At 42.8% G+C, this 71942-nt stretch overlaps 1 protein-coding gene and 1 long non-coding RNA gene across 3 annotated transcripts; one reads left to right on the top strand and one right to left on the bottom strand.

Annotated features, from left to right (window-relative positions):
* Positions 1-42653: 42653 nt before the first annotated feature.
* Positions 42654-60794, top strand: INO80C (INO80 complex subunit C). The gene is made up of 5 exons (XM_033087611.1): positions 42654-42892; positions 52978-53088; positions 54028-54139; positions 55033-55100; positions 60387-60794. Exons 1-5 carry the CDS (start codon positions 42737-42739, stop codon positions 60516-60518), a joined length of 579 nt encoding a protein of 192 aa, XP_032943502.1. The 5' UTR covers positions 42654-42736; the 3' UTR covers positions 60519-60794.
* Positions 55111-69328, bottom strand: LOC117011873 (uncharacterized). Of its 2 annotated transcripts, XR_004421071.1 has the most exons (4): positions 69141-69328; positions 67558-67741; positions 55670-55934; positions 55111-55367 (listed from the first exon to the last, which is right to left on the bottom strand). It is a non-coding gene; the product is annotated as an uncharacterized LOC117011873 (long non-coding RNA). The 2 variants fall into 2 exon arrangements; XR_004421070.1 differs by having other exon boundaries at positions 55111-55934.
* Positions 69329-71942: the final 2614 nt, after the last annotated feature.

Raw genomic sequence — 71942 nt, 5'->3', positions numbered from 1 at the left:
CCATACTCAATCTGCCACACCTTGATCTTGGACTTCCAGGCTGCAGAACTGTGAGAAATTAGTGTTTGTTTGAGCCACCCAATGTATGATATTTTTGTTATAGTATCCCAGACTAAGATTGGACCTTCGTCAAAAATCAATAAATGTAAAGGATAATTTCTGGACTCTCAGTTCTATTCCATTGATCTACTCATATATGTCTATACTTATCCCACATTGGTAACTGTACCTTTGTAGAAAGATTTAAAATTGGAAAATGTGCTCCAAGTTTGTCCTTCTTTTTCAAGATTTGTTTTGCCTATTCTGGGTCCCTTGCATTTCTGTATGAATTTTGGGTCATGTGTCAATTCCTCCCAGAAAAGTAGCTGATATTTTGATAGGGATTGTGTTGAATCTGTATGTCAATTTGGAGATTATTGCCACTTTAACAATATTAAGTATTCCAATCCATGAACAAGGCATGTCTTTCCATTTATTTAGTTCTTGTTTAATTTCTTTCAATAGTGTTTTGTAGTTTTTAGTGTGCAAGTTTTAAATTTCTTTTGTTAAATTTATTTCTAAGTGTTTTGTTTATTGATGCTATTGTAAATATATTTTTCATAATTTCATTTAAAATTATTGTTTATGTATAGAAATATAGTTGATTTTTATATATTGTTAATGTATCTACAACCTTGATGAATGTGTTCATTAGTTTGTGTGTGTGTGTGTGTGTATGTGTGTGTGAAAGAAAGAGAGAGAGAGAGAGAAAGAGAGAGAAAGAGAGAGAGAGAGAGAGACTGTCTTCTGATTTTCTGTATATAAGATTATGTCATCTGTGAATAGAGATAGTTTTACTTTCCAATCTGGATGCCTTTTATTTCTTTTTCTTGCCTCATTGCCCTGGCTAGACCCAATAGAAGTAGAGAGAGCAGATATCTTTGTCTTGCTCCTGATCTTAGAGGGAAAATATCCAGTCTTTCACCATGAAGTGTGTTGTTAGCTATGTGTTTTTCATAGATGGTCTATATGAGATTTAGGGATTTCTCTTCTATTTCTAGTTCGTTGAGTATTTTTTTCAAGCAATGGTGTTGGATTTTGTCAAATGCTTTTCTACATCTATTGAAATGATCATGTAATTTTTGTGCCTTATTCTATTAATATAGTATATTACATTGATTGGTTTTCATATGTTAAGTCAACCTTATATTCCTGTGATTAAATCCCATTTGGACATGGTGTATAATTATTGTTATATGCTGCTGAATTCAATTTGCTGGTATTTTGATGACAATATTTAAGTCTGTATTCATAAGGTATATTGGTTTATAGTTTTCTTGTGAGGTCCTTGTCTAATTTTGGTATAAGGGTAATACTGGCCTCATAGAATGAGTTGAAAAGTGTACCATCCATCCTAATTTTTGGAAAAGTTTGTGAAAGGATTGGTGTTAAATCTTCCTTAAAAGTTTGGTTGAATTCACTAGTGAAGCCATGTGAACCTGGGTTTTTCTTGTAGGAAATTTTTACTTCTTATAGCTCTATTCAGATTTTCTTTCTTTTTGAATCAATTTTGGTAGTTTGTGTCTTTCTAGTAATTTGTTCATTTCATTTAGTTTATCTAATTTGTTGGAATATAATTGTTCATACTACTCCCTTATAATCCTGTTTATCTCTGAAAGGATGCAAGTGATATTCCCCTTTTTCGTTCTTGGTTTTAGCAATTTGGATCTTCTTTCTTTTTCTCTGTTAGCCTATCTAAAGTTTTGTCAGTCTTTTCAAATCATAAAATTTTTGGTTTTGTTGATTTTCTCTATTCTTTTTCTTCTCTCTATTTTATTTATTTCCTCTCTAGTCTTTACGGTTTTATTCCTTCTGCTTGTTTTGGGTTTAGTTTGTTCTCTCTTTTCTAGTTTCTTAAAGTAGAAGATAAGGCTCTTGATTTGGGATTCTTCTTCTAAGTATAGACATTTGCAGGTATAAATTTTCCGCTAAGTGCTGCTTTCACTGCATTCCACAAGTTTTGGTATGTTGTATTTCATTTTGATTTATCTCAAAGTAATTTCTCATTCCCTTTGTGATTTCTTCTTTGACCATTTGGTTATTTAGGAGTATATTGCTTAATTTCCATAAATTTGTGAATATCCTAAATTTCTTCTATTATTAATTTTTAATTTTATTCCATTGTGGTCAGATAATATATTTTGTATGATTTCAATATTGATTTATAAATTTATCAGGCTTGCTTTATGCCCTAGCATGTGTTCTACCCTGGAGAATGTTCCATGCGCACTTGGAAATAATATATATTCTGGTGTTATTGGCGGAATATTCTATATATGTCTATTAGGTCAAATTAGTTTATAATGTTGTTTCAATTTTTTAAATTGACCTTTTGTCTGGTTTTTGAAATATTATAATTTTCATTTCTAGAACTTTTTTGGTCCTGTAAAATTATGCTTGGTTATTTTTAATTAACTCACTCTAATCATATTTTGTCTTCCCTTTTTTATTTGTATATATAAATTAAGCAAACTTGTTTCATATTTAGTAGCTGATAATTCCAGTTAATGCAAGTTTTTGTAGATTGAATCTCCTATCTGCTGTCACTCATGTTGCCTTGTTTTCTTGTGCATTGTATGATACTTGACAATGAGCTCCTGGTTCTTTCAAACTTTTTCTGTGGAAATTCTTGAAGGCCTGACTTTGCAGTATATTCTTTCATAAAAGATTTGGCTTGCTTCTCTGGTGCCTGAGGTTACTTCAACTTTTTAGACTGAGGTGTTTTTTTTTGTTTGTTTGTTTTTTTCTGAGGTTTTTAAAAACCTTGTGGGTAGTTTGAATTCAGGCCAAGACTCATATGAGGTCTGTTGTGGTTTACACATTATCAGGGCAGGTTTTTCCCCCTTTCACCCAATGCCAAAGTCAGGATAGCAAATTTTCTTATTGTCTTTTTCATCAGGGTAAATTTATTTGTAGTTTATAATAACATTGATGTCATACCCCTTGTGGCACCCAACTTCATGTTGGATATCCTTTTAGATTCTGCACTTTGGGCAGGCCTTGAATTTTAGCTTCTGTTCTTTCTGTCCTGATGGGCTACCCAATGAAAACTCAAGGTCACCAGTGTTGGGCAGATGGCCTCAAGGAAAAAGCCAACCTTTGCAATCTTGATTTCAACTTTTATTTTATTTTTGGCTTATGAGGCGTTTTAACTGCAAACTCAGTGATACATTTATAAATACATGTATTTAAAATTTTTATTAAGCAGTTTTAGTTGTTTCTTTGGGAGAGTTATTAAGGTATGTAGTAAATCATACCACCCATATTACCCATTGGTCCTCAGAAGCATAGCAACTTCTACAATTCAGAGAAAAAAATACATTAAAAATTTGCTCCTTTTGACAGCCTTCTTGATGCCTCTCACAATCTGAACAGACATCTCTTCAAGAGGAAATACTTGGGGAATAATAATTCCTACTGCTCATCCTTCACTCCTCCACTCTTGAGTGTCCACCCAATCTCCTTGACATCAAGGTCTCAGGTCAGAAAGACAGTGTTCCCAAAGCAGAGAGCAGAAAGAACTAATACATGAGCATAAGGAACAGGAACAGAGTGCCATGCTTGAAGGTCAAGAGCTGGTGGATAGTCAGATAAAAAAAAGGAATGAAATGTGAGTATTAGAGTAAGGGACCAGAGCCATGGTTGTGTAGAGTTAGAGTGCCACAGGATAGTCCTCAAATATTTGAGGTCAGCTTTATGTCTCCTCCACTCCCCCAAGCTGTGCCTCTATGTCGTTTGCATTGTGGTATGAGAACTACCGTGTGGCATGGGAGGTAGTACAGCCATACCTCCCATGACAGACACTGTCGCTCCATTAAAGCAGTCAGCTAGAAGTGCTTCAGCTTTGTCCTGTTGACTCACTGTGAGCCGTCATCTAAAACATCCCAATTCTTTTCCATACCAAATACTAATTCATATATCCCTTCTTTTTTATCTTACTGGAGGGGTATTTTTTAAAAAATTTAAGTGTATGGGGGGCTGGCCCAGTGGCTCAGGTGGTTGGAGCTCCGTGCTCCTAACTCTGGAGGCTGCCCATTCACTTCCCACATGGGCCAGTGGGCTCTCAACCACAAGGTTACCGGTTCAAGTCCTGGAGTCCCGCAAGGGATGGTGGGCTCTGCCCCCTGCAACTAAGATTGAACACAGCACCTTGAGCTGAGCTGCCACCCAGATGGCTCAGTTGGTTGGAACGCGTCCTCTCAACCACAAGGTTGCCGATTGGACTCCCGCAGGGGATGGTGGGCTGTGCCCCTTGCAACTAGCAATGGCAACTGGACCTGGGGCTGGGCTGTGCCCTCCACAACTAAGACTGAAAGGACAACAACTTGAAGCTGAACAGCACCCTCCACAACTAAGATTGAAAGGACAACAACTTGACTTGGGGGAAAAAAAAGTCCTGGAGGTACACACTGTTCCCTAATAAAGTCCCGTTCCCCTTCCCCAATAAAATCTTTAAAAAAAAAAAATTAAGTGTATGAACACATATTTATCACTTCACTTTGTTAATTTCATCCTGCCATTCAGCTAGCAAGAGGTTTTAGTCCCAATTTTGTCTTCATTAGTATTTACTGTTTTTCTTGTCCTCTGTCAACTTGATGCCTACTTCACTATCTATTCAGCCAAATCACTGATAAAATATTAAGCTAGATCAAGGCTTACCTCTTGAAATTTCCTTCCAAGCTGATGTTGATACATTACTCAATACCTTTTGGGTATGATTGTTCAACCTGTTATTGATCCACCTGTTGTACTTATACCCAGAAACAGTCTGCATGGATGTCATGTATGTTCTTGTCAGTAGTCTTATTACAAGTACATGTTTTGTTGACTTACCAGTACAGCAACTGTCTCAAAAGAGTGAAACCAAGACAAGTTCAAAAAGACTTGTTCTTGGTGCAACCATTTTTCTGTTTTAATTTTGTATTGGGGAAGGGGAACAGTGTGTATTTGTAGGACTTTATTGGGGAACAGTGTGTTTTTCCGATGACCCATCAGCTCCAAGTCAAGTTGTTCTCCTTCAATGTTAGTTGCGGAGGGTGCAGCTCAGCTCCAAGTCCAGTCGCCATTTTCAATTTAATTGCGGGGGTTGTAGCCCATCACCGCATATGGGAGTCGAACCAGCAACCTTATTGTTAAGAGCACTCGCTCTAACCAACTGAGCCATCTGGCTGCCCCTTGGTGCAACCATTTTATAGCCTAGAAATCTCTGCTGCTTTTTTAAGAGACTCACCAACATCCTTCTATTAATCTACTCCAGAAAATGACTCAAGACTCACCAGTTTGGGGTTTATGGACCATGTCTTTCTCTTTTGAAGATAAAACATTTAAATCTATTGAAAGCATCTAGCATAGCTGGTTAAGTTCTTACATGCTATATTAAGTAGGCAGCTATAAAAGGAAGCCTAAAGTACAGGGCCGTAAGCAAAAGGAAATCCATTACTCTCGCAAACAAAAGCTGGGCAAGCACCTCTGGTTGTTATGGCAGCTTCATAATATCAGGGATTCGGCGTACTTCTCTCCTGTTGCTCTGGCATTCTTAACAGGCAGCTTCTATCTCACAGTTTAAGATGGCTATGACTGCTCGTTCTCTCACTTCTTCATTTGAGCCAGTGGGATGGCAGAAAGAAAGGAAGGGGAGAGCATGCTCTTTTTTAATATGTTAACAACCCAGAAAGTTCAGTGATCGCTTTTGCTTTTATCTCATTGGTCATAACTTAACCACATGGCCACATCTAGCTGAAAGGGAGGCTGGGAAATAATCATTTTCATTTTGGATAGCAGAGGACCTACCTATGGTGACTAACGCGTCCTGATTTACCCAGGTGTTTTCTAGTCCTAGCACTGAAAGTCCTGCATCCTGGAACCACGCCCCCTCCAGTTCTGGGCAAACAGAGAGGTTGGTTATCCTATATCTAGCTAAAACTTGGAGAAAAAACTTAAAAACAAAAAAACAGAGAAATGGTTATTGGTGGGCCACTAGGTCTCTTCCTCACTGTCCAATTTGTCTTACGGAACTACTATTTCTTCCTATATGTGGGACTGCCTTTCTTCCTTGAAATGGAGGACTCAAGCAAAACAGGTGTTAAAGAGTCTGTCTGTATTGTTCTTAGTATCTGTCAACACTGTATCTATTGTCTACTCTCCCTTCTCTCTCCTGTAATATTGCTATAAGTCCTTTTGCTGATCTTGGCATAAAAAAAAAATGTCACTTGCACAATTCAGAAAAGAATATATAAAAATGGCCATGAAGCACATGAAAATACAAATTAAACCCACAATGAGATCACAATATACACCCATTAGAATAAACTTTTAAAAGACTGATAATCACAAGTATTGGTGAGAATGTGGCACAACTGGCACTGTCATAGGCTGCCGTTGAGAACATAAAATGGTACACCAGTTTGGAAGATAGTTTGGCAGTATCTTAAACACACACTTACAGTATGACCCAGCCATTCCACTCCCAGGTACTTGACCAAGAAAAATGAAAGCTTATATTTCTACAAAGACTTGATCATGAATGTTCGTAACAACTTTATTTATCATCCCCATAAACCTGTAAACAACCCAAATTGTCTGTCAACTGGTGAATGGGTAAACAAATTGCACATCCATACAATAGGATGTTCTTCATAATACAAAGGGACAACCCATTGATTTACAAAACAACATGGATGTATCTCAAAATCATTACATTGAGTACAAGAAGCCAGACCAAAAAAAAAAAAGTATATCATTTATTGAATGATCCTATTTGTATAAAATTCTGGAAAATGCTAACTAACATTATAGTGACAGAAACATATCAGAGGAAAGGGTAGAAGGAGGGATGGATTACAAAGGGACATAGGACATTTTTAGGGGTGATGGAAATAAATGTTCAGTATCTTGACTTGATCGTGCTTAATTTTACACCTTATCTATGTGCTGGTTATACCTTAGCAAAGTCGTTTTAAGAAAGTGAACTGCTTTTGGCAAAACTAAAATGTAGTGTTAGAAGTCAAGAAAGTGATTAGCCTTGACCAAGGGTGGGGTTTGGGATGTGCAAGGATTAGAAATAGCCCTGAGGAGATTTTTGGAGATGCTGGCTGTGTTCTGTTTTGTTGTTGTTGTTGTTTGTTTTTTGTTCTTTTTTTGATCTGGGTGCTGGTTACACAGGTGTGTTCAGTTTGTGAAAATGAATTGAACAATACGATTGTGATTACTGTGCTTTGGAGTATGTATGCTGTAGTTAAATAATATTTAGTCAGAAAAAAAGGAAGCCCCATCAACCAAACCTGGTTGCATTTGAAAAGCAATTTGAGATTGTAGATTATAAGCTCCTTGAGAGTACTTGTTAGATTCCAACATCTAGAACAGCTCCTGGCTGATCATATATTTACATGTGCTTGATAAATATATTCACTTCATGAAGGTTGCAGGACATTTTCTTGATAAGCTACCTAATATGTTTCTTTTGAATAAAGTAAGTTCTTCCATCGTATTCTACTTTTGAATTTTATCATACCAGTTAATTAAAACTAAATTTACCTTATTGGCCTTTCTCTACACATTGGGGAAACTGAGGCTGAATGCATTTTGTTTCTCAACTACTTTCCTCCTGAGAACCATTGGGAACCTCCTGCCCTCTTATTCTTCTTTCCATACTACATTTGGTTTTTTCCCTCCCTCTTCATCCGTATTTTGTATAAAAATCTCTCAGGTACTATTTAAATTTTTCTCACAAGTGTCTAGGTTCCTTTATCTATTTATTGTTTAATATTAAGATTTATTCTCCATGGTAGACTTTTGAATTACCTCCCCAGACTCTTACATTTCCTGGTTTCTTTCCTTTCTGGAATGTATATTATTTCTTCCAATGGATCTAGGAATTTTACCTCTTTTCTCAAGTGGCATCAGAATAATATTAAATCACTCTTTTGGCAGGGAAAATATGAATTCAGAAACGTGAGTATCCCTTTTAAGAAGGGAATCGGCTTCTGATGAAGGGGAAATGAGGAAGCGCTCTCACGACTCTTTGTTTATTCAGGTGCGGTCCAGTCCGGCGCCTGTGCACCAGAACACGGGCAATGCTTTTGAGTTACACAGCTCATTTCCAAGCTCACCCAGGTAGACTGAGATCAAAGGTCTGTGCAGATGGCGTTCTGCTGCACTCTGGTTTTCCTTCCTGATGTCATTCACTTTTTGCTTATTGGCACTCAAGGTCCAAGGAGTTAAGAACTCTCAGAAGTGTTACCGAGCTAGCCTTTAATCTTTTAAAGTGAAACACTAACCCTTAGGCATGTATCTACCTCTAGGTGTGTGAACAATATCTTAGATAAATTCACAAAGCCACAACCTACTAGCGTAGGAGACAATGGAGTAGCTGTCTGGCCTGAATCCTGAAGTTCTAGTGGCCATGGCCTCAGGCACATGTACTAGTGAGAGATAACAAGAGCGACATACAGGCAGAAACCAAGATATAAACAGAAAGAATGCATTATTATAGTCTCTGGGTCTTCTCAGCCTGCCTTGTCATGAATGATTTACTTTAGCCAAGACTTTCTTGCTTAACCTTATATTATCTGGGTTTCTGTCATGAGTATTCAAAAACGCCTTGAGCAGTATGTGTGCCTGTCACACCAATGGGATCCCACTCACTGACAGCCCTTGTTAGTAACTAGACTTCTGTGTCAGATTTGGACCCTGCAGACCTGCAGGCCTAGGCTTGCAAGCCCAAACAGAAGGGAGGAGAGACAAGAAGGCAGCTCAATAAACAGTTCAGACGTAAAAGTAGTGGCTTGTTCCTCCCGACTCTGGGCCAAGGTCAACCTGGTAAACCACGTGATCAGCATCTATCAGAATCAAAACTGAAATAGTTGCCAAGCTTTAAGCAGACCCCTACCCATCTATTCAAAGCCCATTGACTGTTCCCGTTTTGAGGAGAAGCACTGCACAGAAGTGCTGTGTGCTTCAGCCATCAGAGACTCACCTCCCCTCTCATCGCAATGATGGGGGGGTTCTCAGGTAATAACTCATTTTTTGTACAACTATGAAGTGGGTACTATTATTAGACCCCTGTTGTATAGGCTGTTGTAAAAAACTAAGGCCTAAAGAGAAGCAGTAATATGCCCAGGTCATGCAGCTGCTAAATGGTAGAACTGGAGTAGAAACCCCTGCATTCTGGCTCCAGAGCGGGCCCAGCAGAGAGATTTAAACTCAACACCTCACCAAAAGTCTGTTGCGAGCTTGCTGTTGTCCTAGGCTCTCTCCAAACTCTTACCTCTGCATACTTCAAGGTCATAAATGGCAGACCAATTTCACACACTCAACTCCGCTCCCCCTAAAATTCCACTAAGCTACAATAAAGAAACACGGAATACATTTATCCATGAGAACTAAGAATGTTAAAGACAGCAGTGGAAAAGAAATGTGAACACATTTTTAAGAAAGATGAGCAGAAAGAAGAAGGAGAGAGAATTGACTCAGGAAAGCTCAGAAAGAGGCTGCAGAGTGACCCTCTGGTGAGAAGAGACAGGACTTACCCAGAACCCCACCAGGCCTCTGGTGGCCTCAAAACCAATGACCGAGGGAATGATGGAGCTGCCTCCATCATTCTGCCAGGACAGAAGGATCCCCAGGTTTATTCTTTCCTTAAATATTTAATATCTCCATCCTTCACCACCTCCCTCAAATATGGGGCACAGGAAGGTTATTCTTTTGAGAAATTGTACTGGAAGGGCCTGCTTCATGTTCCCACAAGTTATGGGGCTAATGCTGTGCTGTCACCATGTTGAAATTCCTTTTTTTTCTTCCTCTGCATGTTAAGTAAATCCCCTCATTCATTAGGATTTAATAAAATGTTCACTCACTCTGTTAAGTTCATACAAAGTCTTTCTCCATCGCCTAGACATTTTAAATAATGTTTAAAGCCTGTCCTTTTGGTAGCTGTGTTTCTTGTCAGTAGGAATTTGGATATATGTGATTAAAGATAAAGGACAAAAAGGTTTAAACTTTTCCCCCCAGGTTTCTTGAGCTATAATTGACATATGATATAAGTTTAGGTGTATAATATGATGATTTGATACACAAATATATTATGAAATGCTTACCACAATAACTTTAGTTACCACACCCTTTACCTCACATAATTAACTATTTCACTGTTGTTGTTATGGTGAGAACATTAAAGCTCTACTTTAATAGCAACTTTCAAGGACACAAGACAGTACTGTTAACTGTAGTCACCATGCTATACATTACATCCCCACAAAATATTTATCTTATAACAGAAAGTTTGCACCCTTTGACCAACACCTCCTCATTTTCCCCATGAAATTCTTAATGATTTTTGAACAAAGGGTTCTGCATTTTCATTTTGCACTAGGGCCCACAAGTTACGCAGTTGGTAGGAATGTGGGGTGCAGTGATGGCTGGAGGTGAAGTGCAGGCCTGGCAACAGAGAAAATTAAGTGACTGTCAAAGGCTCATCTGTACATCCTTCACCCTTTCCCCTGCCCTGTCTCTACAGCACAAGTAACCACACATTGCATACGTCCCATACTCCAATTTTTATACTAACTTTTCCCAACTTTTATTACCTTATTTGGGTTGAAGGAATTCCCAACCTTCCACTATTTACTTCACTATGTTCTTTGATTCCAATAATCCCTTTATGCCCATTTCTCCCCTTTCTCTTTTTTCTTTCTTTCTTCCTTCCTTCGTTCCTTCGTTCCTTCCTTCCTTTCTTTTTTTTTTTGAAATTCAATATTATTTTATCTGAGTTTCAGGTGTACAGCATAATGTTTAGACATTTATATAATTTATGCAGTGATTCCCCCCGATTAGTCTAGTACCCACTTGGCACTATACATAGTTGTTGCAACATTATTGACTATATTCTGTATGCTGTGCTTTACATCCCCATGACTATTTTGTAACTACCAATTTGTACTTCTTAATCCCTTCACCTTTCTCACCCAGTCCCCCAACCCCTCTTCCCTCTGGCAATCATCAGTTTGTTCTCTGTATCTGTGAGTCTGTTTCTATTTTGTTTTTCATTTATTTCGTTCTTTAGGTTCCACATAAGTGAGATCATATGGCGTTTGTCTTTCTCTGCCTGACTTATTTCACTTAGCATAATACCATCCATGTTGTCACAAATGGTAAGATCTCATTCTTTTTTATGGCTGAGTAATATTCCATTGTATATATGTACCCCTTCTTTATCCAATCGTCCATTGATGGGCACTTGGGTTGCTTCCCTATCTTGGCTATTGTGAATAGTGCTGCAGTGAACATAGGGGTGCATGTATCTTTTCAAATTAGTGTTTTGGATTTTTTCAGATAAATACCCAGAAGTGGAATTGCTGGGTCATAAGGTAGTTTTACTCTTAATTTTTTGATCCACCTCCAAACTATTTTCCATAGTGGCTACACCAACTTGCAGTCCCACCAACAGTGCATGAGGATTCCCTTTTCTCCACATCCTCGCCAACACTTGTTTGATTTATTGATGATAGCCATTCTGACAGGTATGAGGTAATATCTCATTGTGGTTTTTATTTGCAATTCTCTGATAACTAGTGACGTTGAGCATCTTTTCATGTCTACTGACAATCTGTATGTCCTCTTTGGAGAAATGTCTATTCAAGACTTCTGCCCATTTGTTTGTGGTTTTTTTTTTTTTTTTTTTTTTTTTTTTTTTTAATGAGGAACAGTGTGTTTTTCCAGGACCCATCAGCTCCACGTCAAGTCGTTGTTTTCAATCTAGTTGTGGAAGGTGCAGCTCAGCTCCAAGTCAAGTTACTGTGCTTTTTTTTCTTCATTGTAGTTGTGGAGGGCACAGCTCACGGTCGTGGGAATCGAACCGGTGACCTTCGTGTTATGAGCACTGCGTTCTAACCAACTAGCCAACCGACCTCCTCCTGCCCATTTTTAAACTGGAGTTTGTGTGTGTGTGTGTGTGTGTGTTTAGTGATACGAGTTCTTTATAAATTCTGGATATTAAGCCTTTATTAGATGTATCATTGACAAATATCTTCTCCCACTCAGTAGGATACCTTGTTTGTTTTGTTTTGTTGATGGTTTCCTTTGCTGTGCAAAAACTTTTTAGTTTGATGTAGTCCCATTTGTTTATTTTTGGTTTCCCTTGCCCGAGGAGATATATCAGAAAAAATATTACTAAGGGCAATGTTGGAGAGTTTACTGCCTTGTTTTCTTCTAGGAGTTTTATGGTTTGGGGTCTTACATTTAAGTCTTTAATACATTTTGAGTTTATTCTAGTATATGGTGTAAGAAGGTGGTCCAGTTTCATTTTTTTAAATTTAACTCTCCAGTTTTCCCAGAACCATTTATTGAATAGACTATCTTTACCCCACTGTATATTCTTGCCTCCTTTGTCATAGATTAAATGACCAAATAGGTGTGGATTTACTTCTGGGTTCTCTATTCTGTTCCATTGATCTATGTGTCTGTTTTTATGCTAATACCATGCTGTTTTGATTACTATGGTCTTGTAGTATACTTTGATATTGGGTAGCATGATACCTCCAACTTTGTTGTTTCTCAAGATTGCTTGGCTATTCAGGGTCATTTATGGTTTCATATAAATTTTAAGATTATTTGTTCTAGTTTTGTGAAAAATTCCATTGGTATTTTGATAGAGATTGCATCAAATCTATAGATTGCTTTGGGCTGTATGGACATTTTAACGATGTTAATTCTTTCTATCCATGAGCATAGTGTATGCTTCCATTTATTTGTATCTTCTTTAATTTCTTTCTTCAATGTCTTATCGTTTTCTGAATACAGGTCTTTTACCTCCATAGTTAAATGTATTCTTAGGTATTTTATTATTTTTTGGATGCAATTGTAAATGGGATTGTTTTCTTAATTTCTGTTTCTGACAGTTCATTATTGGTGTATAAAAATGCAACCAACTTCTGAATATTAATTTTGTGTTCTGCTACTTTACTGAATTTGTTTATCAGTTCTAATATTTTTTTGGTGGAATATTTCAGGTTCTCTATATATTGTATCATGTCATCTGCAAATAATGACAATTTTACTTCTTCCTTTCTAATTTGGATGTCTTTTATTTCTTTTTCTTGTCTCATTTCCTCCATTCTTTTCACATATGTTTTCGATTGGGTTTGTCACTACAACTCCTCCTTCATGTTTATTGATGGAGTCTCTTCTGGACAGACTAAATGGCCCAAAGAAATGACTTCTAGAAATTTCTAGAACTCTTTAAATGTAACCCACAGAAAAGCCCCCATCACTTAATAATAAAGCCCATTTTCCATGCACTCTGAAGTTTTAGTTAGCTTGTAAATATAAATAATCCCTTCCAGTCAAGATCATCAGACATTTAAAGAAGGCCTCAACAAGAAAGTCAGATTGCAAAACAAATAAGAGGGGGGAAAAAGGAACCTGGAGAAAACAAAGACAATTAAGGAAGCAGTAAGGAGCTTAAACAAGAATAACATCCTCAAAAATTTACAAGAGATCATTTCACTCTGAAATAATAACAGGAGTCTATGAAAAAGGGGGATAATCAGGGAACAATAAAGAGCATTTGGAAATTTAAAATATGGTATAAATGTAATATAAAATTTTAATAGACTGCATAGCAGATGAAGTTGAAAAAATCTCCAAGAAGGTAAATTAAGAAGGAAAAGATATGGAAATCAGAAAAGTAGGAAAAATACTATGAGGAAATTGGAGGCTTAATATAAGAATCTCACAGCTTCTAATAAAAACCCCAGAAAAACAGAACAGGGAAATGGAAAAAAAGAAATTATCAAAGAATACAGAATCTCTGGATTATATGTAATAACATGTAAACACCCAGACCAACAAATGAAAAAGACCCACACGAAGGAACATTATATCAGGACATCTCAGAACATGAGAGGTAGAGAGAAGATCCTACATGCTTCCAGACAGGGGAAAGTCACACAGAAAGACTAAAGAAATGAAACTGGATTTTACCACTGGAAGCTGAGGGGAAATGGTTTTGTAGATTGTGTTGTTCAGGTCTTTTTTATCTTTACCATCTTGTGTCTACTTGTTCTATCAATTACTGAGATAGGAGTGTTGAGGTCTCCACTACAACTGTGAATTTGGACTATTTCTCCTTTCAGCTCTGTCAGTTTTTGTCTCATGGAGTTTGGACTTCTGTTGTTAGCTACCCATTTAGGATTGTTACATCTTCTTGGAGAATTTACCTCCTTATCATTATGTAATACCTCTCTTTATTCCTAAACTCTATTTTGCTCTAAAACTCTATTTTGTTCTAAACTCTATTTTGTCTGATGTTAATATAGCTATTCCAATTTCCTTTTAATTTATGTTTGCATGCTGTATCTTTCTCTATTTAAGCACACTTAATGTGATTATTGATATGCTATGATTGGGTTAAATTCTATCACCTTGCTGGCTGATCTCTTTTTACCTGTTCTTTGATTCCTTTTTCTTTCCTCCCCCCTCTTCCTTCTCCTGGGTAATTTGAACACTTTTTATGATTCTATTTTATCTCCTCTGTGGAATTATTATGTATACCTCTTTAAAAATTTTAGTGGTTGCTCTAGTGTTTATATACCTCGAATATATATATGAACTGCTTCGTATTAACCACACGTCTTTGGGCAAACTCCTTTTTCTCTCTGATCCTGTTTGTGCATTTATAAATGCTAAGAGCATTGGCTTCCTTGCAGGATGGTTGTGGGTTTTAAATGAGATAAAGCGTGTATGTAAAGTGCCTGGCCCACAGTTAGCTTCCAATAACTGGGAGTTTTTAAAAAATATTGCAGTAATCATTTCTCTCTCTCTCTATCTCAATATATATATACATCACAATCTACCTTGAAATAATAATCTAGCACTTCATGTTTAGTATAATGACTTTACAACCATATATTCTCATTTTTTTCCTCCCATCTTTTGTGCTATTTTTGTTACATATTATACTTTTACATATACTTTAAACATGTAATACATTACTATTATTTTGCTTTAGGGAGTAAGTTATGTCTTAGGGTAATTAAAAATAAGGAAAAAATAATTTATTTTACTTTAATTTAGTCCATTTCTAGTTCTTCTTATTTGTGTAGATTCAGGATTCAGTCTGATGTGGGTGTTTTTTTTGTTTTGTTTTTTTGGCTTAAAGAACTTCCTTTAGTATTTCTGGTAAAGTAGATCGGTTGGCAATGAATTTCTGCAGTGTGTGTTGTCTAAGAAAGTATTCATTTCTCCTTTTTTCTTCTAAAAAAAGGTATTTCTGCTGACTATAGGATTCTGTGTTGAAAGCTTTTTCTTTCAGTACTTTAAAGATGTCATTCTATTGTCTTATTTTCTTATGAGAAATCTGCTTTAACTCTTATTTTTGTTCCTTTGTGTATAATGTTGCTTTTTCTCTCTGGATAACTTTAAGATTTCTTCTTTGTTTTGCTTTCAGTAATTTGCACATGATATGCGTAAGTGTGTGTGTGTGTGTGTGTGTGTGTGCGCGCGCGCGCGTGCGCACGCACATGTGTATTGTTTGTTTTGGTATTTATCCAGTTTGGTGTTCTCTGAGCTTCTTGGATCTATGATCTAGTGTTTGTCATTAACTTTGGAAAATTCTCAGCCATTATTTCTTCATATATTTCTTCTGGCCCATTCGTTCTCTCTTTTCATTCAGAAATTACAATTATGCATATGTTAGAGTATTTGACATTGTCCCACAGCTCCTCAAAAGTTCTGGCTCCCTGTCCCACATGCACACACACTCTTCTTTTCTCTTTGCATTTCAGTTTGGGGAATTTATATTAACCTATCTTCAAGTGTACTGATTATTTCCTCAGTGCTGTTGAGTCTACCAATGAGCCAGTTGGTACTGTGCTTTTCCTTTCTAGCACTTCCATCTGATTCTTATAGTTTATATCTCTTTGTTGAAATTACTCATCCAACCTTGCACGTTGTCAATCTTTTCTATTAATCATACATTAATCAGAGTTATTTTAAATGTCCTATCAGTTCCCACTTCTGTGTCATATCTGACTCTGGTTCTGTTTATTACTCTGTCTCTTTAGAGTGTGTTTTTTCACACATGTTTGTACGCCTTACAATTTTTATTGGAAGCTAGACATTTTTTGTAGAACAAAAAGACTGAGGTCATTATTTATACGCCTGGTAGTTGACCTGTCTTTCCCTTTTCTAGGCCTTTAGTACAGGTGTTTGAAATAATGTACATAGGCGTTAGACGGGGTTTGAGATGAACTGTGCCCATGGTTACCTTGGTGTAACCACAAGCTGCAAATTTCAGTAGGGACACCTTGTATGTGGGATGAAGGTTGGTTTACCAAAGCAGTATCTGTTCAGTCCTAAACTTTAGGGCTTCCCTTTGTGATCTCCCTCTAAGAGGGTCTGTTTGAAATTGTTTCTCTCCTGTTCTTCTCCCAGTATTCTGCTACTTATGACTTAAAACTTATTAACTTGGCAGTGGGGGGCATAGAGGGAGTATATTCTATGTCGGTCTGATTGAGCCTCAGATTTAGGTGTGCACCATGTCCCTGGTATTGGGGGTGAGGGGAGGGGCTTTCTCAGTTCTCCCACCCCTTTCCCAGATGCAACTGTGGGTCCTGCACAGTCCTGCCCCTTCCACAGGAGAGTTTTCTTTCTCCCCTATTCCTAGCTGCAATGAGTTTTCACCAATGCCCTAAGGAAGCAGTGCTTGTTATCCTCTTCCTGCCCCCACACAGAGATTTAGGCTTTTATTCTACGTGAGAGATTGAGAGCGGGAAAGATCTATGCCAAGTCTTGCCTCTCTTACAAAGGCTGCTATAAAGACCATTATTAGTTCAATGGACAGAGTTGTGATATGTACTAAAGATCAGATAAAAGCATTGTGTCAATATTAAATATCTTGAAGTTAATAGCTACAATAGAATTATGTAAGAAAATAACCCTATTCTTAGGAAATCTACACCAAAGTATTAATAGGTAAAAGGGCATGAGGCATGCAGCCTACTCCCAAATGATTCAGCATAGATATAGATAGCTAGATAGAGAATAACAAAACAAATGTGGCAACATGTTAAGAATGGGTGCATTAAAGTATAAAAGAGTTTTCTGCATCATATAATTGCAGTATTTCTAAAAATGTGAAGTTATGTCAGAATAAAAAGTATGTTAGAAGAATCACTTTTTTTCCACCCAGGATATAGAAAGCTGAAAGGAACATCCCTTCTATCCCTAAAACAAGAAGAGGCAGACTAACTTCAAATTCACAACTTTTTTGAAACCCATTGAAGAGGCAAAGTTGCACAATCACCAAATGACCCAGCATCATAGGAGAGACAAGCAGCTGCTGGCAGAGAGGAGACTTGGCCCCTCCCTTCCCTGGGATGGATGTGACACCTGTAAGAAGAGTTCAGCTGGAACAGTTGATACATTGGTGAAAGGCCCAGTGTGAGTTGGTGGGACAGTGCTGAAGCTTGCTGTCGTTCAGGCGATTGGTTCAATCCAAGTCACAGTTAAATTACAAAGAATGAGTTAGAACTCAGGGGCTGGAAACCTCAGGCACAGTCACTTCACTGAAGGGACAACAGGAGGGCTCTGTTGTCAGAACCTGGAGATGAAAGGAGGTGTTGCGGTTGGGAGGAGCGAGAGCTCCTGGCAGGAACTGAGACTTTCTGTCTGGAGATGCAGCCAGCTCAGACAATCCCAGAGCAAAGGAGGAAGAGAGAGGAATTTACTCACTCTCTTCTTCCTTCCCCCTAATCTCCTGCTGGTCCCTCCCCATTGGCTGAGCCCCTAGAGCCAGGGAGCTGGTTGACACAAGCCGTCTCCTGGGGCACACAGCATGGGGACAGGGTGGGGTAGGCTGGGAAGTGGAACCAGCAGAAGCAATCTATTGCGCCTACCACTTTGGCAGGTGAGGGCAGTCGAAAAGCACAGGAAATAGGTGATGTTTTGAGTCCTGAGTCTGCTGCTTCTTCTTCTTTTTTTTTTTTTTCTCAGTCTGCTTCTTATTAACCACATGTATTTGGGCAAACTCCTTTTTCTCTCTGATCCTGTGGGCATTTATAAATGTGAAGAGCACTGCCTTCCTTGCCGGGATGGTTGTGGGTTTTAAATGAGATAAAGCATGAATGTAAAGTGCCTGGCCCACAGTTAGCTTCCAATAACTGGGACCTTTTTTTTAAAAAATGACAGTAATCATTACTCTAAGTATAACTGTCAGTACATGAAAATATCCATCTCTCCCTGTGGAGATGCCAGAGAGATGGGTACTCTCCCATGTGCGTGAATGGTGAGATTAAAATGGGAGAGGCACTCGGAGCATTTACCAGGAGTATTAACATGGTCGTACCTATCAACCTAGTAAGTTCCACTTCTAGGAATTTATCCTGAGGAAATAATCATTTGAAAAGTAGATAATGAGGTGGTTTATAATCTTGGTTCTGCAGGCAGAGAGATCTAAACTGAAATTTCAGCTTGGTCACTAAATAGTCATATGACTTTGGGTAAGTTATACAACTTCTCTTAGCCTCCCTTTATCCTTCTGTGAAATGGGCATGAAAATAGTACCTGCTGGATAGTTCTTATGAGAATATATGTAAAAGTTTAACAGTGAGCCACATAAGTACATAATAATAAGTATTAGCATTTTTATTTACAGTAGTGGAAAATAGAAAAACATCTGAAAATAGAAAAACAGTGAATTTGTTAAATGAAATAGTATGCAGTCATTAAGAATGATGTTTTAGAAGAATATCTTCATGACTTTGTTGTAGACAAAGATTTTTTTAAAACAGGACACAAAAAGCTAAAACCAGAAAGGAAAAGATGGGTATATTGACCTTCATTAAATTAAGAACTCTCATTCATCAAAAGACACCACTAAGAGAGTGAAAAGGCAAACTACAGAGTGGGAGACTTGTATCCAGGATGTAACATTAAGAACTTTTACAAACAAATAAGAAAAAGGCAGATAGCACAATAAAAAATAAAAAAGAAACAGTCAAAACACATGAACAGGCACTTCACAAAAAGGATATCTAGGTTGAAAAGGTGTTCAACATCTTTAGTGACCAGGAAAATACAAATTAAAACCACAATGAAAATCCTCTACACACCCAGGAGAATGATTCCAATGAAAAGAACTGACTATACCAAGTATTGGTGAGAATGGGAATAAGTGGAATTCTCATGTGATGCTGGTGGGAGAGTAAATTTGTATTCCGCTTTACAAAATGGTGTGGCTATATCTACCAAGGCTAAGCATACATTTATCATATAATACAGCAATTCTACTCCTGGATGTATATCCAAGAGAAATGAGTGCTTATGTCTGAAAACAGACAGGTATAAAAATGTTCATAGTAGCTTTACTCATAATAGCTCCAAGTTAGAACACACACATATGACTGTCCATAATAAAATATAAAAATAAATGTTGATATGCTCATACAGTGGGATGCTGTAACACTCAGAAACATGGATAAGTTTCATAGAGCTAATATTTAGTGAAAGAAGTCACCTATGAAGAAGTACTTGAGATATGTCTCCACTTATATCAAGCTCAAGAATAGACAAAATTGGGGCGGCCGGATGGCTCAGTTGGTTAGAGCGCAAGCTCTTTAACAAGGTCACCAGTTCAACTGCTGCATGGGATGGTGGGCTGTACCGCCTGCAACTAAAGATTGAAAACGGCGACTGGACTTGGAGCTGAGCTGCGCCCTCCACAACTAGATTGAAGGACAACAACTTGACTTGGAGCTGATGGTCCTTGGAAAAACATACTGTTCCCCAACATTCCCCACTTGAAAAAATAAATAAATAAGCAAAATTGGAGGGGGCTAAAAGGAGTCTTCTGAAGTGCTGGAAATATTTTATACTGTATACGTCTGTATGATGGTTACGTGGATGTATACATATGCCAAAGTTCATCAATATGTGCACTCAAGATGTGTGTACTTATTGAACACAAGAAATACCACAATAAAGAAGTAAATAAAAAGAAACAAATGATGTTTCCAAGGAATTCTAATGCCACGGGAAAAAGATTTGGTATGATGCCAAACTGAAATTAAAAGAGTGTACAGAGAATAATCACAACATTACCTTAAATATTTAAATGAAAGACTGGAAGCAAATACACTGAAAGGTTAACAATGGGTCTCTCTGAGGGTGAGATTAAATGTTTTCTTTATGCTTTTGTGTGTCTTCAAAATTTTCTTCAATGACATGTGTCATGCTTATAATTAGAAAAAAAAATCTTAAAAAATTGAAATGCCTTTTTAAAATTTGCAAGTCAGAAATTAAAAAGAAAGTGAAGAAATAGCCTGGCAAAACAGCGTTTATCCTAAATGCTTAATATTGCTGTAATTGCCTCATTTTGAGCCTTTAAACATAATTTTTAAAAAGGTCATATATTCAATAAGTTTAAACGGGTTCATTTTCTCTTATTCTTTTATGTCATAGGCAAAAATCACAGGAATAAATGGATCTATAGTTCAGTAGTTAAATGTATTAGAGACTGAAAGGATTTTATTTTGCATTTTTTATTATAGATATGTTCTTGTTTCATTTTGGTTATTAATTTGTAAAGAAAGAGGCCTTCCTTCTTGGCTTTTAAACACTTCAGTGGAACTCCCATCTATTAATGATAACTGATGTCTCCCCTCGCCTTTGAGAGTCTGAGTTCTGAGCACTCATTAACTTGAGGTTAAGTGGGCAATTGTGGTTGTAAAAAACACCGGAGTCTAGGGAATACAGGAGCCTGTCAGGCCCCATTGGACCCTGCCTTGGACAATGCACTCAGTCTTGTCTGATTGTCTTACTTTTTACTAAAACCCTGTTCCCAGTAAATCAGGGCATATGACTGAGCCTGTCAGACCTGTGGTAGCTATAAAACCCAACCCTACTCTATCTAGTCTGCCCTGCATTGTTCTCCTGCTAACTATCCCTCCATGGCCACAGGTTAGAGGGAAAAGACCCCCATCATTTAAACTACAGCAAGAAGACATTAAGGAGAGTGGTGGATTCAGGCAGTACAGTCTTACTTCTATCTTCTAGCAGTCTTTGTTACATTCAACAATTATTGAGCCTCTCTATTTTCCAGGCACTGTACCAGGTGCTGGGGATAAACATTCATCCTTCTTTACTTCTTAAATTTATATCCAATAAAATTGACTGTGTGTGTGTGTGTGTGTGCACGCGCGCGTGCGTGCGTACAGTTCTATGAGTTTTAACACGCGTACGGATTCGTGTAACCACAAAAACAATCAGGATATAAACAGATCCATCAGCCCTGAAAACTTGTTCTGCTGCTCCTTTGTAGTCAGATCTTTCCCTGACCCCTAACTTCTTGCAGCCACTTCTTTCTTCTCCTCCTGTGGTTAAGTATAATTCTAACACGGTCCCCATGACTTTCGTCCCCTCGTGTTACACCTTATATAATCTCCTCCATCGTGGGTGTGAACATGACGTGTGACTTACTTCTAGCCAACAAAACAAGGCCAAGGTTAGAGGCTGTGGTTTTCTTGGCTAGATTGCGTTATATGGCCAAGGTCACTCCCATGATTACACTATATGACGTACAACTCTATCTTAGCAGACTGGAGCAAGAGCCACTTTCCTGCTGGCCTTGAAGAAGCAAATAATCATGGGTAACTGCCTAAGAAGAGGCAATGTGGCAGAAAACTGGGCAACCTGGAGAACCCGAGGCTGGCCTCCAGCCAATAGCCAGTGAGAAGCCAGGGTACTCAGTCACGGAGTTGCAAATGATTCGGCCAACAACCTGAATGAGCTGAGAAGTGGATTCTTCCCTAGTTAAAGCTTCAGATGAGAACACAGCCTGGCTAATACCTTGATTGTAGTCTTGTGAGACCCTGAGTAAAGAACCCAGGCGAGCTGAGCTCTGACTCCTGACCCATAAAAATTAGGAGATAATAAATGTGTGTTGTTTGGAGCCACTAAGTTTGTGGGAATTTGTTACGAGGCAATAGAAAACTAATATATCTTCTTATAGTGTTGCCTTCTCCAGGTTCCGTATGAATGGAATCATACAGTATGTTAACTTTTGAGATTGGCTTTTTTTACTTAGCATAATACCTTTGTAAGAAAATTACTATATATCAAAAGCCATTAATTACTCTGGTTTCAGTTAAAATGGCTCACTCTACCCTGGAGGGTAGGTTACTCCCCTTGAATGAAATTAAAAATGACAGACAAAACATATGGAGGCACTATTAAGGACTTTGGAGAAAAAAATGATAACAGCAAGATTAGGAAGGAAAACCAAAACTCCAAATAAGATTGATTTAGGGGTGAGTTTCCTGTAGTTTTGCCCTCCAATGTCCCCTGCTCTAGAATCAAAAGGAGCCTGAAACCCAGAAGTTTGCACCAGGGATGGAGAGAAAGAACTCCAAGAGAATCTCCCTCTTTCTGGCCTGAGAATGAGAAGGGAAACCATAAACATCAGAGAGAATGGGGGAAATCCCACTTATTTTCAGTTATTTCCATTACCTCCACCTCACCTTCTAGGCAACCCTGTGGTGGTGGTAGTTCCAACAATGGCCGCAGAAGCTGAACAGGCACCTAAAACTCTGAGGGAAGGGAACCCTTTTCTCTGATCAAAGAGATTATGGTCCCAAGAGCCTAGGAAGAACTTGCATTGCTTTTTTTTTTATCTCTGTCTATCCTCCCACTGCTTGGCTTTGGAGATAGACATAGCAGTATGCCAAAGTAGGGAAATTACAACTTCAGCTTTTTAGTCAGAAGACCAGAAGAGGTCCCTGGGGCCCAGAAAATGTTACAGTGATCACGGTGGAAAAGAAATTCAAAAGGCAATACCATAAAGCTGTGTATGTACACCTTGATTCATTCCTGAGCTACAAATTCATAGATCTGTCCCTAGACAACATACCAAAAGCTTTGAGAACTGAACTATGGGCTAGATAATCACCCAGATCCCAAACTACCCACTGGGAGGTAGATACACAAAACATATGTAAATAGCACTGCAAAAACTGGAAACTGAACTACCATGGAAAGCACAGCCCACTGAAGACAGGTCAGAACATGTGGCCTAACCAAGTCCATTGCCTGTCGAAACAAACAAAAGAACCAACGTTCTCCACAGGTATCAAACAGGACCCAGAGTCTCAAAACAATATTCAAAGTGTTCCAAACGAAAATTTCAACAACTCACAAGGATAATCCACAGAAACCAACCCCAAGATGACACATAAGACTTGTGACTTTCTCAGCAAGGGCCTGGAGGGGATGCCGAGTGCTGGGGGTCTTTGTGGCTGGAGTTTTCACAAGCCTATGCCTGATGCATGTGGGCTGGACAGTTTTCCTGGGGTAGGTTTCTGGTTTGCTCCTGGTTTGCTCCCCGGAACCATTCCCCTGATTAGTGTGCACAATTCAGCTCTTGTCAGTGTCTCTGCATAAGGACAAATTCGACTTGTCCACCCCTCACTAAGTCAGGGACACTCCATGGAGAAAATTGTACTACTAACATATTTTGAATTAACTATATTGACAATCTTATATCCAAAATTATTCAAAAGACATCAAAATAGTTTAAAAGAGATATGGCTGCTTAAAAACATTTAAAGACATTAGAGAATCTGGAGCTGGCGTTTTGCTTAGATTGTCAGTGGCAAGTGGGGAAGGACAAGATGTAGAATACAGGTTCCCTATTAAAAATACAGGGTAGAAGTGACTTTGCTGAAAAGCCTTAGTAGCCGTGCGTTGCCATAGTAACACAGGAAAACTGATCTGAATTGGGAGAAAGTCACTACAGGTTGGACTTTACGGGAGGATGAAAGGAGATCTTGTGTGTGAAGGGAAAGGGGGAGAGAAGGAGGGAGGGAAGTGTAAGACTGCGAAGGAAAGGAGGAGGAAGTGGCTCCTCTTGAAAGGAAAAAGGAAAGGGGGAGGAGGGGTTGGGCATCAGATGTAGGTAGGGAGAGCTCTCTCCAGGTTTTTAGTGCTCCTTTCCATTCCTCTTCCCTTTCCCCTTCCTTCCCCTCCCCTGTTTCCTCCCCTCCCCCCTGCTCCTCCCCCTTCTTCTTCTAATTCCAATTCTAATAATTCTAAAACTAAAAGTAGAAAAGACTGGTGTTGGACTGGCAGGTGAGGTTGTTCCCTGTGTCTTGGCTTCAGGAATTCACTCACTCAACCAGCAGTGATGGCTGCGGTGGCCAGGGCTGCTGCCAGGTGCTGGGACAGTAGCACCTGGTGAGCCTCTCAGATTCTCCCCCAAGTTACTTGCAGCCTGAAACTGGGCTCGTGTCAGCTAATTGCTGGCCCATGGTTCTGGAAGGCTCCCATTCAGAAGCTGCCTGGAGGGAGCAGGTCAGGCTCACTCTTGTTTGTTTTGACCTTTAGAAAAGATAAACCAAACAAGAAGTCTAGAAGTATGTAAAAAGCATGTTCAATCCTCTAAATGCAAAAATAGCATAAGGCCAGGTACTACCCATGTAATTGCCAGGCTGCAGGGACATTGAAGCTTTGGAACAGAAGGATAGAAAAGGAGACAATGCAGTCTCTTAAGAGACTATTCACAGGCCAGGTCCAAAGTGCTGCAAGCTTTAGAAAAAAACAAAAACAAAATCACTTGAGTTCAAGCCTCAGATTTGCTACTTGCTAGCTATGTGTGACCTTGGGCAAGTTACTTAACTTCTTAGTTCTTCAGATTTATCATCTGTAAAAAGAAGACACCAGGCATCCCTGCATAGGTTGATGTGTCCATGGTGGAGTAGGTGGCACCCAGAACCAGACTGCATATGGTTTTGTTACCTCCGAAGGACTTAGATCATTATACTACTAAGGACTATTTATGTTTACTTGTTTTCTTAACAAAAGTTTAATCTAGTTAAGAAAATACAAACTTACAGCCTTGTAAAATTATAAATTCCCAGAAGTGAAAGAGGTCAAATAGTAACTCAGTGAATTTGTCCAGGAAAATGAGCCCTAGGACATGTGTCTCGGCACCTCAGCCCTCTAACTAAGCTCTCTTCTCGTTGAACATAAGCCAGGAGATGGTCAGACATGTTCTGATGTTTGTGCCCCGCCCCCTCCAGACCTAGAGCCCTTGGAGGACCCCGATCAGGCTTTGTTCATTTCGCAACTCCTAGTTCCCAGCACACCCCCAGACATGGGGTAGGTGTTCAACAAACACTCGATAAGTGGTTAAGGAATGATCAAGAGTGTGAGAGCTCACCTCTCTAGGCTTCTTCTCTCTTCCCAAGGAACCCCTTCCCGCCACTCCCTCAGCTGAAGCTAGCCTGTGTTGGCTAAATGAGTGCACAGTTAAGTTGTTCCATGAAAGAAGGGAATTTCATGGTAGAAAGTCCAGAGACACAGAACAAGAAGATATATACATATATCCTATTGACAGTTAAAAACAAACATTTATTTTACATACATTGATAGATAGATAGATAGATAGATAGATAGATAGATAGATAGATAGATAGACAGAGAGACATGTATGTATTATAAGGATATGGCTCCTGAGATTATGGAAGCTGAAAAGTTCCAAGATCTGCAGCTGGTGAGCTGGAGATCCAGAGAGCTGATGGCATAAGTTCCAGGCTGAAAGCCAGCAGGATGGAGACCCAAGAAGAGCCAATGTTTTAGTCTGAGTGCAAAGGCAGACGAAGACCAATATCCCAGGGTCTTTTTGTTTTTTTCCTTAGCCACAGGAGGGTCAGCTTTTTTGCTTCTTTCAGGCCTTCAACTGATTGGATGATCCCTTGGGGGGGTGCGGGGAGCAATCTGCTTTCCTCAGTCTCCTGATTCAATTGTTAATCTCATCCGGAAACACCCTCCCAGAAACATGCAGAATAATGTTTGATCAAATATCTGGGCATCACATGGCCCTGTCAAGTCGACACATAAAATTAATCACCACACTGGGGTTTAGTGTTGGCTAAAAACCTAAAGAAAGGCCCAGATGCAGCGAGCATGCTGAAGGTGTAGACTAGTGAAAAAGCAGATGTAGAAAAAGGAAGAACCCAGTGTGACCACTGAAGCCATATGTCTGTTGTCTTTGCCCTGGAGCACTGAGTTCCTATTTTTAAAAGTTCTTGATAGGGGAAGTTTTGTACAGGACCACAGTTAGAGTTAGAATGTAAGTGCTGATTTAAAGCACTCTCTGCTTGGCCAGATAGACATGGGGCCTCAGAAGCAAAGAATGTCACTGAGGCCAGCAACCAGAGGCACCTTTCTTAAGGGCTCTTTGCACAGTTCACTCAATGAAAGGAGGCGAAAGGAAGTCACTTGGGAAATCTGGACAGAAATTGGGACGTGACCCAGGAGGTCCAGTCAGGTTGGTGCCACATACAGGGCTGGATTCAGTGGACTGTGACGCAGGGTCCATGTACGGGCACCCAGTTCTTGATTTAATGCTCTGCTGTTATTGTCTTGAATGCTTAGTTGTTTTGAACAAAGGGTCCCGCATTCTCATTTTGTACTGGGCCCACAAATTGTGTAACCTGTCCTGGCCATGTGGTCTGTCGCCCTAGATGGGGAAACAGACAGATTTAGAATGGACGCGCAAGTCCCCTCAGTCCAGATATGGTGCCACCACAGAACACCCTAGCCACTTCAGATCAGGCTGACTTAGAACCTGGCGATTGAAGAACTGCAACTTTCTTTTTTGCAATTAAATTATCTTAATACATTTTAAAATAGAAATGTCAGTCTTTCCTTCCCCTGAACGTTAATATCTTGTGTGTGACTCTCATCTATGCTAGAGTTGGGGGAGGCAGACGGGGTGGCGTGGAGCCAGGAAGTGGTCAGTGGCCAGAGGTGATGGAGGAAAATGGTTCCGGGAAGTCCTAGAGGAGAAACGTGTGGGTTGTCCTGACTTGCCAAAAATTCCATCATGATTTTCCACATCCTTCCTTGTTATACTTGTTCTATGCCACGAGTAAGCTTTCAAGATGAAGGAAATAACAGCATTCAAGCATTAGTGGAGAATTTAATAGTACCTGGTAGTGAATGTACCTTTACTTGGTCAGTTTTTTTTTTTTTTAATAAATTTTATTGGGGAATATTGGGGAACAGTGTGTTTCTCCAGGGCCCATCAGCTGCAAGTCGTTGTCCTTCAATCTAGTTGTGGTGGGCTCAGCTCATCTCCAAGTCTGGTCACGGTTTTCAATCTTTAGTTTCAGGGGGAGTAGTCCACCATCCCATGTGGGAATTGAACTGGCAACTTTGTTGTTGAGAGCGCCTGCTCTAACCAATTGAGCCATCCTGCAGCCCCATTTGGTCACTTTTAATATACTATATCTTTTTTCCTGTTTGGCTTCATACTTTGTAACAGTATTTTTTTCTGCTAGTTTGCACATGTATCATGGATTCATTTTAGCATGGTATTTATATGAAACTGGATTCGAAGAGCCAACTAACCAACCTGCAAATCTACTTTTGGCACACAACTTGTTGCTAAGCTGTATATGTTTAAAATTAGTAGAACACTGTTTTGTAAAGTCCCAAAGAGAGTTACAAAACAAGAGTGGCCTAAATATATCCTTAGGGGAATTACAGAATTAACCAGTCTCCATAAGGGCCTCAGTAATTGGCAATGAGTACGACTAGGGAAGTTTTGGGTACAGAGTCCCTTCATGCAGAATTTTCAGAGTTTCTTTTTCATTTCAGGCCGTTCAATTGTATTTGATTCCATGCCACTTGTGTGAGGTTGCTGGAACCTGCTATTGGTGTCTATTTTGGCAGTCAGGAAAACCGAGGCCCCAGATAGAGATTTCCTGACTGGTCTAAAGGCCAAGGGCATGTGTGAGCGGAAGGAGCTGTCTGATCCCTGTTCACCTGAGGATCTGGAAGCTAAGGATACCTCCTTTCTCGAGCAGCCCTCCTCTTTACCACTCTGATCTCTGGGTTTTTTTTTCAGTTTTTGACCTGTGTGTCTGGGTTAATGTTTTGCAAGAGTAATCTACACATTTTTTTCCTTCCTGTATTTCCCCTTTTTTTCAGTTTCTTATCTTAGTTGCGTCGGCTCTGTCCTCATTTCCCCTCAGGAAGGATGAAGCAAGCAGGTGAGTCGAGTAACGTCTAAGTCAGGCTGACTCTATCTTCCAAAAAAAAGAGTCTATGCTCAGACCCAGATAGTCTGCAATAAACACGAAGTGAGAAGGATTTTCCCTGGGGTAGACAGAGCCTCCTGGGGCTGGAGACATTTGGTCTATTGAGTAGGCTGAGCTGCTGGGGTACAAATAGGAAATGGCTTTATTTTACCTTCTTTCTTTGTCTTTAAACATATTTAGTTGAATTGCCATTTCTGACCCCTTGACATCTCAGGCTTACTTTTACTTTGAGGGTTGTAAATGTCCAGTGCCATTTGATTTAAACTGTCAACCCCACCTACCACCCCCAATCTGATCCTAAGCCTCTCCCCTCCTCTCTGCTCAGGGTGGCATCGGCATTACAGCGTCCCAGGGAGGAAGACACGGTATAGGCTGCCTCTTCACCCTCCCTCCTCCTCCACTTCTCAGTCCACAAGGAAAAGGCCACCTCCCTTCCCAGACACTGGCAACTCTTGTCTTTCAATAAACTCTCCCGTTTAAATGTCTGTCCTCCTTTTCCATCTGGACATGAGGCTGAAGTCATAGGGGCAGGTTAGCCCTCTCTCAGTCTTGTGAGGGTGCCCTGGAGGACGACAGTGTACCGAAGGGGAGGCAGGAAAGATGGAGATACACACACACACACACACACACACACACACACACACACACACACACACAGCCCTGTGTGGTCCTGAAACCACAGAGACCTGTGCCGAGCTGTTTGGCATCCTCTGGAGATGAGGCTATGTCTGAACTATATCCTTAGGAGAGTTACAGATGTAACCAGTCTCCATAAGGGCTTGAGCCTGTCCCCAAGACGAAAGCCAGACAGAGGGCTTGTAGAGACACATGCCTTGTTTACCATGGTGCTGTAAACAATTTGAACATCACTCCAGTTTGTCATCGACCCAGTGCTCTTTAGATCCTGGCCCCAGAGGGCTCTTCTCATGTCCACTCAGAGCCTGGATCCTAGCAGCCTGGAGTCTGTGACCCCACTGGGGAACCCCGACCGCAGGTTTCTTTGGCCCAGATGGCCCCTCTGAGGCATCCTTGGAGTAGATGCTGTAAAAGTACGCAGGACCTGAAGAGGCCATTTGGGGGTGGAGGGTAAGAGCTGGTTCTCGCTCATCACATACCCCAAACCTGGTGCTATGCAACGCGGGGGTGGGGGGAGGAGGTCATTCTGACAAGGAGAACTCACATTCTTCACCAGCCAGGAGGATTTGGGGCCAGCGGGTAACCTATAGACTAAAAAAGAAAAAAAAAAGTGACTTTTCTTTGCATACTTGAGTTGGCAAGAAAAAAATTAAAAGTTAAAATTAACGATTTATCAAGTTATTTTATTCCTCATGTCATCTCTCATTCATTCTTTCGAATATCTATTTTTCTGGTCATCTTCACCATTATACACAGTCATCACTTTTTTTTTTTTTTTTTGAGATTTTATTGGGGAAAGGGAACAGGACTTTATTGGGGGACAGTGTGTACTTCCAGGACTTTTTTTTTTTCCAAGTCAAGTTTGTTGTCCTTTCAATCTTAGTTGTGGAGGGTGCTGTTCAGCTTCAAGTTGTTGTCCTTTCAGTCTTAGTTGTGGAGGGCGCAGCTCGGCTCCAGGTCCAGTTGCCATTGCTAGTTGCAGGGGGCACAGCCCACCATCCCTTGCGGGAGTCGAACAGGCAACTTTGTGGTTGAGAGGATGCACTCCAACCAACTGAGCCATCCGGGAGGCAGCTCAGCTCAAGGTGCCGTGTTCAATCCTAGTTGCAGGGGGCGGAGCCCACTATCCCTGGTGGGACTTGAGGAGTTGAACCGGCAACCTTGTGGTTGAGAGCCCACGCTCCAACCAACTGAGCCACCCATCCACCCCCCACAGTCATCAGTTTTAATTAATGGGTTTGTTTATCCATTCATTCTTTCCTCCATTCACTGAAACCAGACACCCACCATCTGTCTGTGACAGGGACTTAAAACAACAACAAACAAGCCATCAAAAAATAAAATGAAAAGCCAGAAAGCATCTCTGCCCTGGATGAGTCCGTAGTCAGAAGAAGGAAAAGACACAGCTTGGCCACACATCCTAAATCATGGCAATTCTGACTCTTGAACTAGAGGTTATTTATTTAATAGTACGTTAATGCAGTGGGGATGGACTGATCCCCTGTACCCCCAACTTCCCATCAAAGGGAGATGGGGGATGGAAAGGATTGAATCAGCTCTGGTGCCACCCTGCCTGGGCAACAGAGAGAGCCACTGCTCGTAGCTGGTTGTGTGTGTATGTGTGTTATGTATGTGTAGGTGTGTAAGAGTATATGTATGTTATGCATAATTGTGTGCATGTGTGTATGTATATGAATGTGTGTGTTATGTGTATATCTGTGTGTGTGTGTGTGTGTGTGTGTGTGTGTGTGTGAGATACGACACCAAGCCTTGGGATGACGGGGGTTGTGGAGAGCTAGATACTTCTCAATCCCACAGCACAAAAACACAGCGTGAAGTGGGGCTGGGTGGGGGGCGTCATGGCCAATGGTGAAGACAGGGACCGTTCCGATAGAAGCAGCGTTTTCTCTTTTTCTGTGAAATTAGGCCCAGTGGTCTCTGAGAACACGATTACCTCCCTGAGTGTAGTGACTGTCGCTGAGGGGCCAACGCCCAGCTCACAGCTCTCCTGGAGGGCCAAGGCCCAGCTGAGCCTGACCACTCTGCATTCCACACAGCACAGCTGGGAACCTGGGTGGGAAATCCTGGCTCAGAGGGTTTGCTTGTTCAAGAGGCTTGACAGAGGAGCTCCTGTGCATGGGGCTGTGAACCCAGGGCAGGAAGGGAGGGGTTAGAAAGCATTGCAGGGCTCGAAAGGCTGCCACCCAACTGGCACAGGAAAGCTGAGGCTGCTGGAGCCTCAACTTTGCTCCTCCTTCATTGAGATACTGTCTGAAATTGCCCGACTCATAGTAAACAACATTCTCACCGTAACACCAAGCCAACAGTGTGGAACCTGGCTCAGATTTATGCAGAATGCACTCCTAGGTTGGAAGGGGGGGTTAACATTTCCAACAACCGGGCCTGACAGGGGCTTGGGTGGGCAGAGTGGGCAGGGTGGGCAGGGTGGCCTGGGAGGGGCAGAGAGCTCAGTTCCTCACAGGGACTTCCATGGGATCACCTGTGAAAGTGGGAGCCCCAGGGCCACTCCAAAGCCTGTGTATGTGATAGACAATAAGATTCCACTTCCTGTTTGCTCCCTGAACTATTAAAATTCACCTACTGAGAAAGAGGAACGCCCATTTTCACAGAGACCATTTGCCTCCCATGAGAAACAACAGATGAGACATTCTGGTCTCTGAAAGGCATATCATAATATGGGTGGCAGTGTGCCACCATCATGGGGCAGTTCTGGTCATAACTTGGTGACTGGTCAGGTGAGGTGACTTGTGGGAAGATCCATGTGAGTTATCAGTGCTGTCCCCTCCAGATCTCCTTCCAAGTGAGGGGCTGTCTGCCTCCCCTCACAGCCTGCAGGGACATCATGGAAGTGGGAAGCCAAAACATAGGAGGTCTGGGGGCAGGTGAGGAGAGAGACCCAGTGGTTCCGTGGGGCTAGAAAGTCCCTCCATAGGACTGAGCTGAGGACAGATGGATATGTTGGGCACAGGGCCTGGCATGCAGGATGTACTCAGTACATAGAATGCCTGGGCACTTTTGCAGGCTTGTTTGAACATTGGCCTCACCTACACGTCACCAACTGGCTGAGCAGAGTGGAATGGAGTTGTTTGTACTGGTGGCAGAAGACCACATGACCTCCCCCTACCCTTCATGGAGAAGGAGGGGAAAAGTTTAAGAATGCCCGTGATACCAAATTGCAGGTGTGATTTAAAACACGTTTGAAAACCTCTTTGGCGGTATTTACTCCTTTCCTAGTAATATTACAATCTTAAGACTATCATCAATCCCGATAGGGGATTTGCAGGTATAGGACACTGACTTACGGTCATTACGGGACCGTTGCCTTAAAGAAGCGATGTAGTTGAGATGCAACTGCCTTGAGTGAAATCAAAGGATTTCTCACCTGTGCTCCCTTTCGAGTTGGTTGCTCTCCTTTGTTATGAGATTACACCAGGTGGCTCTACCCAAATATGGTGTGACATTGTCCACCTACCACTACTTCTGAATAAAGACTTCAAATATTTTTCAAAGTCTAGCAGGAAATCAATGGCACTCTCAAGTTAGGAAAATTCACAGAGGGTTTAATGAAGAACCAGTTTAGAGAGGTGGGGTTGGGCGTCAGGAAACCACAGGGAGAGTGCAGCTCTCGGGGCTGTTATAGGGAATCCGGAAAGACAAAGCCTGGTAGAGAAAGCTTCTGTGTGAGCAACTGGGTCCTTCAGTTGAGAGATATAGCTTACTCCAGGTGACTCACTGTGGATTTATGGTGGAGACTAAATAAGAATATGTGTGAATTGCCAAAGGTCATTCCAGCATCTGGTTTTGCTACATTCGTGTTGAGTGATGAGAGGGCAATGTGATACACTAAGAATGCAGCCAGGAGGCAACTTTGCAGGAGGAAGCTCAAAGAAGAGAGGTGAGCATGGGGAAAGGAAGGACAGTTGTGGCGGTTTCACAGTCTGCCCATAACTGGCCCCACGAGCAGGGCTCAGCGATACAGAAGCCCGTTGGTCTGGCGAGGGCGGGGGGGCTGCGGGCTAAGGAGGACGATGACACTGGGTGTGTTGCTGGCATGTGAGCATTGGTTAGTGTGCAGCTGTATGTCTGGGCAGGCGGGAAGAAGTAGATGTCCATTGTTCTCAGAATGAATACCCGATCAGGTCTTTGTTTGAAGGAGACAAACCTTTAATGGAGGAACCACAAAGCATTATACCCCAGGTCTGGGAACAAACAATTGCCCTGTTACTGCTTCTTTGGAGGCTGGTTTGGTCCACCACTCACTCGGTTTGGCCAGTCCTTCTGCATACCTGGCATGGTTTTGAGAAGGTGCGTCACTTCTGAACATGTGACAGTTGTGCCCTTTGGGGCTGGGGTGGATCTAAGGTGTAGATCCTAGGACCTTTGACTATAGAAAACAAGGAGAAATAAAAGAATATTTTGATGCTCTTTAGTTGTGGTTTTTAAAAAAATCCAAGAAGGATGAACAAATGATAATTGCTTTGCTCTTGTTATTATCAGTAACCACAGCCCTAGTGGTCCAATATCTGAACCCTTCCTGGGTGTTGGGATCCCCTTCCCTCTACAGAAGTGAAAACGCCAGATCCACATTCTCAAAGTCTCTTCTGCAGCTCAGGCCTGAGCACAGACCACAGGCCCAGCCCAGACTTTGATGCAGGGGAGCACTGCAGGCAAGGGGCTGGCAGAGGTGGTGGCAGCCACCTGCCTTGCCCAGGCATAAAGGAGGTAGGTGTGTGCTGCCAAGAAGTGAGGTGGCTGGCCCACCATGTCCCAAATACTACCTTGGCTCTGTTTGGACGCAGACCATTCTGCCAGCTCATCCTTGCTGCCTGGGACAAAATAGCACCACGCTGAGGCCAAGAACTCTTCCTGCAATTGTCTCTCCTTCATTCCCTGCCCCGCGCTCTAGTCGATCTCTGTACGTGGAGCAGAGTTTCTATGGCCCACACGTACACATCTGGTGTTTGGCATCCACCCAGAGCTGGTCCTGCGCCTGGCACAGGGAGATGCCAGAACGTACGTGACTAACGAAGCACTTCTCGTGAAAATCACAAAATGATCGCAGACTGTTATAGATAAAAGTCGTCTCAGAGACCAGCCCTGCTTCCCTAATGAGGACTTCATGGTCCAGAACAGGCTTCACTTGAGGTTTCTTCACTTTAGTGTGATCTCTGTCATATTCCACTGCCTTTCTTTTACTAGGGGCATTTATTTGGCAAACACAGTTATTCATTATAAAGTTCAATGAGAATTGCCGGATCATTTGGAATATTTGCAACTTTCATTTGCTGCTGGTGGGAAAGTAAATTGGTACCATCACTTCCCAAAACTTTGGCAATCTAATAAGCCATAGCCTACGACTCAGCAATTCCATTCTTGGTATCACCCAACAAATGTGGACATAGGTGCACCAAAAGATATGTAAAACATTCAATGCAGCTTAATTCAACAGAGCCAAAACACTCTGGAAACAACCTAACGTGTCTAGCAGAAGAATGGATATAGTATGGCATATTGTCACAATGGAAAACTATACAGCAATGAAAATGAAGCACTCCTACATGAAACAAAGATGACTCTCACCAAAGAAGAGAGACACAAAAGAAATACGGTGTGTCTGATTGCATTTATAAAAACTTCAGAACCAATTTCTCGTGTTAGAAAGCCAGGACTGTGGTGACCTTTGGGGGGTAGAAGGGATTGGCAACGGGCATGAAACAGGAGCTTTTAAGGCACTTTAACTATAGAAACCAATGAGGAATACAAGAGTGTTTAGATGCTCTTTAGCTGTGGTTTTTAAAAAAAATCCAGGCAGGATGAACAAATGGCAATTGACCTGGATTACCAATGCACTTACTTTGTAAAAATTCATCGTCAGTAAACTTATGATTTGTGTACTTTTTGTACGTGTGTTATGCTTTAAAAACAGTTGATTTAAAAAAAAATCTCTGAAAATTCATGTAAACAAGATGGTTAATTTATTTTAAAGATAAGGATATCAAGGCAAATTTACAAGACTTAAAATAAAAAAGTCCTTAATCCGCCAAACTAAACCTCCCGAAGTCCAAACACTGAAACACATACTTTGGTCCCTGGATGCCCACACTGCCTACACCAGGGCCTCACTCATGGCATCTGTGATGATTTTAGACACATTTCTAATACCTTTGGGGAATTGTCACTTTTGTCCAGAGCATATCAAAAACAGAAACTCTGCTAAGTACATGGAAGTGCTGGGAGAGATGTTCAAAGCCAACTCTTAAATGACAAAAAGGAAAATCAGAAGGCAAGGACTCAAACTACATATTGGCGCCGGGTCATAGATTGTAGGAAAAAAATGCCTCAGACGCCAGCTATAACTCATGAGAACCTCCTTGTACCAGAGCAGAGTACAAATGTTCAGATGTTCAGTTCACACTGATGATTCCCAGTGCTTACAAAAAGCTCAGCTCCTTAGCGTAGGAAGGTGAGGAACCAAATAGGTCGTTTCAGAAAAAGATCCACAACAGGGTCAGAGAGTTGCAAAGGTGAACATGGGCAAGATGCCAGAAGCCACTTCACACACAGGTCCGGACACTGGGCTTCCAGGAGCCCGGGTAGGAGCTGGGCCAGGCTGGGGTGGGACAAGGCCCTCCAGGAGCCCTGGTGGAAGTGGGATGGAGGGCAGGGCAGCTGGACTTAGACAGAACCCATTCAACATTCAAAGCCCTAGTGAAAATTGGAAAGGAAAGGGACAGAGATCAGTCACAGGGAATCATAAGGAGTTTGAGACTTTATAGAATGAATAGTTTTCTAAAAGAAATTGTGAGAACAATGACACGTTCCATTTCTTCCTCTTCCAAACAACAGCAGGAGGAAACCTTATCACCAAGCTCGGCTTCCTTGGACAAGGCAGGGAGGGGCTTCTGTGTCCCCAGGACTCTGGGCCTCTCCAGTGTCCTACTGAGGCAGAAGGTGGCTGACACTTTGCTCAGAATGGGTCTCCCTCCTTCTGCTGGCCATACCCTCTTCTGGTCCTGCCCCTGTCCCCAGGGTTGGGGCACACTCTGGGAGTTGGACAGGTTGGTTCATCCACCTCAGAGCAGGAGCAGCAATGGCTTGTGAAGACGTGGAGTGAAGGGCACCGTGGAGGAGGCCTCCGCTTCTCAGAGTCTTCTGAGGATTTCTTTGTGAGTTTAGGAAATGAAAATCTCTGAGCCTCCATATCATCTCTGTTTTATTCCACAACCAACTAAGCCCAAAGCTTTGGGACTGACTTTCTCCAGTACTATCTCAAAGTGCAAGTATAGCTTAGGGAAGGAAAACGTCACAGGTGAATAAAAACACACACAAATCAACAACATAGCAGCTGAGGTAGGAACCATGATGGGGTGGCGGGGGTGGGGGAAGCAAAGCAGGCTGACAATTTAAGAACGCAGGTGTCGTCACAGCCTCGGTGAGGATTAGCAAATTTGAAGTTTGGGGAGAGCAAAATACGGAGGGAATCTCAGAGAAGGGAGAATTATAGTAATTACAATTGTTTTCTTTCTCTACGGTATGCACAATGAGTAAGTGGTAAAATAATAATTCATGTTAAGTAGTGGGTGGGGGCTCTGGTAAGAGGGGAGTGAAGGACAGTCCTAGGAGCGGGGTTCAGGAGGTGGATGACAAGGATGAGGAAAATACCATCCTGGGAGCAAGATCCTGGGTCTCAGAAATAAAGGTAAGTACCCCATTATTTGGAGAGACCTTTGTCAGCATTTTGGGGGGCCATATTTGTAATGTCAAATTAGTGTTTACATAACAGGCATGGATTTAAGAAGTAATTCCAGTAAGCAAGAGGGTCCTTAAAATTAGTTTCTCTCGTTCAGACTTTGCAAAGCAATATTAACTGTTGAGGTCAAAATTCAGAGAGAAGACTGCATGAGCCTGGGTGCACCAGGTGAGGCTGTGCAAGAGACACAGTGCCAGACTCGACGGGGTGCTATCACATTGTACTCGATGTAAACGCCACATCCTGGAGCTGTGCCGAACCTGTCCAGGTGTATATGGGCAGCCATGGCCGGTCCTCAACACTGCCAGGAAGTTTCTCACAGGCTCCTTCTCAGCCCGCTCCTGGTACTGTTCAACGCTGGCTTTTCCAAACTTACCTATAACCCTTCCCAAGCCTCTGCCTACCTCCCTCCACCTAGCAGGTGATGCTACCTCCACCTTCACTGAAAACCCAGGCTCAGAGATAGAAATCACATGAACTTCACGCCACCTCATTCAAAAATGGGTCTCCACCCGGACCCTCCTTTCCCCATCCCATGGGAAGCAGAAGCTCCCTGCCTCTCACTCATGCTCCTCAACCGATGCCTTCTCAGGATTCGGGCCCCAGTTAACAGGTGGGTCCCTGGCCTGCACGAGAGGGAACTCTTCTGGTCACGCCCTTCTGTCCCGAGCAACGAATCTGTGCAGACAGGGACACGTGCCCTCCTGGGTCACAAGTCCCCCTTTCTAGAACATGCTCTGTACTGGAGACCCCAGAATCTCCTGCCCAAATGGCTCTGTTGGGCCTTGTCTCTGGGTTAATGTGCATACCCCTAGGCCCAGGGTAGGGTAAACAGGAGGCTGTTTGTGAGGGTTGGGGACGAGATGGATGAAGCTCCATGTGTGGGTTACGGTTTCCACATGTGTGCAAACTTGTCACCTCACGAGGCCCAGTGAAAGGGAGGTGGCCAGGGGCTGGAATGGCCCTCCCATGCTACCACATCAGTAGTAGAACTCCAAGGATTCTGAGAATTCTTAATCCAGCTCTGGCCTTCTGAATTATAAAGGTACGTTTGCCAAGATAGAAGGGTAGAACGTATTTTGTTTTACTGCTTATTAGCTTGATTTGTACAGTTAAATATCAAGACACATGGTATGTACGCCTCTGTTTGTATTCTTGTCCTGGATCCTGCAAATGTTAGTGTTAGGCCTATTTTTAACCACTCACTCTTTCCTGCCGAAAATATTACCTCTCCCGTGAAAAACAAACAATTACGTGAACAAAGGCCTCTGCAGCCCCCACTGGCCCAAGCTCCCTCCTAGACAAGGATTGTTTAAACAATGAGGCACTTAGCAGCTCATCATGGAAGGCCTGAAATGCTCTGAAAACAGTCACAAAGAAGAAATCGTCTCTGCCCAAATGAGCGCATAAGCCACAGGTACTTACTACACAATGTAGGAAGGTCTGTGATGAAGGAAGTAGAGGCTGCTGTGAGCACCTCCTTGTAGGGACACCTCACTCAGCTGACAGAGTGGGAACAGAGACGAGAGGAGGTTCTGAGATGATATCCAAAGAACAAGGGAGGTTAGCCCTTCCGTCGCCTCTGGGCAACTGCTGCTCTCACACTCCAGAGAGGACTGGGGCGATCTCTGAGGGACTCCGTCAGCTTCTTGTTGCAGTGGGTTTGTTTTAGGCCAGTGTTCCCCCTAGTTCAAACTATGCACACTCTGCTGCCTCTTGCAGTGGCTGTGAGTGAGGGATTTTGAGGGTTTTGACTGTGGCTTCTAGGTTTCTTCATATCGTCCATGAGTCCCATATCAACTGGAACAGCCATTGTTTATACAGTGAGCAATGACTATCATACTTTAGACAGGTTGTTAAGAGAAGATGGGCCGCGTGTCTCGCATCTAGTAGCAGCATGATCCCAGATATCCACTGTGTTCCCTGGGATTTGGGAGAGATAATAAAATAGGTATGTTACGTCTCAAATGATATGCTGTAGCTTAATAAGCACATTATTCATTCTTAATTATTAAATCTTAACTGGGATCAAGTCTAACTGAGGCTGCTTAGTTGGCAGGCCCCAGGGAGGGCATCAGCATTCCAGTGGGGGCCCCAGCAGCTTCCGCCAAAGGAAGTGTGGCCCTGGTGAGTGATACAGGAGCAGCAGGTACCAGCGAGGAGGCTGGAAAGGAAGTACGTGAGAGGGCGCAGAGGTTTGGGCCCCATCTCAGCACATAAGCTAGCAGAATATGGGTCATCAGTGTTCATTTATCTTCACCAATGGATATGGGAACAGGTGAGTCACACATGCAGCCCCTACATGTGCCAACACTGTGCAGTGACTGGTGCTGCCAAAGCAGACGTGGAATAGGTTTCTCCCAAGCCCAAAGTTTTTGCTCCCTTGAATGAATGTCCTGCATTTCTCCTCCTCTCATTGTTGCTTCACCCGTTGGTGCTCTGCCACTCAATCCTTGATGACTCTGGCAACTTCCCACCGGGAGTTTATGTTCAGCTGAGAAAACAGATCTAATGTCTCTTCCCCTGCTAGACTGGGGGCTCCGACAGCAGGGACTGTTCTGTTTTGTTTGTTCTTGTGTCTATCCTCAGGGTTTGGCATATAACAGGCAATCAATGGTACTGGATGACCGAGACTGATGCGAACATGGAATAAAAGGTTTTAACCACACCAGAGGGACAGGGAAGTCTAAAAAAAAAAAAAAATAGCATGTCAGCCAAGATAGGAAGGGTGAGTGGAAGTAAATGAGACCAGACGGTGGCGTGGGGAGAGAAGCAGCTTCCACAAAGGAGAAGCAGTGTGTGTCAAGCCCTGAGGGAGGAGAGAGCACAGCTAGTTGGTGGAACTATGGAAGTGAAAACTAAAAGTGCAGAGAGCTGGGCAAGAGGCAAGTTTGGAGAGATGGACACGTCTCTGAAGGCCTTTGAAACCATGTTATGGACACTGGACTTCATTCTAGGGTCCATGGGAAGCCACTGAAGGGTTTCAAGTAGAGGGCATGATGTAAACATGCATATTTGCATTGTTAAAGAGGTCACCTAGAATTGCATGTGGTGACTGGTTTGGAGGGACCAAAGGTGGAAGCAGGGAGACAGATAAGGTGATGTGGGAGTCCAGGGAAATGGCAGTGGCTGGAATAGGGTTACAGCAGGGAGGTGGATGAAGGGGAAGAGTCAAGGGTGACTCCTAGGATTTTGGTTTGACCAACTGGTAGCTAACGGTGACATTTACTGAGATAGGAAACAATGAAGGAGGATCATGTTTCAGAGGAGTAGGGAGGATGATGAATTCTGTTTTTCCCAGGCTGTGTGAGATGCCTATAAGCTTCCAAGCTTATATCTGGGCGAGAGAATTTTATGTCTGGGTATCCATCTTTGGAGAAAGACCCAGATAAGGAATGCAATTCTGAAAGTGGTCTGCATTTAGATGGTACCAGAAGTCCCAGAGTAGGGGACATGGTTGGCAAGAGTATGGACTGAGAAGGGTAGAGGGCCTTTGACCAAGCATCAAGGAGCTCTCAGTGTGTAAGTATTGAGCAGGAAGAGCCTGGTTCCAAACCTAGCTTATCATTAGAATCACCTGGGAAACTTAAAAAATGTGTATCTGCTGGGGGAATGTGACAACATAAACTATATTTTTAAAAAACTTGTAGTAGGATTAGAAACCATTTGGTCGAAGATGTCTGCCAAAGAGAGGACAAATGGTTAGGAAAGAGGAAAATAAAAGGATGGTGGTGTTCCAGATCCCAAGGGAAGGATTTCAGGAAGAAAGGGATCAGACATGATCAGGACTGAATTTAGCAATAGGAAGCCAGACAATGGTGCATCCACTTGTCTGATTCCTCAAAAGTAGGGAATTGGTGTTTGAACTCAATATTTACTAAGGGATTACAGGAAGGTACCCAGCACAGCACCCTGTATACTCAGTGCCCTCAGAGAGGCATGCACAGAGCAGGGGGATAAGGGAGAAAGGGGAAGGAGAGTGCATCAGATGGCAGAAAGCTTTCCATTGGAAGTAGCATCTAAACTGAGGCAAAGAACCAAGCGTTCCTAGGAGAGGAAATCGTGGAAAAGGTATGAGTTAAGAGAACAACGCACACTCTTGGAAACAGAGTTAGTTTCTGGCTGGAGCAGAGGAAATTAAGTGTTGGGAAGGAAGCAAGAGAAGGGGGAAGAGCCCAGTTATTAAGGGCCTTATATGCGAAGGTAAAAGGGCCCTGAAGCATATAAGAAAGTGATATGATAAGATTTGTGACAGCCTATTCTGGCCGCCAGTGAGAAGGATGGCCTGGGGTCAGGGAGGATTAGAAAAAGATGGAGGCCCAAACTTCCATCAGGGGGCTGTGGCAGGGATCCAGATGAGAGGAAATGGATTCCCCAGGGCAGATGTGGTGAAGGAGTAGAGTGAGCTGAGAGGGTGGCTGGTGGGAATGGGGAGAAGGGTGGGTTACTAGAGCGGGTGGGTCCAGGAAGCCAGTGTCAACACCTAGTTTCTGGCAGGTGGGAGGTACTCACTGAGATAATGAAAAAGGAAGCCTAGATTTAGGTGAGGATAGGGATAGCGGTTGGGGCATGGGAGGGAACATTTTATTTATGTATGTACTTATTTATTGGGGAAGGGGAACAGGACTTTATTGGCGAACAGTGTGTACACTTCCAGGACTTTTTCCAAGTCAAATTACTGTCCTTTCAATCTTAGCTGTGGAAGGCGCAGTTCAGCTACAGGTCTAGTTGCCATTGTTAGTTGCAAGAGATGCAGCCCACCATCCCTTGCGGGGGTCGAGGAGTCGAAATGGCAACCTTGTGATGAGAGCCCACACTCCAACCGAGCCATCTGGCACTGGCCCATGTGGGAATCGAACTGGCAGCCTTTGGTGACAGGAGCATGGAGCTCCAACTGCCTGAGCCATCAAGCTGGCCCACGGGAGGGAACATTTTAACACTTGTAGGTTAATCCTTTCACAAAGGAGAAAATACATCAGTAACATTATTACCAGTTTCCCTGTTTTTTCTCTCTCTCACCTCTAAGACATTCTGCAGCCTATTTCCTTCAAATATACGGATTCCTATATGGCACTTTCCTGTATTAGAACACACTAGCTTCAACTAATTACCGCAGAGGGTTAGTCATTAATGATTCATTAAAAAATACTTATAACGTACCAATGACTTGCAAGGTACTGTGACCTGGGAAAGATAAACAAAATGTAACTGGCTTCTCTTCATAGAACTTACATTCTAGCAGAAGCCAAAAGACATTAACCAATTATAGCCCACAGTTTAAGTCATAAAGGTTCTGAAGTATAATGCACTGTGGCAAACAAGGGACGGGGGCTGTTCCACCAAAGTTCACAAACAGGTTTTAGCAGATCTGTGACCTTCTTGAAATCTGTATGTAAAATTTTGTCTATGCCTGTATTCATTTGGTGGGGGTGGGAGAGGAAGGATAAGACCTAGCCAGACAGTCAGCTCTAATGCATCTTTGGCGCAAAAATTAATATTACGACCCAATCTTATATAAAACCCGGTATAATATTATATTATACATATTATATTATCATATTATACCTGGTCTCATATTATAGTAAAATAAGACCGGGTCTTATATTAATTTTTGATCCAAAAGACGCATTAGAACTGACTGTCCGTCTAGGTCTCATTGTCTGGGTAACAGGGTAGCATAGCTTACACGCTCAAAGAGGTCTGAGACCCATAAAAGGTTAAGAACCATCCAACCCTTCCAGTCCATTTGGGCACTACTGATACACAAACTTCTTCCCTGCCAAAAGACAGTGACCAAGGGGAAAACTAGCAGCATGGTGGTCTAATGCACTGAGGATGACCGTACTTTTATTCTTAGACATCAAAAGTTATCTGCCTTCTGACTTAAGGCGGGGAAAAAATTTTAAGCCTATTTTTTAAAAAAATCGCGAGATGGTCTATTCCCCAATCACTAGGGATTTCCAAGCACGTGGGAGAGCCAAAGTAGCAGGACGCGGGCCCTAGGGCACCTTCCCGCCCTGACGGAATTGGCTGCACCGAGCTCCGCCTTTTAGATTTGCCCGAGAGAAGCCAGCGAACACTTGAGGAGTCCAGGCCGGGTTTTCAAGCATTAAGACGGAAGTAACAGCGAGCCGGAAGCCAGGGCCATCACAGGGAGAGAAGTGGGGAGGGGGGAGGAGGAAGACTCAGGGTGGGAATGGCGGCTCAAATTCCAATTGTGGCCACCACTGCCACTCCGGGGATAGCCCGGAACAGCAAGAAGAGGCCAGCCAGTCCTTCCCATAACGGCAGCAGCGCCGGGGGATACAGCGCCAGTAAGAAGAAAAAATCGGCCGCTTCTAGCTTTGCGCAGGTACGCGGTAGCTCGACTAACCTGCGCGTGCCCGGTGGCCGTGCGGGGCGGGACGTGGGCTTAAGCGCGGGGCCGTGAGAGGCGGAGCGAAGGAGCGCGCTACGGGGTGGGCGCATGCGCGAGGCCAGGCTAGGTAGGGCGCATGCGCTGGGCTTTGTGGCCTCACCTCTTTGGTGGGTTGGTGCCTGCTGTAGATAAAACCTTTTTAGGCTCCAGGATAGAATTTTCAGCAAAAAATTTTCAGCAGAGTCTTGGTTCTTGTATTTTATTTAAAGTAATATGAGAGCAAAGATGGAGTGTGTTACTGTGTCTTTTCTAGCCACGTGGTGTGGCATTGTTCACCCAGAAAGATGTTTTAGGGATGTTAACGGCCTGTCGTTTCTCCCACTGGTCATTAATAGTGTTTCACCCCGCTTTAAAAAGACTTTATTGACGCATGACTTGCATACAGTAAAATGCACAAAAGGATACAGATCAATGACTTTTTATACATGTATACACTTACATGGCTACCACTCAGATGAAGAGAGCATTTATAAGAGCCTCATAAAATTCCCTGGTGACCCTTTCTAGGCATTACTGTCTTCCCTCCCTGTCAGAGGTAACCACTATTCTGACATTTCTTGCCAAATATTGTTTTTGCATTTTTGAACAAACTATAAATGGACTCACACAGAACATAATATTCTTTTGGGTCTGTTGGGGTTTCTCTGTAAAACTGTTTTTGAGAGTCGTTCATTCATTCATGATATTACCTGTATCAATATATCTGGTACATTGTGTAAATATACCACATCTGATGGACTTTAGAGTTGTTTATAGTTTTTGGCTTATATGTATAAGCTACTCTGAACATTCTTCTACAAGTCTGTGTAGATACAGGCTTTCATTTCTCTTGGGTGAATGGATAGTAGTAGAGTCACTGGATCATAAGATAGACACACATTTAACTCAGAAATTGTTAAACATTATTTCCCAACATAGTTGCACTGTTGTGCATTCTTACCAGCAAAGTATGAGAGTTCTAGTTGTTCTAAATCCTCAACAATACTTGCCATCGTCCTCCTTTAATTTTAGCCAATCTGATGGCTCTGTAGTTGTATCTCATTTGTGTTTTAATTTTTGTTTTTTCTGATTACTTATTACTAATGATATCAGTCACCTTTTCATAAGCTTGTTGACCATTCCTGTATCTTGTGAAGTGCCTGATTTTTTCTAATTGGGTCTTTTAAAAAAATTATTAATATTTAGGAGTTCTTTATATACTCTTGATTGGAGTCCTTTGCCATTGTGAGTACTTTCTTCCAGTATGTGCCTGATGCATTTTGATATCCAACTGTCAGTACATAGTGGGAGGAATGATTGTTTTGACTCTGAAGGTAGCATTGGTCCACTTCCTCCATAGCAAGCTTCAAACAGTAGCCAAATGCCTTCAGGATGCTGGAAATTTCCAGTAATCCAACTTGGTGGAAATCACAAGTCTGGAGGCCTTAGCGCTCTCGCTGAGAGGATGGGCTGCCTAAGTACTCCCTGTGGGTCTTCTCCATGTCAGCAGCCTCAGCAAACCCTCAGGCTGGAAAGAGTAGGGCATTCTCTGGGATAGTGAATTCTCTTGTCTTTGCTGTCCTCTTCCCAGTTGGCGTTTAACTAATGAGGTATAGTTACCCTACTTCCACTCTCAGTATCCCATGAGGAAGGAAAAAATTTGGCTTCTGTTTCCAGAAAGGAGTCTTAGATATTTTTTCTCCTGCTCTACCATAGCCTTCCATCCTGGTTCCCTGTTTCACAACATATGCAGGCATTCGCACCGTGCTGCCTGCCCAGAGGGCTGCCTGGAATCCCTCTGAGGTGACCTTTACCTACTCGTATGTCCCTTGCTCAACCTTTCTGTTCTGTTTCAGTTCAGTTCAATTAGCAAGAATTTATTGTATTTCTGTTATGTCCCCAGCATAATGCTTAAGACATTTCAAAGGATTATAGCTTGTCCCTGCCTTCCCAAAAATCTCCAAGGAGAAGAGAATGTTCATATATTGTATTAGTTTTCTATTGCTTTCGTAACAAATTACCACAAATTAACGGGCTTAAGTGACCTATTTATTAGTTCATGGTTCTGTAGGTCAGAAGTGTTGGTTCATCGTGACTGGTTTGGTTCTCTGCTCAGGCTATCACAAAGCTGAAATCTGTGTTGGCTGGGCTGGTTTCTTGTCTTGAGGCTCTGGGAGAAAATCTTTTTCTCAGGCTCATTCAGATTGTTGGCAGAATTCAGTTTTTTGCAGCCGTAGGACTGAGGTCCTTCTCTCCTTGCTGGCAGTTTGCCACTATCCTGGATTCCTTGCCACATGGTCTCCTCCATCTCCAAAGCCAGAAGAATTTCTCTTGCATAAAATCCGTCCCATGCTTCAAATGTTTCTGACTTCTCCTGTTTGCTGACCCCTGAACCCAGATTTAAAGGGTTTAAATCTGTGATTAGGGCATGCCCACCTTGGAAATCTCCTTTGTTTTAAGGTCAGCTGACTTGAGACCTTAATCATCTCTTCAAAACCCCTTCACAGTGGTACCCACATAAGTGTTTGCTTGAATTACTGGAAGAAGTGTGTGTACACCAGTGGTCAGGATTCTTCAGGGCCATCTTAGAATTCTACCTACCACGTATATGAAATAAGTAGGGAAATACAGTGATTTCTAACCATGTCCCAAAGTTGACTATAGTATTCTGTTGTGTTGGTGCCCTAATGTGGCGGGACATAGGAAGATAAGGACTCATGTAGGCAATGATAGAGGAGAGGTAGGGAGGAAGAGGGACTTGAGGTGGACTTTGAGGGGTGTTGGGTTTGGATGGGGAGAGCCTTCCAGGGTGGCAGCTGTACACAGGTAGCAGATGGCTCAAGGTTTCGTCAGTGGGAAATGAGTGTTTTTTATATAAATGATTGGATTTTTTGAGTTAAAAGGGACTTGACAGATCTTTCATTATCCAAATTTCCATACTTCAGTAGTTAGCTATTTTGTCATATAAAAAAATAGTGTCTATAAAACTCATGGGTTTTAAAAATTTACAAGGGATATTTACATAGATATCAGAGTGCTGTTTGAAATCGGTGAAATAATTTGATGGATTCTTAAGGTGGGTTTTAATTTCCAGAATGTACATTCCTGTTTCTAAAGTAAAATTGAGTGAATAGATGAAATTTAAAGGGCTTTATGCTCGGAAGTTCTCAGGAGTTGAAGGAAATATTTTGGATCCAAAAGTATTCTGATCAAAGCATTTATAGCGGTCTCCTTTACGTCAGTCCTAGGAAATAGTATTAAATAGTTTAATAGAACTAAAACAATTCTGTTCTGTTATTTCATCAGATGACTCTTTAGTTCAGTAGAAATTACTAAGTGTTTATGCTTGCTAAGTTGTACAAATTGTCACAGAATTACAATTCTGTGTTTGGATTTATATTTTCAGTGTAACTAATGTAGTTATTGAACAGTAATGTCATAATCTGGAAAGTGTCCATCTCGTATCCATTCTGGTTGTGATACTTTGAAAATGATTGGTGTTTACTTGGGCTGGAGAACAGATACAGTGTTCTAAGGTGAAGGAAATCATGATAAATAATAATAGTTAATATTTAACGGTCTTTTACTACATACTAGGCACTGTTCCAAGCACTTTCTAAGTACTATCTCATTTAATCCTCAAAACAACCCTCTGTGAATTGTTATTCTACAAATCAAAAGACAGGAGCATAGAGAGTTTAAGGAACTTGCCCAAGGTCACACAGCTGACAAGTGGCAGAGTCAGAATTGGAACCCAGGTCGGCTGTCTGGAGTCCACATTCTTTTCTCTTGACTGCCTTTTGATATCACTCTTGTCCGTCTACCTTAGAAGATGTAATTACATCTCTGCTGTAACCAAATCCATGGTGCAGAGAAATGTTTTTTTGGGGAATTTTATTAGATAAGTATAAGGCATTTTAGATTTTCAAAATGCCTGTTCACGTTGATAAAATCTACAGGCTAGGATCAGCTCTTTGAATCTAGAATACTGTTAGATGTAAGTGGACATTTGATTTTTCAGTGTTAAGACAAAAGACATTTATTTCTCTGCTTTGTAACCAGACAGAATGTCCAAGTTATCCTTAATTCTGAGTCAGTTGTGCAGGCTACTCTCTGGAGAGACAAAGCCATTTATTTGGGCTGCGCTCACTTGTCTCAGTCCGGGGAAGGCCTGGCTTCTTTGACAGCATGCCAGGTTCCTCTTCCCTGGGGCTGACATTAGCTGTTTTAGTGCTAGGTGTTAGGTTTTTCCTCTTCTTAGGGTGTGCATGTCTCGGTGTGGGACAGTTTTCTCGTAAAGTCTCTTAGTGTTACAGTGGTTTAGTGATATGGAAACTACATCATATTAAGTTTTATTTTATTGCATCCCTACCTCACAGACCCAGTCGTCCTTTTGACTGAAGGTCTCTCCTCATACCATCACTGATAGACACAGGAATCTCAGCTCTGCCAAAGCCCAGGAGAAGGGAAGAATGAGGGCGCAGTAACATGGAGGGCGGAGTTAAAGAGGAAAGACAAGCAGAAAACCCAGTTCTGGGCCCTGAGTGGGGTATTCTTTTGGAGCCTGGTCAGAGGGAAGAGGGCCCTCACTGTTTCAGAGACAGGTGCAGCTCTGGACTGCTGCAGCTCACTTCACCTTAGGACGGCTTCCTTTCTCTGCCGCGTCTTTAGCATGAGTCCTCAGTGGGGCTCTGGCCTGCTGACGAGGGAAGAGAAGAGGATGGAGTGGCCACACGAGCAGAGCAGGAGAGGTTGGTTTTGCAAATGAGTGCATGAGTACGTCATCTTCATTCCCTGACTCTTCTCCAGCATGCCACCTGGAACGGTGATGCCAACTGCTGGCCCTCTCTTCCTACCACCTTGCCCGTCCTCTTGGCAGATGCACCTGCCCCGTGGTCCATCCTCTCTCCTGGCTGAGCTCCCGGACCTTCCAACCCAGAAGGACTTGGTGAGGTGCCTGCTTTTCTTAGTGGCTTCTGGGGCAGCACTGCCTGCCCAGGTCTCAATGAGGCATTTCTACCTGTCAGTGTTCTCCTGGGTCTCCCAAGGCCTGAGAACAGCCTACGTCAGAAGAATGCCCTGTATTCCTTGCCAGGATTTCACTGTGACTTTGACCTTCTCCACTGGGAATCAGAGAAGAGACAGGAACAGAAAGGGGAAAATGTAGTGTGTCAGTAGTTCAGGCAAAGAGATAAAGCTAATGCCACTGCTTGAGGATGGCAGCACAGTGAGCTGGTGTGTTCTATGGGTGGTTCTGTAATAACCGTGGAGGCCTTGGGACCTGGTTCTTCGTTCCCTTTGGCATCTTCTCTTTGCTTCTGTAGCAGTTCTGTTTGTTTATTTTCTCCCAGATGGAAACAACATTATATAAGTAGTTTTTCTTTATGAAAAACTCAATACATTCGAAACTTAAAATGTGTCTGGCCCCAGGAAATCTCTCTCACATTCTGCTTGTTTTCCCTGAGTTGTCCGTAGCTGTCATGGTTCTTCTGTTCTGATGGGAGGCTCACTGCGTAGTTCTTAGGGTTGTCATTCTCTCTCTCACTTAATTTAGGTCACCCTGGAGGCCCAGCCTCATGAAGCCCACGCCCATCGGCCTTTCCTCCCTCAGGAATCTTGTGGCACACCCTTAATAAATCGTTAGATTCCTCAGGAGAGTGGCCCCTTCTAACACTGGCAGGTGACCTGCTCACCTCATGTGCCTCCCGGCCAGTGGGCCAAACTCCCTCCTTCTCCCCTGTGTGGCCACCTCTTGAAAGAGCAGGTGACTGTCACTCTACTCCACCTGCATGCCAGCTACGGCTTCCTCCTCAAGTTCCATGGAGCTCCGGGCTCATGTGTTCAGGTTAACCTGTACAAACCCGTAACTAAACTGTTTGCAAAGTGACTGCACCCTGTTACATTATCTCAAGCAACGTATGAGGTTCTCATTTCTCCACATCCTTGCCAATGCATGTTACTATGTTTTTGATTATAGCCGTTTTAGTGGGTGTGAAATACCTACCGTCTCTGTGGTTTTGATGTACATTTCCCTAATGACTAATGATGTTGAGCATCTTTTCATGTGCTTACTGGCCATTTGTGTATCTTCTTTGAAGAAATGTTCTTTGAAATCTTTGCCCTTTTAAAAATGGAATTATTTGTCCTTTTGTCGTTGAGTCATCAGACTTCTTTATATATTTGGATTAGTATTATTTATTTTGTTGCGCAAACTGTCCAGATTTGGCTGGTGGGAACTTTTCAGACTGGCTCCTGTTGCTTTAACACACCTCCATCATTTTTGGAGTGCTATTATGCACTGAGTTGTGTCCCCCCAAGATGCCTGTGTTGTAGTCCTAACCCTCAGTACACCTCAGAATGTCACTGTATTTAGAGATAGGACCACTGCAGAGGTAATTAAGGCCAAATGAGGTCATAAGGGTGGGGCCCTAATCCAATATGACTGGTTTCCTTATAAGAAGAGGGAGAGACACCAGGGAGGCACGTGTACAGAGGAAAGGCCACGTGAAGACACAGTGAGAAGGTGACCGTCTACCAGTCAAGGAGAGAGGCCGCGGGAGAAATCAAGCCTGCTGGCACCTCGATCTTGGACTTCTAGTTTCCAGAACTGTGAGAAGAGACATTTCTGTTGTTTACATCATTCAGTCTGTGCTAATTTGTTATGGCAGCTCTAGCAAACTGATACAGTAGCTTTTCCTACTTTCTGGTACCACAAGGCTCATCTTATACTTTCCTGTCCCAGCCTTGGGATCAGCCATTTTGTCAAGGATCTCTAGTTCTTGGAAAATAATATTTAGAAACCAAGATCTGAACAATGATGTGCCTATTGTTCATTGCTTTCAGCCCTGTCAGTGAAGAGAACTAGGAAATACAGGTATGTGTGTATAACAACACCCCCCAACACACAGCTCTGTGTCGTTTCTGTGTTTCTCTATCTGTGTGTATGTGAAAAACCCTGAGTTCATATTGATAACCTCTGAAAGCGAGGTTCGTTCGAGCTTTCCCTCATTCCGTATTTGCTTCATCTTAGAATACATATAGTGTCAGAATTACTAACCTGTACCCTTGTGAGAAACAAGCCTGCCAATTGTTTATGGTTCTTTTGCCTTTAACCCTAGGTTATGTTGTCAAAATACTGTGTTTAAAGTGACTTCTCCCTTTCTCCCCTTCATGTGGTTGTTCTTCATTCCAAATGCAGTTAGGTTGATTTGGTTTCGTTTGCATTCCATTTTCTCTGTCTGCTTGCTGCATCCTTGTTGGCTTTATTATTATTATTATTATTATTTTAGTATGTGAAACTTTAACATGGTTCAAAAGGGCAAAACTCTACAAAAGGTTCTACATAGAGAAGTTTTACTCCTCTCTCTTCCCTTCCCATCTCCTGTCCTTCCCACCCTCTTCCCTTGTTCCCCAGCGGTCACCAAGCCCAGTTTCTGAATTATCCTTCCTGTGTTTCTTTGCGTGGGGTCCCTGCATCCCACCCAGAGACGATTCCTTCCAGTGAACTCCTGAGCACGTACATCTTAAATATGGACGCTGGCATTTAGTTATGCCACGCTGTCTTCTCCCGTAACTCCAGTCACTCAGTCAGTTAACCTGTCAGTGAGGATTTGGTACTTACTCTGTGCCAGGCAGGAGACAGAAGACTGAGCCATAGAGTGAAGCAGATGTTTGTCCCCTCTGTGCATTCTCACTCTCTGACTCTACCCCTCCTCTAATCCACTCATCTGTCTCCTTTGTCTCTCCTTCTTCTGATCTGTTGTTTTCTGCCTATTTCAAAAGCTGCTAATTTTTCATTGACTAAGACATAAATACAAACTATCAATCATATATCCAAATTATAATAGATATTACTCAACACAAAATAGTCAACACAAAATAACATTGACAACCAGTTACACTGGTAACGTCGGTTAATGATTAAATGTGATGGGAAAAATCAAATCTTCCTCATCATTGGGCCCCTAGGACACATGTACCTGGCAGAAGTGCTGTGATCATGAGGGAAATATCACAAGGGCAATAAAAGTTAGTTATGTACAAAATGCTAAATCTAATTTTTGTTGTAAAAGTAAATCTGACATGGACCAATCCTGATGAAAGTAATTTTGGTGAAACATAAATAAAAATGGAAAAATTGGATACATTTTGTGCTGTATAGAAAATAACTCAATGGATTTTGCACCAGAAAATACAAAATACAGGATAGAGGGGGAGCAAGAGGCGAGGCTAGAGAGAGGCTCAGAATTTGTTCCTAATCGTAAGGGCAGCAGGAGCCAATGACCAGTTGTAAGTATGGGGGTGCAATCAAGCTTGCACTTAAAAGATCGTCACTGATTGTGCTGTAGAGAATGGAGTGGACAAGACGTGCACTACAGAATCACTCTTCTAAAGCTTATGCTGAGGAAAGTGCCAGATAAGGGCAAAGGACTGTGGGAGGAAAGAAGGGAGGGAAGGAAGAGAAGAAAGACATCACTTGTGGCTACAGATGGTAGGAAAAGAAAGAAAAATTGGAGGCCTCTTAGTTCTTCGTGAGCTGACATTTGAGCTGGGTCTTGGAGGGGAGAAAAGGTAGGAAAGGACCGTGAATGGACTCGTTGGCTGGAGTCCAGGCCCATGTGCAGAGACCCTGGAGTGGAGTCTGGGCAGATGTGTGAGAAGACACTGTTCAGAGAACTATTGAGCAGAGCGAGTGGTCCCTGTCTCCCCCAGTCGCCTTCCTCCCACAGGGATGGTGGAGTGGAATACACACACACACACACACACAACCAGATCTCTCTTACACTGCTGCTGGGAGTGTAAGAGTGCAACCATTTAGGAAAATGATTTGGCAGTTTCTTACAAAGTGAAACATACGCTTACCCTATAACCCAACCATTCCATTGCTAGGTATTTACCCAAGAGAAGTAAAAACACATGTCCACACAAAGGCTTGTACAGATATTTCACAGCAGCTTTATTTATAATAGCTGAAGACTGAAAATGACCTAATTCCATCCACAGGAAAATGCATAAAAAATTATGGTACATCCATACAGTAGAATACCATTCTGCTGAGTAGTATACAAATTCAGTGAAACAAACTACTGATCTAAGCCATAGCATGGATAAATCTCAGAAACTTTCTTCTGAGCTAAAGAAGCTAATGTGGTAGACATCAGAACAGTGTTTGCCCCTGAGGGTGGAAGGTATTGACTAGGAAGAAGCATGAGGGAACTTTCTGGGATGATGTCAGTGTCCTATATCTCAACAGGAACATGGGTTACACAAGTGGAAACATTTGGCAAAACTCATGAAACCTACACTTCAGATCTATGCCTTTCCGCTCTATGTAAATTATGTATCAATTAAGAAACAGTTTATTGCAGTCTGGGACGATTGGAAATTGCATTACAAATCAGAAGTGGTTTCTTGCTATTTCTTGTTTTTCCTTTGTGAGTGTTAGCTTCAAAGGTTTTTTACTTTTAAAGCATATTAGCCTGCTTGTCAGAGCTCTCTGGCCGCAGCCCGCTGACCCTCTGGTTTCCTCGCCCTCTGTTCTCCTTTCTCAGAATGCCACGTCCTATTGTGCCCGTTAAGCAAACGAGCTCTAGCCTGGTTCCTGTAGCTGATGAGACCCTTAAAAGGGCTGGACCTTTTCTGTCTTAATGTTTCAATGTATAGTTCGACAAGATCAGCAGGAACTGTGGCCCCGTAGTGTCATGGAGAGCCTGTTTTCTTCTGTAAATTGGGGATAAATAGTACTACCTTGTAGTAGTTGTCAGAGTTAAATGAGCCAGCTCAGGTGGACATATCTCTATGCTCGGCACATAGTGGGGCCAGAAAGCATGACAGCTGGGGTCCTGGCTGTCTCCTGTGGCTTCTGCACAGCAGGTGCTGCTGCCACTCTGGTGTGACCTCTGTGCAGCCACCTGCTGAGGCTCTGGACACACTCCCTTCCCTCAAGTGTCCTGTGGTATCATCTTATGTCTTGTTGAGAGCTGAGTTAGGGAATGCATCTAAAAGAAACTGACTTCCTACTATTCCTATTATATTTTAAGGGTATCAGCATGGAAGCCATGAGTGAGAATAAAATGGTGCCCTCTGATTTTAGCACAGGACCTATGGAAAAAACTGCTAAACCTTTGCCATTTAAGGATCTCAACTTTGTGGTAAGCATCTAAGGTATTTTATAAATAAAAAACCAAACCGCCACCCCGTGGCTTCCGATCGTGCTGGCCTGCAGCCCAGGTGGCACGGCTATCCCCTTCTCCATCAATCCGGTTGCCACCTTCTCTGTTATGGGCTGTTGTGGGAGGGGTGGAGGCAAGAGAAGAAGGGCACTTCCTTTAAGTAAATCTAAGCTATTGTGCAGTGAAGTAGAAATAGCACAATAGCTTAGATTTCTTCCTTTTGTTCTCGTGGGATATAATAAATTAGTGATTCAGATTACACCATTAAAAGTTTATTTTTCATTAATTAGTTTTAAAAATACAATATTGCCAGTGCCTGCAACAGACTTTGGTATTCTTTTCCATTTTAGTTTGTCACCTTCACAGGACAAAAGAAAACAAAAATTTCCAGAAGCCTTGCCTGCCATGATTGTGCCTTACTTGGGTTTTCCAGAATCACCAGTAATTTGCAAGGCAGACACTTGCCCTCCGAAGGGCGTTTAGGGAGATGTGGTCATGAGTTTAAATCTAACTTTGTCGTAAATTCATTTGCAAGTAATGAGAAATTCATGAGTGAATTTTATAAAGTTAGACCCAGTAAAGGATGGGATTTTTTTATGTGAATGTAAAAAATAATAATAACCTTTTATTTCTACTCCACTCACTCACTTACTCACTCACTCATGGGTTTTGACAATCCAAAAGCATTGTTTTTTATAAGTAAGGTTAAAGTGTACAGTGTAATAAGTAAGATTAAAGTGTACAGTGTAATACTTTTTTTTCAAAAAGCCTTAGGGATACAAATGATTGCTGACAGAATGAGGGTCATGACAGAATGCAGTTATGAATAAGCATAAATGTCAGATTCTGAAATGTCAGATTCTGAAATGGTAGTTTCCATTGATTTTTGTTTCTTCTAATCCATGCTTTTAATTCGAGCACTCAGGCCATGGTGGTGCAGTAGCTGGCAAGAAGAACAGAACCTGGAAGAACCTGAAACAAATCCTGGCTTCTGAAAGGGCATTGCCGTGGCAACTAAATGATCCGAACTGTGAGCTGTCTCGAGCCTTCTGGGAGTTTATAATGTTCAGACTCGTAACTTCTTATAACAGACCTATATTATTGTGTTTGCATGAATGTAGGAAACAATTTTTAGCTTAGGAATTACATAGTGCCATCAATACAGGGAAATAATGTGTACATTTTCTCATGACTTTATTATTGTTGAATCTGCTTTGTCATGGATGTGTGGTTTTGAGTGTCACTGTTAACATTTTAATCTGGAGAAACAGGTCCTGATGTGATAATATTGGTGTTTCTATTTTACAAACTTATTCAGACATCTGCTCTTAAACTTTGTTTCCAAGAACAAGGTTGCCCAAGATTTAGGAGGTTTTTTACTGACCAACTTATAGGCCAGTTGTGTTTTTCTCTCTGAGCCGGTGTTTTTCAGAGTAAACGCTTTACGCTACAGTATTTCCAAATCTGTGTTAAGCACTGTTATATGTTCTGTGCAACTTCCTTGGAAAGTACAGGTAAAAGTCTTCACCTCCTGTCCCACTGCACGTCTTTCATGGGGTGACTCAGACGGCTGACAAGTGAGCTAGTCAGTTGTGTGGGTGTGGACCTTCCAGTGTCTGGATGCTCAGATGCAGGCAGTGGGTTGTTTGGCATCTCATCACTGTCAGCCCATGTAGCCCGAGACAGTGAGAGTGGCTTGTGGGCAGATGAGCTGTCTATTGGTGGTTCTGTGTAGAGGGTCCCTGGGGCCAGGGCAGAGCTAGCTCTGGAGCCTGTACTTGGTCTGTGGCATACTGCATCATTTCCGCAGAGAATTCTGTGAGTGCTTAATCACAAAGTAAAATTTAGATGAAAAGGGAAGGGATCTGAATGTTTTAAAGCCACTTTAGTTAGCTTCCTTTTCTTTCTTTTTTTCCCCTCCAGACTTCAGTATTGATGCTCCTCCATCCTTCAAACCAGCTAAGAAGTATTCTGATGTTTCAGGTCTTCTGGTGAGTGTAATTACATGTCAATATCTATGACATTGAATTGAAAGGAAGATTTCACAGTACTGTCTGCTGAGACAGTGTTGAATATTGACCGCCATGCGCACTGCCTGGAGCCTGTATACTTTGAATAGGTAGTAGGTTTGTGCTGAAGCATTCATGCATTTATTTTAGAGTGGCTGCCCCTTGGGTCACCCATGTGGGCAGCCTGGAGACTGGATTGCTCCAAAAGCAGGAGACCCAAGTTTCACTTCCTCTTCCTCTGTTTGTTAGCTATATGAAACATACACACACACACACACACACATATATGTATACTTACATATGTATATATATACACATACATGTTATATGTTTCATGTATATGTTAACTACATAAAAAAACAATTATTTCTTTTTTACTGCTCAAGGTTTAAAAACTACCTGCAATTTAGAGATGATTGTATTTTTAAAAAAATATTTAAACTTCTCTAAAGAGGCACTATGGTAAAGGTAGAGATTTTCAAACATATTTTAAGTACCAGAACCCCCTTTCCAAATGAAATCTTTTACAGAATCCCCTGGAGCCCACTTACCCACTGTGGTCCCTTGTGGATCTGGTCCTCTGTTCTTCTCTCTACTCCCCACCACAGTGACCCCCAAAGTGCTTCTGGGGAACATAGTTTGAAAATCAGCAGTATAGTTGGGTGAGTAGGACTTGGTCAAGTCGCTGAACCTCGAAAACCTGAGAGAGCCTCAGTTCTTTCTTTTCTGAATGTAGATGAAGGGTGGAATTTTCAGTTCGCCTTCTTCCTCCTTCTTTATCACTGTTCAGTTTGGAAGATGGGCTTTTTTCCATAACTATAGAAATAATGAGTCATTTCACTTTTAAAAATTCATCCACATCATTTAAATGCTTTACATTTTTATGAAAATATGTGACTCCAACTTCTGTAACAAACTGACTAAATTAATGATACACATTTTACATTGGGAAGGATTTCAGTTTTTATTTTTGAAAATAGTGTTAGTTATACTCTGAATTAGTCATAGATTTTAGCTTTTCCTCCAGAAAGCACATACTCCTCAGTGTTCTACAAACTTTTTAACATAGATCCTTAAAACACAATGATCCTAAAAAATGATAGGGAGAAGAAGTGCTGTAAAATGGCATGTGTGTGTGGTGGGTTCTGGCATCCATTCATGGCATGCATCCTCTTAAAGGTCCCCTGAGGGGACTTCACCTTGAGAGAAATGTTGTAGCTTTATGCTGTCTCCTGTCTACTATCTGAAAATAGTTGCCTCATATACTTGACCCTTTTTAATAGTTGCAGAACAGCTAGCTTGGCACCAGTTACTCTGTTATGACCCGAAGTGGAAATTCCTCCCTGTGCCATTTTGCGCTGAGCTTGTAGAAGCTCGGTTTATGGCTTCTACTTGGAAGGTGCGCTCTTGGATGGTAGCTTTATCCTTACCATTATCAGGCAGCTCGTCTGCTAGTGCAGTGGTTTTCCCACCTTAGGAGGCCTGAGACGCATCATGAGAAGCATTCATTGTTCAGGCCCCTTTATGCCATTGGCAAAGGACTTGTCATGTTATACATAACCTAAAACCTCCTGCTGCACTGTATGTAGAAATAAGAAATTCTGAACATACAAAGAACTCTACCAAATCATTGAAAGAAAATCCCATAGAAGAATTGGCTAAACGGATATGAATAGACAATTACAAGGAGGAAATACTGATGACTAATAAGTAGATGTTGAACCTCACTATTAATCAGGAAAACGACTCATCAGGTAGGGAAGAAATGAACATGTTTGATTATATACAGTGTCACCAACACAGAGAAATGGATATCCTCGTGCATTGCTGTTTTGAGGTGGGAATCTAAAATACATTGGTATGGATTCTTCCGAGGACTATTTAACACTACCTACTGGGACAAAAAAGCAAAAGCTTATGACCCAGCAATGTGCCTTCTAGGCAGCTCTCTAGAGAAATTGTGTCTACAAGGAGCTTCATGCAGAAATGCTTCTGAGAAAATGTGTTAGCAAAATATTGGAAACAACATAAAGGTCAATCGATGGGAGGGGGTGTTTTCATACTCTGCTGAGAGCTTGATGTATATGTTAACAGCACGGATAAATTTCTAAGATGTATTATTTACCGAAAGGTGCAAAGCAGTATAGGCAGCATAAGTAAAAATCAACAGACATTCACGAAAAAATACAGGGTCATTTCCCTGGTGTGTTCATATACGTGTGTGAGGGTGTATGTAAACAAGGTCTGGAAGGGTGCCCACCTAGCAATGGTTTCCTCAGGAAAGGCAAAGGACTTTGGATGGTAGACAGTGGTAGAAGGGGACTTGAGTCTTACTCATAATGTTTTCTTTTTCTAGAGGAAAATATATTCATCTGTTAACTTGTATAAATTAAAGTTTCGCAATTAAAAAAAATGAAGCCTAGCTCATATTTATGCTGACCCACCTGTTCCTAGCAGGCCAAGTGACTGTTTCCCCTGTGCTGGGCATGGCAGGGAGGCATGCAGGGGTCACCCCTGTGTCTAGCCCTTGTTACAAAGCTATGGAAAGTATTGCGGCTCTAGGAGAGATGGGGGAGCAGTGAACACTGCCTGTCACCCCGCAGCTCAGCGAAGGAGGCCTGAAAGCTGCTGCCTGCCCTCCTGGGAGGCGGCCTTTGTTTCATTCAGTCTCCAGGGCTGGAATCCGGAGGAGGTTCTGACTGCAGTTCTTTACTTGTTCAACTCTGTGGTGTCACGTGGTGTCCTCCCCTCTGTTCAGAATAGTATGTCTATGTCAGGTCCAGTCTGTGCAAGTTCTTGTTGGTGACCTTTTGGTTGGTGCCACAGTATCTCTGTATTCTGCATTTTTATTCAGTCGCCTTGGCAGTGAGGTCTGAACTTGGGCAGGCTGGCTCAGCACAGCTTGGTGGTGGGAGTGAGGCCACCACAGGAATGGAGCCTGCTGGGCTGGTTCCTATATGGAGACTGGCTGATCAAAGCCCGCTGCACGGGCCTGCGCCCCTGCTGGGAAACACAGGGCAGCTCCCCCGCCAGCCAGCTCATCTAACTACCTCGTGGCCAGGAGCCTCCAAAGGGACTTGTTGCTGTTTCTCTATTGAAGCCTTCCTTTATATTACTGTCATTGAAGGAAATGTGGTACAGGAAGGCAATATCTAGATCAAGCCAGAGGATCAAAGTTTTATGTTATTATAGAGCTTTAATCAATCTTAGTTTTTTAGAAATAACCCCCCTTCCTGACACGCATTCGGATGTTAAATACCTAAGGAGGTCCCCAGTGACGGAGCTGAAGACTTTAATAAAGAGTATGAGAAACCTATGACTCAGTTCCCCTCAGCTCGTTGCTTCTTTAGTCCCCTCCCTGATTAAATCACAGTGTAGCTGCGTCTCGGTCCACAGAGATGACCAACCTCAGAGCAGACAATCCATAATGGAGTAATTGGACGTTATCTGTCTAGACTTTAATGGCATCTTTTATAATTTTTTTAAAGGAGCTCCAAATGACTCACTCTCATGTTTTCTGCTTCAAAATGTGCGGAAGACATGTGCCTTGAGGTATATAGTGAGTGGATTATTGTCTCCACTCTGCACATGGGAAAACCAGACCAGAAGAGAATTTTGATATGGAAACAAGGTCTCTTTTCTGTGACATTCCTGATTGTCCATTTGTTCATTCATCCATCCATCCATCCATCCATCCATCCATCCATCCATTCATTCATTCATCATTTGCTGTGCAAACCCTGACTGAAGGCCCACTGTGAGCTTTGCATTGCACTGGGAGCTGGGATTCAGTGATAAGCACACCACAGGCTTCCTGCCTCAGGAAATGCAAGTAAAAGCAAGGGAGATAGCATTCCACAGGAGACACATCTGGTGAGGTGACAGGTGACCGTGAGGGGGGTCCTGACCTCCTGTGGGGAGGCAGATAAGGCTTCCCTGATGATGGGACTCTGGGGGCTGAGTCCTAAAGGATAAACAGGTGATTGCTGAGCACAGTGGGCCAGGCTGGGGGCCCCTCCCAAGGAAAGGGCAAATGGAGCACGACAGGAGGGAAGGGCTTAGAGCCAGGGTAGTTGGAACCAGCGAGTGAGGACATGTGGGAGTGAGGACATGTGGCGAGGAAGAGGCTCGGGAAGGAGGAGGGCTGGGCCTGCTGGTGAGGACTGAGGAGCCATACTGAGGCCTTGGGCCTTTGTCCCGAGAACAGAGAAGAGCCATTAAGAGGTTTCATGAAGAAAAAATGAGCAGAAGTACAAGTAGCAAAGATGAGCCTGACTGCAGTTGTAGGATGGCCGTCCTTTCCAGTGCAAGAGTGGGTATGGGTAGCCAGTCCAGCACTGCAGTGGAACCCAGGAAGCCATGTAAGTGGCAAGGGGAGGGGCTGGAAGAGTGGAGAAGAGTGCACTGGGAGCAGGGAGGGTGGCAGGGAGGGGGTGTGCCAGCCTGCCTGGAGGTGCCTCTCCCTGCCTTGGGGAACAGATCTGGAACTTTTGTTTGAAGCAGATGGGAGTTTGAAGGCAGGGATCGGAGGGAGGATCATGAATTCAGTTTTGGACCTCTTGCTTGTAGCCCGTGTAGTCTGTTATTTAAGTCACCCAGTCTGTGGCATTTCGTTGCAGCAGGCCAACCTGACTAAAACCCATTTCTGGAGGTGTGGGTACAAACATTGACACCCCTTCCAAGAAGGGCTTTTGTCCTGATCCAGGATGCGGCCCTTTGAGCAAAGCCTGTTCCGGAATGACAGTGTTTGCTCCCCTGTCCTATGGAAAGTACTCCGGGGACAGAAGGAGAGTGTGGAGGTGTGCCCCAAGCCTCTCTGAGCCCTACTCCCCCAGTTCTCTAGGGAAGACAGTGGAACCAGATCTTGGGGTGTCTGGGCCAGAACTGCCTCTACTTTGGGGGTTAGGCACCCAGGTGCCTTTTCTTTCTGAGAGAAAGCCCCTCCTGTACCCCCACTCCAGGCTTGGAGAAAAGAAAAACAAAGCTGCGAGTCAGCTGAGAGAGGCAGCAACCAGAAGAATCCTAGTGTCTGATGTAGTTATTCCTCTTCCTCCCATTTATACGCTGAAGTATTTCTCAAGTCTGGGAAGATTAACAAGTTTTTGCCAAAGTGAGCAATTTAGTGTTCTTGGTGACAGAGTAAGACATGATGAAAATAATATTTCACTTTCAGTAAAATTGAAAAAAAATTTAAACTTGAACTTAAAATATTCCTCACCACCACCATCACCAATTCTCTGCCCTTCTCTGTGCCTGTTTCCCACCCAGGCCAACTACACTGACCCTCAGAGCAAGCTTCGCTTCAGCACTATTGAAGAGTTTTCCTACATTCGGAGGCTGCCATCTGACGTTGTCACAGGTTACCTGGCCCTGAGAAAGGCCACAAGCATCGTTCCCTGAGCCTTCAGAAGTGAAGGTGAAGTGCAAAACTGTTTCAGAAGCAGACTTTGGACTCATGGTTTTGTTTCATGGAAACAAACTCATTCTGCTGTCAATCTGGAAATGTCAGTGTTGTGTCTTGGAAAGAATGTTTGGCTTTAATTTAAGCGGTTTTTTTTTTTCCCTCTATGATTTTCCTCCAAGTGTGATATTTCCTGTTGAGTTGAATTATACTTCATTTGTCACCTCACGTAAAGTTGTTTGACAAGGAAATACAAAATTGTGCTTTTAATTTAACCCAAGTACATCCCCGAATTTTGGCTTCAAAGTTGTGAACTCTCTTCTAACACATTTAAAGTCTCTGTAATGAGTCCTGACAACACGGCTGGATTATTCCTGGTCCTAGTGACTCCCTCTTTCGAGCATAGTTTTTCCCTTTGATCAGAATGCTCAGAAAAAGACCAAGATTGGGACTGGAGCAGAAAGGGCTGCGTAACTCTTCTTGTCGCACTGGGCCGGTCCTCTCGCCTGTGCCTCCGCCTGAGAATCAGCCTCTCTTCCCAGCCTCCAGAACCAAGAGGGATATGTGTCTGTTATTTAAGTCACCCAGTCTGTTGCATTTCGTTGCAGCAGGCGAAGCTGACTAAAACCCATTTCTGGAGGTGTGGGTACAAACATTGACACCCCTTCCAAGAAGGGCTTTTGTCCTGCTCCAGGATGAGCAAAGACTGTTCCGGAATGACAGTGTTTGCTCCCCCATCCTATGGAAAGTACTCCGGGGACAGAAGGAGATTGTGGAGGTGTGCCCCAAGCCTCTCTGAGCCCTACTCCCCCAGTTCTCTAGGGAAGACAGTGGAACCAGACCTTGGGGTATCTGGGCCAGGACTGCCTCTACTTTGGGGGGTTAGGCACCCAGGTGCCTTTTCTTTCTGAGAGAAAGCCCCTCCTGTACCCCCACCCCAGGCTTACAGAAAAGAAAAACAAAGCTGCGAGTCAGCTGGGAGAGCAGCCAGCTGGGCAGGTGGCAGCTGCCCGGAACCCGGCTTCCTTTTCTCCAGACGCAAAGCAGCCCCTGTGTTATTCAGCACCTTCTCAATATCTAGTGGAAAGTGCTGGAGGGGTGCTGTGTGACTTCTCACCTCCACAATAAGGGACTGAGGTGATGGCAGGAGAGGTGGGGAACCTTCCCTAAGCCCGTGAGCACAAAGACATTTGAGCCTCTGGTGCAGGGTCCTCAAACCTGAATCAGAATCACCTGAGGCCTCGTGGTAACAGAGTGGGAGTCTGATCCAGCAGCTCGGGGGTGTGGCCCCGGAATTTGCACTTCTATCAACGGCGCTGATGTTACTGGTCCAAGGACCTCACATTAAAACCCACAGCTGAAACTGAAGTTCTCTGAAAGACCAGAGGCTGCTGGGGTGCCTCTCGCTCCTGCACTTCCTGCCAGCAGTCAGCAAAGGAAAATGCTCCAGTTTCCCTTTTGGTGAAATGGAGTAAGTGAGCCAAGGGCCCTTCCTGCTTTGCTTCTACCTTCTATGATACAATGAAAACTTGGGGCAGGTGCACTTTTTTCCCATTAAGGTCCCCCAAATTGGATAGAGCCCCACTGACACTATTCTAACACTTGACTGCTGACTGCTAGGTGCTACTTCAGACCTGCCTGTTCAGTCTCCAAGATGAAAAAGAATCCCTGCCCTGTATAGTCCACCGTGGGGGCCCACCGACTGTTGCCCCTGCAGGCCTCTAAGAGTTTCTGTGCGTGTGTGTGCTGGGAACCCTCTTTCAGAGTCAACTGGGACTCATTGAAATGCAGATTCCTGGGCCACACATTGTAGACCTGACCTACGCAGGGAATGGGGCCCAGGCATCTGCATTTGATAAATACCGTGAATGTGACTCAGAAGTGTGAGAACTGCCACTTGCAGGCAGAGGGGAAGCACGTGTGCCGGCCACCTGGCTCCCTTCTTTCCTGTTCCCCTGCTGGGCTGTCCTTGCCAGTCTCTTTTTGACGGAGAACTGAGTTCCTAAGGTCAGGTCATTCCACTCACCCCAAGCAACAGGGGGCCCAGCTGAGCCAAACTAAACTTCAAGCTGTGACCAGGTCCAACAATCAGTCCTCCTACAGATTTTGGAACAGGCGGGCAATCTTATGCTGCCGTTGCCTTTGCTGTCCATGCCTGACCCAGTGGTTCTCAGCCCTTGCTGTACGTTAGCTTCACCTGTGTTGGGGGGAAGGAAGCGGGGGATTCTGATTCAACTGGCCTGAGCTGGGGCCTGGGCGGAGTCTTTTTTAAACTCCTCAGGTGAGTCTTACGTGCAGCCAGGGTTGAGAACCCTTGCTGTAACTACAAAGAGAGTATTTCACATAGGGTGTGTTTTCTTCACAGATCAGCTGGCTGTTTCCATCTCAGGACAATGGGCAATTTGGAGGGGGCGAGTGTGTGTGTGTGTGTGTGTGTGTGTGTGTGTAGGATTCCTTTTTACACAGCCTCCCAGCACAGTGGTTGTAAACATGAATGCCGCTAATGACTCCTTCCTCTTCCATCTTTACCCCCTACCTTCAATCAGCCCCAAATCTTCTCTTCTCACATTCCTCTTCCATCTGCCCTGTTCCTCTTCAACTTCAGGGGCACATCACTTCTTGCCTGGACATTTCAGTGTCCTCCGAACTGCTCTTTCTGATAGGCTGATCCCCACCCCTCTACTTTCCCTTATGCCATCAGAGGGCCTTTCCACTACTTTGGATGAGAACTTGACTTTGCCCATCATGGCATATCTACTGGTGATTCTGTCTCAGATACCTTGTTAATTCTGGCATTGGCCTGTAGGATCGAAAGGATAAAGTCAGCCTCTTAAAAGAGAAAACAATTAGCTGAGAAACCAGATTGTTTCCTTAAGACGAAACTGAAGTCCAATCTGCTCTAAGTGGAGTTGAACTCTTTCGCAATATCTGATACGTGCCTTCACTTTAAGAGGAGAGCGATCTATGATTGGTGTAGGGACAGAGTCCCAGAGAGCAGTTTCCAGGCTCTCACCCTCACATGGAAAGGTGCTGGCTCGGTTATTAGGTGGCCGTCAGCTGTAACCAGTTAGCCATTAGCCACTAATATAACTGCCGTGGCTACGCCAGGGAGTTGGTTGGTTGGTTGGCAGAGAAGCAGATGGCAGGGTGTGGGTCGTGTGGCTCCTGCTTTCTGTGTCTCCAACCCAGCCTCCAGCAGAGAATACAGTGGTAGGACTCCCCTATCTATGGCTCCGTGGGTGTTCCTTTTTGGCCTCACCATATCCTGCGTTCTGGTGCGAGGAGTGGGAGCTCAGACCCCGCATGACAATTGGGCAGAGTTTAGAACTGCCTGTCGTGTTGGACAAATGCTTTCCAGAGCATTTGTGTGGAGCAGTCTGTGTGGATGACGGAGACCCATTTTTGCCCCCATCTCCCAAGTCAAAGCATGCATGCATCTGGATTTTGAATATATTTTGTAATTGGGCCTAAAGAGTTTTCAATGAGGAATCTCTCATTTTTGAATCCCTGGCCATTGGAGACATTAGACACTTGATTCTGTTTCTAATGACTTATAACTGTGAGTTGGGAGTGCTTAGCTTAGTAAAAATAAAGGGTAAAGAAAGAAACCAATGGAGTCTGAAGTAAATAAACCTGACGAAATTGGACAGATACTTCGGGAAGAGATTAAAAATGATGTCCTCTTACAAATACATGAGATGATTAGTGTTATTTAAAATAACATTCTATCTGATAGAAATGTGTGGGCCCTATTTGGATCCTGATTCAAACAAAAAAATTTTTGAGACAATTGGAAATTTGATATTTGATGATATTTAGGAACTTTATGGATATTTTTGGTTGTAAAAATGGTCTGATAATGTTAAAAGATTCATATCTTTTAGAGACACATACTGAAATATTTATGGATGGAATGATAATATCTGGGATTTGCTTCAGGATAATATGGGAGAGAGGAAGTGGATGGGAGTAGTGTTGAAAGAGATTGGCTGTGAGTCAATAATTGTGGAAGCTGAGTGATGGGTACACAGAGAGGTTCATTATACTATCCTACTTTCATGTGTTTGAATTTCTCCATAATAAAAAGGGTTTTTAAAAACACGTGATGTTTTTATTTCTAAACATTGTGATGCATTTTTTTACCTGAAACTGGTGGTCTGCATTAGCTTGAAGTGGCTTGTGGAAGCTAAAAGCTTGAGAAATGCTGCCTGAATAGTATGAGGTCTTGAATAGAGGGAATACCCATGCCTAAAGCATTTCACAAAGAATGGGTTGAAAGAAAAGAACCACAAGGCAGTTGCCCCCCAGATGTTCTTAACAGAGGTCTTCATGTGTGTTCTGTTGGCTGTAAGAATATTTCCTGTGTAGAGGTAGACATGGGAGTGGAGAGGCCAAAAGTTTCTCCTGGGGTATAAATAAATTGTGCTAGAGTTGGTTTGGGATGCATTAGAATGATTATGGTTTGAGAAAATACCTGTTGGTCAACTTCCTGATAGAATATGCAATATTTTTATATCTACACAGAGAAGGAAATTAGATCATCAAAGAACTAAGCACATGGACAAACTGGTTTGGCTCAAAGAATTGCTTTCATTGAATTTCATCTGGCTTATGCTTTTGTGCTTATATTAAGGAATTGCATTGAGAGAGGTGAGGAGACACAGCCCTACAAAAATCCTTATTTTATCTGTTGTAGAAATAACCCCCTAGAGCCCTGCAGGTGAGCTGCTTGGTTTGGCACCCAGACATGGAGACTGATAGTCTAGGTTTTAATCTCCTTTTTACAATTGACTAACTCTCTGGTCTTGGGCAATTACTAACTTGCTCTCAAATTCTCAGTTTCTTTCTCTGTAAAATGAACATCATAATAGTATCCACCCCACACGATTGCCAGGATCAATTGAGAAAATGTCAGAAGAGCATTTGACTCAGTTTCTGGCCAACGTGCCCAGCGAGTGTAACAGTGACCACTCACTTCTCTCTGGTCTCTGCATTAGAAAGGTGGATCTTTTCCTGACTTACCGGGAGACGTGTACCTTCCATCTGATTTTTTTTTCTCTTTTCTATGGCTCCTAGGACAGTTAGATCCAAATTTTCCGCCTACTTATAGTAACCAAATAACATCATCTGATGGACATTTCCGTGTGCTCCTCTCATTGCTGGCTCCATCAGCTTCCCCTTGTCTTCTTCATTGCTTATTTTGGTCATTTTTCCGTCCTTCACCCTGTATTTTTATAAGCGACCTCACGTTTTTATGCAGCACGGGAGGGAGTAAATAACTAGCTAAATAAATAAGTGATCTGTGACTAAGCCCAGGGGAAGAGAGGAGACTTGAGGACTCTGATAAATGAGCTCCTCTAGAATAAGAGGGAGAGGAGGGGCCGATAGCAACCACCTACTGGACCTCTTCAAGATCATTATTGCTTCATGCCTTCCTTGGTATTCGTCATGTAGGCTACCATTTGTTTCCCTGTAATAACGGGCCATAAAACCCTTCTAAAAAGGGTTGCCTGTTTGTTTGGGTGACAGGGTTGGGTATGAAAATAGGGCCCCTTTCTTCCCACTGCAAACAGAATCCCTGGATTCAGCCTGGTTTTCTTCCATGACTCAGTGGCCTCTGTCCACCATGTGTCCAGCTGCAGACAAAGCCTTTCCTGGGAAGAGGCAGTGTTTTCCTGGCTAACAGGATGCCGACTGCTGCCAGGCACACAGTGTGCACCCAACACGCTGCTCTCCTCCTCGCGGGTCAGGAAGATGAGTCACCTCCACCAGCCCAGGTGACTTGGAGCCTCAGCTCTTTCCAGTGTGAATGCAGAAGGGCATGGCCTGCGTTTTGCAATGTGGAATATTGCTAGGGCTTTCTTCAGGGATCCAACCAAGGGCTTGGTGACTGATATCTCCCCTCATAACAAGTGGGGAGGAAACTGCTAACTAGAGATAAAGAGGAGAGAGTTTCTGGTCTTTTCAAAGAAAAAGTCCCTCCAGACCTTGAAAGTGAAATGTTCCAAAAGTACACACACATTAGTGCAATTCCCCCAAACTTCTTGCTTGCCTGTCTGGAAGGTTTTGTAAAGGAACAATAATCTAGTATTTGTACCCATTCATTACCATTTTCTCTGAAATTCAATGCTTCCATTTCGTTGCTTATGGAGTGGCAGAGGGCCAATCGCTTTTGTCTCAGCCTCAGAGGCAAACGTGGCTACGGGAGCCAAGGAGAAAGCCAAGACAGAACATTCTAGGAATGGAATGTATAGGTGGGGATTTTGGGGTGCACGGTGGGTCTGGAACAGCAAAGGTAAACCCTTGTGGTAGCACTGCCTGGGCCAGGGCCCTTCCCAGAGGAAAGGGGGCTGAATCATGTGGACACTCTCTCAGAAACCTGGTTTTCTAGGCCTACAGTGACGCTTATCTTTTTACTTGTAAGAAGCCTTTTATTTGTTTGCCTGTTTTGCCTTTTTTCTCTATGCAAGTAGGAAAAAAAAACCCACTATGCAAATAAATATTCAGATTTAAACATGAAAAAGCAGGTATGTACAATATTGCTAAGTGAATAAAAAAAATCACAAAACCATAGGTGAACCCCAATTTTGTAGTAACAAAAAGATCAGTAAGGATGTGAAATGCTTCCTGCCAAGGAGTTAATAGTTGTCTCCTTTGGAGAAGGGAGTGGATTTCGGGTAGGAGTAATGAAGAAGGGAACTTACACTTTTTACTCTGAAATCTGGAATTTTTGGAAAGAGCACATAGTAATTTTAAAAGAACCAAAAACTCAATTTAGGAGCTCTGGATTGGGAGTATATACTTTTCAGTGGAATTGAGGCTTGTCCTGAAGGTTGGAGCCTCCTTCCCAGTGGCTTCAGTCTATGGGGAAAGCCTCCCACCCTGTCCCGTCCTTCATGACACGGGACCCCTTTTTGCCCTGCTCTGTCTCAGGGAAGTCTGGCTCTTCCTGACAAGCCAATGACTGCACCTATAGGACTGCAAAACATCGTCCCCCCGCACCCACACCCCACTCTATTCTTTCCATTTAATACTCACTATAATCCTGTGAGGTAGATATAGCAGCGTGTCCACTTTACACCTGAGGAAACTGAAGTTCAAAGGGTGAAACAGCACAGCTGCTAGGAGGCATGAAGGGCAGTGAGCCAGGTCCCGTCCGTCCAGCACAGGGTTCCTTTCAGCCCGTACTTCCTTTGGCAGGAGAAGGTTGGCTTGGAGCTACCTTAGGATGATGAGAAGGAACACAGAGATTCAGCCAGGATGTAATGTGAGAATGCTGAAATTACCATGCAAGTGCATATTCCTGTGGGGCATTCTGCAATGGTTAACTTCGTGTGCAACTTGGCTGGGCCACAGTACCCGCATATTTAGTCAAACACCAATCTACATGTTGCTGAGAGGGTAGTTTTTAGAGAAGATTAACATTTAAACCAATAGGCTTTGAATAAAGCGGGTTACTCTCCATAATAGGAGTGGGCCTCATCCAATCAGTTGAAGGCCTTAAGAGCAAAAGACTGAGGTCCTCAAAGAAAAGGGAATTCTGCCTTCAGGCTGTCTTTGGACTCGTTGTAACATCAGCTCTTTTCTGGATCTCCAGCCTGTTGGCCTGCCCTTCAGGTTTCAGACTTGTTAGCCCCAAAATCGTGTGAGCCAATTACTTAAAATACATCTCTCTCTCTTTTTCTCTCTCTCTCCATGTACACACACACACATATACGGGGGTGACAAAAAATGTGTACACATGACTCGTATTCATCTTTTGTTATCGGTATATATTGAGTATTACAATTTCAATACATTTGTTTCCTTAAAATGTGCATACATTTTTGGCTCCCTCTGTATATACACATCCCATTGATTCTATGTCTCTGGAGAACTCTGACCGATACACTTTCTCTAAAGGAGAAGACTGAAGACTGGGTGGACACATTTATTTTAAACTACCTTTCACTGGCATTCACCTGGCAGTGAGGCTTGTATAGCTTACATGTTTCATAAATATTTAATTGAAAACCATAGCTAGACTAAAAATGCTCGATGGCTTTGCCAGATGTGATTTTTATTTAAACTATTGTTCCCTAATAGGTCATTGAATCTAATGGAAAGGAACAGAAATTATCTTAATTAAATTGGGGGAGGGAGGGTAGGAGCAGTGAGAGGTGAGGTGCCTTCCATATCTGAAGATTCTTGACCCATCATCATTTCAGAAACTGTAGGTTTTGTCTTTTAAATCAAAGTATATGGGGACTGGCAGGGCCTGAAGAAGAGCTCTAAGTCAGATGCTATTGCTTCTCATCCCCACCTCAGATGCCCTGCACCTTTCCCTGTGCAGGTCCCATTCTGTCCACACACCCCTCTCACCACGGAGCCGGCATGAATGTATTTAGGTGTTTTGCCTAGCAGTATTTGCATGGGGAGAAGAAACCAAAGAAACAACACCCAGTAGGGAGCCTCATTGCGTCCATTTTAACCATGAAGGAAGCGGAGGCTCAGGGTTGTTGGACAGTCTGCCCAGGGCTGCACAGGAGTCGGTCTGAGCTGCTCAGGAGGCTGCTAGGAAGGAGAAAGGTGTCTGGGAGGATGGGCCCTGGCTTCTCTGACTCCCATTCACCAAGACTCACCACTTCTTCAAGAGCAGATCCAGACGACAGGACTGAGACTTTGCCTCCTGGCTTCACCATCTTCAGAGCTACGTCCTGGATATGGAAGACAATTTCTTAATTCCTATTTACATTTTTGACCTAATGTCTCCTTTCAAATAACTTGTGTCTAACACAACATTTCATTTCCCACAATGTGGCAAGCTCTTCCTGCGTTCCCTATCACTTGGAGAGTTCCCTTATCCCTCAGCACTTGGCTTAGCAGTGTCTTCCTCCAGAAAGCGTCCTTGTCCCTTCCCTGCCCTGCGTTCCCCACCGCTCCCATACAGCCCTGGCCGTCCGCGGGCTCCGTGTTGGTTGCCTTGCATGGTCAGCAGGCCGAGATCTTTAAGGACAAGCAGCCTGACACCGGGCAGTGTCTGACACCTGGTAGAGCTTGGTGAACATTTGTTGACTAAAACATGGCAATAGCAGAAGTAAGTAAACTAGAGAGCGTTTCATTTTTATAAGGGAAAAATCACTAGACATTACTAATTGTCTTGCCTGATACATAATGGGTATTCGATGTTTATAGAATAATTCTTAAAAGTGAGAGGGGGTGTGCTCAGAATACATTACCCCCCGGCCCCAACCTAAGTTATACTGTCGGGATACTAGGCAGTGTCACTGTCATTTCTGGGCAAAAATGTCAATGGCCATGAAGAGAATATTTTCACTTCTAACTTTTCCTCCCATAAATTTCCTAAAACCATCGGCATTCCTTGTTGCTTACTTGGAATCTAGTAATTAGTACAAAATTTATCCCCAAATTATGTATTATAGGTATTTTAAACTTGAAATTCAATATGACATGAATCCAGGGGTCTGCCAATTTATCTTATTTAAGATAAACAAAATCGATCTGGTCTCAAAATTTCTGGTCAATTGAACAAATTCAAAATCGCTGGGTTTAGACATTTGGCATCATCCTGTTGTTCGTTGTTTCATTCATTCACCCATGAATGAAAAAATGGGGGGAATGCAGCCTCCTGCCATAGGATGGTCAGTAAGGTGGTCAAGGAGGGAAGACGTGGATGAGCAAGAAAAACGTCAGCAGTGTACTGATTGGTGGCTGGGAATGCAGGGACCAAACCTAAAAGGACAGTTGACTTTTGTCAAAATGGTGTAATAGTCAAGGAAAACTAGGTAACAATAAGTATACAAAGAATGTAGTAATTAGGCGTGGGGCCCAGCAGGGATGGGATAGGCTAGATCTCGAGAAAGACGAAGAAAAGGAAAGGAGATAACTTAAGTATGGAAATTTTTCTTTGGATAATATATAGCCATTCCATGTAGGTCATAAAAATAAATCTGTAGTATTTCTGAAAAATAAAGGGACAAGCGAGAAGATGGAATGGACGGTGGCGGGCCCATAGGCCAAGCCAGAGGAAAGGCAGCCTGTGGCCTGGCGCAGTGACTCAGGCAGGAGGAAGGTGGCTCAGGCTGCCTGCAGCTGCGATACGGAGGACAGGATGGGGTCCTGCTGAGGACATCCTGTATCAGCATGGGGACTTTCCATGGAGGAGCATATATGGAAATCCATAGCCCAAGAGAATTCTGGCCTGCATGCCAGGCAGAATCCTTGAGAGTGAGCAAGGAGAGAAGACGGGAACTGCTAACCATCCATCACCAAGGCACAGTGGACACTGAGAAGGAAATGTGGCTGAGCTCCAGTGTGCAATGCAGACAGCTTCACTACCGACCCCGCTGGCTCCTATTTTCCGGAGCCTTAAAGCCTATGAGCTGTGTGGAACCCTTCTCAGATCAGCCTAGAGTATCGCCGTGCTCTGCAGCTTCTAACCCATGGATTCAAACTTCAGGCCCATTTCTCCTACCAGCCCGACTTGTGCCATATCTGTGTAATGCTTGTGCCTTAAGTTATTTAGGAGGTTCCCTTAAACAGGTTCACATTTCAAACATAGCCTCTGCCACTAAGCAAATATCTGCATTCATAAATGACTACCACCTGAATCAACAACACCCCCACCGGATCCCTGGGCCTCTGTGCAACATGGCCAAAACCTTCCTGGGCATCCACTCACCAGGTACTGGTGGCACTGGGTACAAGGCACCTTCCTCCCCCTTCGAAGCAAGCTCATTGTCACTCGGCAATGCCAATCACTGGGGTTTCCTAGGAGGCACAGGGCCCTGTCTCACCAGGTTTCTCCACTTTTTTCATTCCATAAAGGAGTCTGGAACTCAGGCCCCTCTCCCTACAACCTAAAACTGTTGTAAAATAAAAAGTTTATTAAACATATAAAGACTTTTTAAAAAAAGTCATCCTACAACCCCCCAATGGCATAGCAGCTGCTGGATCACATAAGATTGAAGAAAATCTTACAAATCCTAAATGCTGCCTTTCAAATTATAGGCATGATTAAGTATCAACTAGTTACTAAGTGAAAACACATCCACTTTAGCCTTCTTTACTGCTATTTTAAATATCTATTATACGATCCACAAGAACCATTATTAATATGTATGTTAAACATTCTGGTTTGACTTATTTCTGATTCAAAAAGTAATATGTTACTTGGTATGACATGAAAAGAAGAAATGGTTGTTAAAATTGTTTCTCCCTGAAGAAATAGTGTTATTTGCAGAACTCCCCTTAAAAGCATTTTTGGAAATGACTCAGAGTGCTCACTGACTCCACACCATTCTACCTTGTAGAAATTGTGATAATGAAGCAGTAATTTCCTGTGATAGCTAGGTGCAAGAAGTGCAAAACAAGTAGATTCCATATATTATTGTGCATATGCAAAATATTCTTTCTTGGAGTAA

Source organism: Rhinolophus ferrumequinum, chromosome 19, assembly GCF_004115265.2.
Source record: "Rhinolophus ferrumequinum isolate MPI-CBG mRhiFer1 chromosome 19, mRhiFer1_v1.p, whole genome shotgun sequence".
In the NCBI taxonomy this organism is placed as follows: Eukaryota; Metazoa; Chordata; class Mammalia; order Chiroptera; family Rhinolophidae; genus Rhinolophus; species Rhinolophus ferrumequinum.
Note: the sequence above shows the minus strand (reverse complement) of the source record. Positions and strands in the feature narration are given on the sequence as shown.

Excerpts from the sequence above, each read along its gene's own strand:
- INO80C (XM_033087611.1), top strand. The coding sequence starts at position 42,737 with ATGGCGGCTCAAATTCCAATTGTGGCCACCACTGCCACTCCGGGGATA. Across the intron at positions 42,893-52,977 it reads CCGCTTCTAGCTTTGCGCAG|GGTATCAGCATGGAAGCCAT; the intron begins GTACGCGGTAGC and ends TTATATTTTAAG. Across the intron at positions 54,140-55,032 it reads GCAACTAAATGATCCGAACT|ACTTCAGTATTGATGCTCCT; the intron begins GTGAGCTGTCTC and ends TTTCCCCTCCAG.